Source organism: Lolium perenne, chromosome 1 (assembly GCF_019359855.2).
Source record: "Lolium perenne isolate Kyuss_39 chromosome 1, Kyuss_2.0, whole genome shotgun sequence".
NCBI lineage: Eukaryota > Viridiplantae > Streptophyta > Magnoliopsida > Poales > Poaceae > Lolium > Lolium perenne.
This window is the reverse complement of record NC_067244.2, coordinates 88,844,772-88,916,860: the sequence shown is the minus strand read 5'-3', so window position 1 is coordinate 88,916,860 and position 72,089 is coordinate 88,844,772.

Genomic DNA, 72,089 nt, shown 5'->3' with positions numbered 1-72,089 from the left:
CTTATGCAAGACTTATTGATGCTTGTCTCGAAAGTACTATTCATGAAAAGTCTTTGCTATATGATTTAGTTGTTTAACCATTGTCTTTACCATTGCTTTGGATCGCTGCATTCATTACATATGCTTACAAAAGTATTGAACAAGATGATGATAGCATGTCACTTCAGGAATTATCTTTGTTATCGTTCACCTACTCGGGGACGAGTAGGAACTAAGCTTGGGGATGCTGATACGTCTTCAATGTATAGATAATTTCTCATGTTCCATGCTACTTTTATGATGATACTCACATGTTTTATACATACTTTATGTCATATTTATGCATTTTCCGGCACTAACCTATTAACAAGATGCCGAAGAGCCGATTCTTTGTTTCTGCTGTTTTTGGTTTCAGAAATCCTAGTAAGAAATATTCTCGGAATTGGACGAAATCAACGCCTAGGGTCTTATTTTTCCACGAAGCTTCCAGAAGACCGGAGGAGATACGAAGTGGGGCCACGAGGTGGCGACACACTAGGGCCACGCGGCCAAGGCTGGGGCCGCGCCTCCCTAGCGTGTGGGCCCCTCGTGACGCCCCCTGACCTACCCTTCCGCCTACATATAGCCTTTGTCGAGATAACCCCAGTACCGAGAGCCATGATACGGAAAACCTTCCAGAGACGCCGCCGCCGCCATTCCCATTCTCGGGGGATTCAGGAGATCACCTCCGGCACCCTGCCGGAGAGGGGAATCAACTCCCGGAGGACTCTTCACCACCATGGTCACCTCCGGATTGATGCGTGAGTAGTTCACCCCTGGACTATGGGTCCATAGCAGTAGCTAGATGGTTGTCTTCTCCTCATTGTGCTATCATTGTTGGATCTTGTGAGCTGCCTAACATGATCAAGATCATCTATTTGTAATGCTACATGTTGCGTTTGTTGGGATCCGATGAATATGGAATACTATGTTATGTTGATTATCAATCTATCATATATGTGTTGTTTATGATCTTGCATGCTCTCCGTTATTAGTAGAGGCTCTGGCCAAGTTGTTACTTGTAACTCCAAGAGGGAGTATTTATGCTCGATAGTGGGTTCATGCCTCCATTAAATCTGGGACAATGACAGAAAGTTCTAAGGTTGTGGATGTGCTGTTGCCACTAGGGATAAAACATCAATGCTTTCTCTAAGGATATTTGTGTTGATTACATTACGCACCATACTTAATGCAATTGTCTGTTGTTTGCAACTTAATACTGGAAAGGGTGCGGATGCTAACCTGAAGGTGGACTTTTTAGGCATAGATGCATGCTGGATAGCGGTCTATGTACTTTGTCGTAATTCCCAATTAAATCTCACACTACTCATTGATAACCCACAAGTATAGGGGATCGCGGCAGTCTTCGAGGGAAGTAAAACCCAAATTTATTGATTCGACACAAGGGGAGGTAAAGAATACTTATAAGCCTTAACAACTGAGTTGTCAATTCAGCTGCACCTGGAAAAGCACTAGTAACAGGGGTGATGTGAAAGTAGCAGTAATATGAGAGCAATAGTAGCAGTAACACAGCAGCAGTAGCAATAACACATAGGCGATGGCATCGGAAAATAGTTGATACTACTTCCAATGACATATAGAACGAGTATATGATGATGAAAGATGGACCGGGGTTCCCAGCGATCTACACTAGTGGTAACTCTCCAATAACAAGTAACAAGTGTTGGGTGAACAAATTACAGTTGGGCAATTGATAGGATTGAAATAGCATTAAGACAGAACATCAAGATTATTAATTATGTAGGCATGTTTTCCATATATAGTCGTACGTGCTCGCAATGAGAAACTTGCACAACGTCTTTTGTCCTACCAGCCGGTGTCAGCCGGGCCTCAAGGGAATCTATTGGATATTAAGGTACTCCTTTTAATAGAGTACCGGAGCAAAGCATTAACACTCCATGAAAACATGTGATCCTCACATCACCGCCATCCTCTCTGGTTGTCCCGATTTCTGTCACTTCGGGGCCTTTGGTTCCGGATAGTGACATGTGCATACAACTTGTAGATACAATCTAAGCAATAAATATAGAGCTCAAATCTAAGATCATGCCACTCGGGCCCTAGTGACAAGCATTAAGCATAACAAGATTTCAGCAACAATAACTTCACAAACTGTATAGATAGACTAATCATAATGTATCATCCATCGGATCCCAACAAACACAACACCGATTACATCAGATGAATCTCAATCATGTAAGGCAGCTCATGAGATCATTGTATTGAAGTACATGGGATAGAGAGTACCAACTAGCTACTGCTATAACCCGTAGTCCATGGGGGAACTACTCACGGAGCATGATGGAGGCGATGGCGTTGATGGAGATGGCTTCCGGGGGCACTTCCCCGTCCCGGCAAGGTGCCGGAACAGAGACTTCTGTCCCCCGAATTGGAGTTTCGCGATGGCGGCGGCGCCCCTGGAGTCTTTCTGGAGTTACGTCAATTGGTATCGAGTTTTTAGGTCGAAAGGGCTTATATAGGCGAAGAGGCGGCGCAGGAGGGGCAACAGGGTGCCCTCCCCATAGGCCGGCGCGGCCAGGGGCTGGCCCGCGCGGCCCTATGGTGTGGGGGCCCCAGGCCGCCCCTCTGACTCCCCTTCGGTGTCCTGGTCCGTCTCGGTGAATTATGATGTTTGGTCTTCGTTTCGTCGAATTCCGAGAATATTGGCCGAACATCCTTTCTAGAACCAAAAACAGCAGAAAACAGGAACTGGCACTGTGGCATCTTATTAATAGGTTAGTTCCGGAAAACGCATGAAATCATCATAAAGTGCGAGCAAAACATGTAAGTATTGTCATAAAACAAGCATGGAACATCAGAAATTATGGATACGTTGGAGACGTATCAGCATCCCCAAGCTTAGTTCCTACTCGTCCTCGAGTAGGTAAACGATAAAAAGAATAATTTCTGTAGTGACATGCTACTTACATAACCTTGATCATACTATTACAAAGCATATGAAATGAATGAAGTGACTCAAGGCAATGATTTATAGTTGCTAACAAATAGATAACATATAGCAAAACTTTTCATGAATAGTACTTTCAAGACAAGCATAAAAAAGTCTTGCACAAGAGTTAACTCATAAAGCAATAAATTCAAAGTAAAGACATCGAAGCAACACAAAGGAAGATATAAGTTTCAGCAATTGCTTTCAACTTGTAACATGTATATCTCATGGATAGTTGTCAATATAAAGTAGTATGATGAATGCAAATAAGCAAGTATGTAAGAATCAATGGACAGTTGACACAAGTGTTTGCTTCTAAGATGGAAGGAAGTAGGTAAACTGACTCAACATAAAAGTAAAAGAATGGCCCTTCGCAGAGGGAAGCATTGATTGCTATATTTGTGCTAGAGCTTTGATTTTGAAAACATATAGAGAGCATAAAAGTAAAATTTTGAGAGGTGTTTGTTGTTGTCAACGAATGGTAGTGGGCACTCTAACCCCCTTGCCAGACAAACCTTCAAAGGGCGGCTCCCATTTTATTTTATTTTTGGTTGGCACTCCTTCCAACCTTTCTTTCACAAACCATGGCTAACCGAATCCTCGGGTGCCTGCCAACAATCTCATACCATGAAGGAGTGCCTTTTTATTTTAGTTTTATTATGATGACACTCCTCCCCACCTTTGCTTTCTCAAGCCATGGCTAACCGAATCCTTCGGGTGCCGTCCAACAATCACATACCATGGAGGAGTGTCTATTTTTGTTAATTAATTTGGGACTGGGAATCCCATTGCCAGCTCTTTTTGCAAAATTATTGGATAAGCGGATGAAGCCACTAGTCCATTGGTGAAAGTTGCCCAACAAGATTGAAAGATAAACACCACATACTTCCTCATGAGCTATAAAACATTGACACAAATCAGAGGTAATAAATTTTGAATTGTTTAAAGGTAGCACTCAAGCAATTTACTTTGGAATGGCGGAGAAATACCACGTAGTAGGTAGGTATGGTGGACACAAATGGCATAGTGGTTGGCTCAAGGATTTTGGATGCATGAGAAGTATTCCCTCTCGATACAAGGCTTAGGCTAGCAAGGCTATTTGAAGCAAACACAAGTATGAACCGGTACAGCAAAACTTACATAAGAACATATTGCAAACATTATAATACTCTACACTGTCTTCCTTGTTGCTCAAACACTTTTACCAGAAAATATCTAGACCTTAAGAGAGACCAATCATGCAAACCAATTTTAACAAGCTCTACGGTAGTTCTTCACTAATAGGTTTAAACTACATGGTGCAAGAACTTAATCATGATCTACTTGAGAGCTCAAAAAAATTGCCAAGTGTCAAATTATTCAAGACAATATGAGGCATTTTCTGTTTTCAACCAAATAACCATAAGTATTGTAGCTTCCAACTTTTATCATTGAACATTAAAAGTAAAGTGAAGAACAAGTGTTCATATGAAAAAGCGGAGCGTGTCTCTCTCCCAAACAAGGATTGCTAGGATCCGATCTTATTCAAACAAAAACAAAAATAAAACTAAACAGACGCTCCAAGTAAAGCACATATGATGTGACCGAATAAAAATATAGTTTCAATAGAAGTGACCTGATAAGTTGATGAAGAAGGGGATGCCTTGGGCATCCCCAAGCTTAGACGCTTGAGTCTTCTTGAAATATGCAGGGATGAACCACGGGGGCATCCCCAAGCTTAGACTTTTCACTCTTCTTGATCATATATCATCCTCCTCTCTTGACCCTTGAAAACTTCCTTCACACCAAACTTCTCACAAACTTCATTAGAGGGGTTAGTACTCAAAAAACTTGAATCCACATTGGTCCTATAGTGACACACTGCAAGAACTCAATAAAACATTAGCTACAGCTCTCCACGTCTAGAAAGCCTTGCTTAAAGTCCACAAGAGACAATGCAAAAAACAGAGACAGAATCTGCCAAAACAGAACAGCCAGTAAAGACGAATTTTAAAGAGGTACTTCCGTTGCTCAAATCAGAAAACTCAAAACTAATGAAAGTTGCGTACATATCTGAGGAACACACACGTAAATTGGAAGATTTTTCTGAGTTACCTACAGAGAAAACAGCCCAGATTCGTGACAGATAGAAATCTCTTTCTGCGCAGAAATCCAAATCTAGTATCAACCTTCTATTAGAGGCTTCACTTGGCACAACATTGCAATAAAATAAAGATAAGGAGAGGTTGCTACAGTAGTAACAACTTCCAAAACACAACAAAACAGTAGCAAAATAAACACATGGGTTATCTCCCAAGAAGTTCTTTCTTTATAGCCATTAAGATGGGCTCAGCAGTTTTAATGATGCACTCGCAAGAAATAAGAGTTGAAGTAAAAGAGGGCATCAAAAAGCAAATTCAAAACACATTTAAGTCTAACCCACTTCCTATGAATAGGAATCTTGTACACAAATAAATTCATGAAGAACAAAGTGACAAGCATAAGAAGATAAAACAAGAGTAACTTCAAAATTTTAAGCACATAGAGAGGTGTTTTAGTACCATGCAAATTTCTACAACCATATTTTCCTCTCTCATAATAATTTTCAGTAGCTTCATGAACAAACTCAACAATATAACTATCACATAAAGCATTCTTTTCATGATCCATAGACACATAATTTTTATCAAGCTCAAAAATAGTGGAATTAAGAGTTTCAAACCCACTTTTATCAATAATATAACATGATGATTGATCAATCTCAAAAGATATGGGACTCATACATGAAGTCAAGAACTCTCCAATCCCATTTTCATTAGTAGTACAATTAATATTATCAAGTAACATAGGACCATCATCTAGAGCTTTATCATAAACATTTGCTACGCAAAATTCTTTAGTACCATGCATTTCGACATCAGGCACAAACAAAGCATTATCATAAGATTTATCAAAGTAGCATGGATTATCATAAATAACAGTAGAATAATTATTCTCACAAGTATTACTCATAGGTACTATTTCAAGAGAATCCACAGGAACATAACATTCAACCTCTTTCGGTAAGCATGGAGGACAATCAAATAGTGTAAGAGATAAAGAGTTACTCTCATTAGAAGGTTGGTATGGGTAGCTAATCCATTCTTCCTCCTTTTGTTCGTCACTCTCCTCTTCTTTTTTATCCAATGAGCTTTCAAGTTCATCAATTTCCTCCTCTTTTTCATCCAATGAGCTTTCAGGTTCATCAATTTCTTCTTCCACAGGTTCCTACAAATTGTGAGTGCATTCTTGTGCATTAATGAGTCTCTCTTTATAATCAATGATATAAGGATTATCAGTGTAACTTTCATTGCAAAAATTAAGAATAGAAGAGACATAATCTTTAAGGTCCTTACAAACAACACAAGTTTCATAATTTTTAGCCATGAAGGATTCTATCTCAGAGGCTCCCATAAATAAGACAAATTGTTCTACCTCTTCGAACCCAAAATGAATATAGCTATTCCGATTATAGTTCATAATTAAAAATTCCTCACTAAAGCCACATTGAAATTTAAGATGTTTAGTGTCCTGTTGAGAGCAACAGTTTATATCATGGCGTTTAAGCAAGATTTTAGCAATTGTATTCAATTTTTCTATCACAGCACTCATCACTTCACCCGTTCTTGATTCTCTATAATTATTATAAATTTCAATAAGCTCCAAATAGGTTGTGGGTTCTCCCATAACAACAGTTTTTAATTTTTCGTTTTTTCAAATTTTTATGGATTTTTGGGTATATAGGAAAAATAAAACAAGACAAGAACAAACTAAACAAAAGTAAACTAAGCAAAATAATACTAGACAGAAATAAACTAAGCACAAATAAACTAGAAAAAAGTAAACTACGCAAAACAAAATAAAACAAAATAAAAACAGAGAGAGAGGTAGAGTGTACTCCCCAGGTGAACTTATGAGTAGAGCTATGCCTCCCCGGCAACGGTGCCAGAAAACAGTCTTGATAACCCACAAGTATAGGGGATCGCGGCAGTCTTCGAGGGAAGTAAAACCCAAATTTATTGATTCGACATAAGGGGAGGTAAAGAATACTTATAAGCCTTAACAACTGAGTTGTCAATTCAGCTGCACCTGGAAAAGCACTAGTAACAGGGGTGATGTAAAAGTAGCAGTAATATGAGAGCAATAGTAGCAGTAACACAGCAGCAGTAGCATTAACACAGAGGCGATGGCACCGGAAAATAGTTGATACTACTTCCAATGACATATAGAACGAGTATATGATGATGAAAGATGGACCGGGGTTCCCAGCGATCTACACTAGTGGTAACTCTCCAATAACAAGTAACAAGTGTTGGGTGAACAAATTACAGTTGGACAATTGATAGGATTGAAATAGCATTAAGACAGAACATCAAGATTATTAATTATGTAGGCATGTTTTCCATATATAGTCGTACGTGCTCGCAATGAGAAACTTGCACAACGTCTTTTGTCCTACCAGCCGGTGGCAGCCGGTGGCAGCCGGGCCTCAAGGGAATCTACTGGATATTAAGATACTCCTTTTAATAGAGTACCGGAGCAAAGCATTAACACTCCGTGAAAACATGTGATCCTCACATCACCGCCACCCCCTCCGGTTGTCCCGATTTCTGTCACTTCGGGGCCTTTGGTTCCGGACAGTGACATGTGCATACAACTTGTAGATACAATCTAAGCAATAAGTATAGAGCTCAAATCTAAGATCATGCCACTCGGGCCCTAGTGACAAGCATCAAGCATAACAAGATTGCAGCAACAATAACTTCACAAACTTTATAGATAGACTAATCATAATGTATCATCCATCGGATCCCAACAAACACAACACCGATTACATCAGATGAATCTCAATCATGTATGGCAGCTCATGAGATCATTGTATTGAAGTACATGGGATAGAGAGTACCAACTAGCTACTGCTAGAACCCGTAGTCCATGGGGGAACTACTCACGGAGCATGATGGTGGCGATGGCGTTGATGGAGATGGCTTCCGGGGGCACTTCCCCGTCCCGGCAGGGTGCCGGAACAGAGACTTCTGTCCCCCGAATTGGAGTTTCGCGATGGCGGCGGCGCCCCTGGAGTCTTTCTGGAGTTTCGTCAATTGGTATCGAGTTTTTAGGTCGAAAGGGCTTATATAGGCGAAGAGGCGGCGCAGGAGGGGCAACAGGGTGCCCTCCCCATAGGCCGGCGCGGCCAGGGGCTGGCCCGCGCGGCCCTATGGTGTGGGGGCCCCAGGCCTCCCCTTTGACTCCCCTTCGGTGTCCTGGTCCGTCTCGGTGAATTATGATGTTTGATCTTCGTTTCGTCGAATTCCGAGAATATTGGCCGAACAGCCTTTCTGGAACCAAAAACAGCAGAAAACAGGAACTGGCACTGTGGCATCTTGTTAATAGGTTAGTTCCGGAAAACGCATGAAATCATCATAAAGTGCGAGCAAAACATGTAAGTATTGTCATAAAACAAGCATGGAACATCAGAAATTATGGATACGTTGGAGACGTATCACTCATCATAATATGTATGTGCATTGTCATGCCATCTTTATTTGTCAATTGCCCAACTGTAATTTGTTCACCCAACATGCTATTTCTTATCGGAGAGACACCACTAGTGAACTGTGGACCCCGGTCCATTCTTTACATCGAATACAATCTACTGCAATACTCGTTCTTACTGTTCTCTGCAAACATCATCATCCACACTATACATCTAATCCTTTGTTACAGCAAGCCGGTGAGATTGACAACCTCACTGTTAAGTTGGGGCAAAGTATTTTGGTTGTGTTGTGCAGGTTCCACGTTGGCGCCGGAATCCCTGGTGTTGCGCCACACTACACTCCGCCACCATCAACCTTCAACGTGCTTCTTGACTCCTACTGGTTCGATAACCTTGGTTTCTTTCTGAGGGAAAACTCGTCGTTGTACGCATCACACCTTCCTCTTGGGGTTCCCAACGGACGTGTGCTTTACCGTCACAAGCAGGTACCTCAGCCATAGCAACCTCTGCGTACTTCACCTCTCGCGAAAACTTCTTGGCTTCTCTGTTCGAAAAACTAGTTTTATGGATCATGTTGACTTGTCCTCGAGACGCAGGAAATACTTCTGATGGTATGTATATGTGTCCTCCTTCTGGTATGTACTGCTGCGGTGGGTGACTATAAGCTGCCGCCCTTTTTTTATCGAGTGAGCTTTTGCTGCTACCTCGGCCCTAAGATCATCGCAAAGCTGCCGAACTTCGAGGAACTGTCGACAATTTCTAAGTAGATGAGTGGCCTTTTCAAGATTATCCTTTGGGTCGATGTAAGAATGCAGGTAACACGGTGCTTCAAGTTTCTCCGTGGCCGATAGATAAGGTGTGTGGAGGCGGCTCTTGTTTGACTGCACATTGTAACATCCTCGTTCATACTGTCGAGGGCGGCTCGCAACTCGCTCTTCTTCTTCGCGGCGTGAATCCCTTCGTCTCTTCCTTTGCTCCTCTTAATTTGCTGCCGAAACTGCTTCTGCTGCCCTCTCCAATACTCCTAGGCAGGACCGCCAAAGCTACTGCTGGCGCGATATCATTTGGAACCGAAGTTCTTGGGCTTGGCGCGCTTGAACTAGGAAGGCGAAGAAACCCTCTAGAGTCCATGATGAAGCGGAAACCACCTAAAGTTGTATCCATGTTGTCGCGCGACTCCGTGGAGATCGGATGCGATACGTCAGTGTGCGGTGTGACGTAGGCGCTGGCCGGCAGGTGATGCGGCTGCAGGCCGAAATAGTCGAGGAAGGCGCGGAAGAAGGTGCTCGCCAGCAACCCAAAGCCTCGCTCGAAATACGAGACAAAGACCACCCGCTCGCCCGGCTGCGGATCTGGCACCCTCTCCCCCTCCGGGATGCGCATCTCCACATGCGGCGGGATGCGGAGAGTCCGGTGGAGGTGCTCCACCTCTTCGGTAGTGACGATCGAGCCCTCCCAGGATCCACTCGGCTGCGGCATGGCCTCTGGTCGACGCGGCGGACGGCGGCAGCGAAGAGCGCGGCGGCGAGTAGCGCGGCGTAGAAGAGTGCCCCCCGTGGCGCCGGAGGGGTTCTGCTGCGGTGGCGGTCGACGGAGCAGCCTCGCCGCGGCCGGATGCAATGTCTCGCTGAAGCTCGCCGGAGAGAATGACCTGCGCGCGGTGGAGCGAAAGAGCAGAGAGAGGAAGGCGAGAGCAAGGAAGAAGAAGAAGAAGTGGGTATGAGAGCCTCCTCGGTGCCTCCCCTCGCTATTTAAAGAGCCAGGGCAAGTGGGCGATGTGGGGGTCATGGGCGGCGACGTGGGATTAACTGCGCCCACAATCTCCACAACGCCGGCTGTTACCAGTAACTCCTCTCCGCCACGTCAGCCACGACCGCAGAGAATCCGGAGGGAGCAGCGATGTGATCAGATGAAGCGTCAGAGGCAGAAATTCCGTCAGAGCCAGTCAAATCGTGGCTCGCGCCCCGAGGCGGGGGAGACTCCAGCGCACACTGCTAAAGCCGGACGACATGTTTTCTGAATCGGCTGCCACCTCACCAACAAGGCGGAGACATCTCCAACACTTGAAGAAAACAAATCCGCATAACCAAAGCGGTGTCCGGCTCGATCGCAGCCGGACGAAGCTAGCCGAGAAAGGGCGTAGCCGGCTGGAAGGAAATTCCCAGCCGGCTCCTCAAGTGCTTTGTAGTAAAATCCGTGAGATCAATGATTAAAGGCCAGGGAAAACCTGCCCAGGTCGTTCTCTACGCAGGACCTCGCCAGCTTCAGGGGCTAATGTCGGGGGGAAGACACCGGGTATGGCAAAAGACTGGGAACAGTTGGCTCGAGGCTGGCAGGACCGCGGCAAAGGCCGGCTGAGGAGCAGCCAACTGGAGCTGTGGCCGACTACCTTGCGAGCCGGCTGACCCCCTACGCTGGTCCAGTTACGGCCGTCTACGCTGTGGCTGGGCAGGCTTCTACGAGCCAAGTCCGGCTTGGTTTGTCTCTCCCTGACCAGCTCGAGGCTGGTGAGCCTTGCAGGAGAAGGCTCAGGAAAGGTTGTCCGGGTTCCAGAAGTCCATGCTGATCTCATCCTCCATAAAGTGCCCCGCGCCGGACATGCCATCATGGCCTAGCCACATCGTGTGCCACATCTTACGAGCGCCGACAGTGGCCTCTTCCAGCACATCACTGGCCATGCCCTGTCGCCGCTAACCTCGGCAGAAGGATGGACAGGCCTCAACGGTCGGTGACGCCAGCGTCTCGGGAAGGAGCGATAAAGCCGGAGCCGGCGGAGCCGTTCAGTAGGTCATAGGAACTTCTATGTAAAATTTCAGCGTCTTTATAAGCTGTGCTACCCCTCCTATGCGGGATACGATCGATCATTCCTCATTTACATACTTAGAGCTGCTCAGGAGAGAGACCTTCATCTACCTCTAGCCCTCCCTCGCAGCCGGATAAAGCTCAAGGAGCACCATTGTACTGCCATATATCATATACACTCTAGAGCAGGAGTAGGAGTGTTACCTCCATACGAGGGCTCCGAACCTGGGTACATCGTTGTGTCGCTTGTTCTCATACCCGCATCCGGATACCGCCGTAGACCAAACAGGGGCCACCTAACTTGAGCCACCCTATGGCATATGCCGTAACGATACCACGACAACTATGTAAGCTAAGGAAATTGGTCATTCATGTGTTCAAATCGAGTGTCCAATATATCAGTTATACTGCATCCATCCCACGAAACTAGTCTTAACTTCGCCAAAACTAGACACTAGTTAGTGTATACACAGTTATATACTACCTCTGTCCCACCGAAAGTGTCTGAGATTTGTCCAAATTCAAATGTATCTACACAGTGAAAGCATATAGATACATTCAAATTTTGACAAATATATCATCTTAAGTTTAAGCCATGTGCTGTAGTTAATTCCCTTTGTCTTAAGTGATCTATTAGAGAGCTTCCCTGTGACCACCCGAAAAGTAAGAAATGTTGAACTGTATAAGTGGATTGCCTAGACCTTTCCATCAGTTCGGACTTTTGGTTGCATTGGATAGTCCATGAAGCTTAACATGGTGTCAGAGACAGGGTCTCGAGTTCGAGTCCTGGCTTACGCAATTTATCCCAAAATTGTTGTTGCCCCCTCGGAGTCCACATATATGCCTCTTGAGCTATACCTCTGAGTCTTTCCATGTGTTGACTTGTCTCCCATCACACGTGAGGGGGGGGGGGGATGTTGAATTGTATAAGTGGATTGCATCCCTTTCGATCAGTTCGGACTTTTGGTTGTGTTGGCAGTGCATGAAGCTTGACAAGAAAGAAATGCTCTTTGTAGCTAACCCCAAGTCTGGTAACATTTGCAAAATAGGTATCAGATGCAGCTATCCATTCAGTAGAAGAATTTGCATTTTAAAGTTGAAGGTTCATAATCTCTTCTCTACTATTACTAGTAAAGGGTACACATGATATTTTTTTACCTCATTTTCGCGTTCTAAAAAAGGTACGCTATTTGGTTGTGCTAAGTTAAACTGATTTAAGTCTGTTCAAGTTTATCGAAAATTATACTACCAACATCTAAAACATCAATATAAGTTCATATATTATAAAAGATATTTAGATTTTTTTCTCGAACACACGCCTAGTCGTGCATCATTATATATTAGAGAAAACCGCTGAGAAGGAGGGAGCATACAGGGTTGTAGCAAGGCTACGAAAAACTGAGAATGCAAAAAAGAAAGAACTATACAGGGGACCACAGGCAGCTAACTTTGTTAGGCCTGCAGGTGCTAAATCTTATATATATATATGAGGTTGTAGATATTAGTCATAAACTTACTCAAACTTAAATAACATTGAATTACGCAAAAGAGAACCTGAGTTATTTTGAATAAGGGGACATCACAATCACTAATCAAAGATAATTATGGGAAACTAAAATCTATTCAAGAAAATGGGAAAAATAATGTACTTATACCATTTTGCAGATTGTTCACCGATATAAACAAAGAACTGTTTGATCTGCATGTAGGTACATCCAATCAAGGCTTGTTCCCCGATATCTAGAAAATACCAATGGGGACATGTATTACCCGTTCGCAGAACGCCAGTCCAAATACCGGCTAAGATTTTCCAAAAAAAAACTTAAAACTTAGGTAAAACATATCAAAGGTCGTCAAATTTTATAGAAATTTTGGTAAACACCGGCCGGTGCTTTCTTACACCGATAGGTACCCGAAAAATCCGGTTATCGGTAAGATTACAACCAAGAACTAAAACTCTACATCAGATTGATCAGATTTTACACATAATAATTACTAATAGCATCCACTATTAATAGGGAAGATCTATTATTATATAATTAAAGTACAAGACAAATGACGGTGAAGATTAAATAACATAAAATCAATGGATAAGATTAAAGTAGCAACCCACGAAAAAAAAAACACAACGTACGCAACCAGCATCGCTTGGAAAAAAACTGAATATATATATCCGCACCAGCACGTGCAATACGGTTAGGATCTAACAATTTATCGTAACACTGTATCAGCGTTTGGGATTAAACAACGTGAACTCACATGTCACGTCTCCCGCGAAAGAGCTAGCCTGCGATGGAACTCTTTGTAGTCGATCAAAACAGACGCCGGATTCATCTAAAGAAAAGGCTAGCGATCGATTCTCGGTGGCAGGCTCATCGCCCACCTCTACGATCTCCTGTCTATACTCCGGCAACCCTTGGCACCGCTTCGCATCTATCCATGCGCGTGCGACCGACGGACCTGCACCGCACCACCACATCCGGCAACAGTGTTAGCGCGGGCTATAGCTATACTCCGCTTGCCCTCGGCCGCTTCCCATCTATAGATGTGCTGGCGACCGGCGGACCTGCACCGCACCACCACATCCTGCAACAGCAGGCGCTGTAAATTAAAGCTTAGGTGAATTCTCTGGAGTCAGGACCTAGGTGGCTACAAAGACAAGCAATCCCATGCGAAACCGAGAGGTTCTACCGTGTTGGATGCAATCATGCAATGGATTACAACTTCGGCGGTTCGGCACCAAGTAAGATTTGCTCTTAACATCCAAAAGTCCATATGGATTTTACCATTGTAGTGCAACTGTGGCATGCATAAGGCAGGGATATAATAGATCGAGCTAAGCCGGAGTGATCATGATATGACGCCCAATTAGAAAGATTAACAATAAATAAAATGATTAGCTGGGTCAACAAATCTGTTAGCTGAAGCTGCAGACTATGACGAGATGGTAGACTGAATCCTAGGTGAAATAGAATGATTATCTAGATTTAAGAGACATGAAGTGGTTGATTTTGAAATTGGGAAAGAGCAGGCCGGAAACCTAATTGTTCAGAAGAAGGATCGACACGGACCTTGCAGTCTTGCACAGGTCATCCGTCTCTTATATTTATTTGTTTTTTTGCAATTGATTATCTATTTATTCATCTATGTCGTAAGCTCCAGTGCTGTCACAAATTGCGTCTGACACAAGGCGGTGTAAAATTCTAGGTGAGCACAAAACGCTTTATGGATGTCAATCCGTTGCATTCAAGGTTTGATGGAATTCAATGTACACGGGAAAATGCCATGTGAATATGGTCAGTGGATATAACTAAGCTGGACATGATGAACAAAAGGTAATAACCAAGTTGGATTGAATTCATAAGTGTTATTTGTGATCCTAATGCAGACAATTTTAAGATTGACATTATCTCAGATTGCCTTATTATTTATGGTGCAAAGATTTAGATCTAAGGAAGCCTAGGAGCAAATTAATCAGGACATATAGTTATGCTATGGTCAAGGTCAGAAGAAGGATCGACACAGCGCATAACATTCGAATGAACGAGCTCTTACTGTCCCGGATGCATTGGAATATGACTTTGAGCCGTGTGTGTGGTGGCACCACATAAGATTTACTAACGTCCATAAGCTGGCAGCCACCACAATCGATGTTAGCCTCTAGCATTACATTGTAGCTTGCACGAGCTAATGAGTTGGTAGTCTAACTTTTGCAAGGATGGATTCGATCAAGGACCAAGCTGGTAAGATCTATGCATGCATGCAAGCAGATGGAAATCAGGACAGTAAAATATATATCTACCTTTTTCTTAATAGTTATTGAGCTACTATCTTATTTGTATTATAAATAAAATTTCTTAATGCAAGGTGTCATTACAAGTCAAACAACAATCCCGGTAGAAGACGCGTCAAAGGTAAATTTTTATAACTATTAATTCAGTGTTCTCCTATAGTGTCTACTTACTACTTTCTAATCAGGTAATGTGCAAGACTAATAGCGCAAAAGGTATGCTATAGTTTACTCTCTGTCTAGGCTATGATTTACTTTCGGTTTATGATGCTTGAACTTGATGTAGAAGACACGATAATAGGAGTTTTATAGACACACACAAACAAACAGAAAGCCTAATAGATCGATTTCTGAATTTGTTCACCATGCATAGTTGTTTTATAACCGTAGATAATTTACCTTATGTATGATAGAAAATTTCATATGTCTTGATTTGTGTACTTCTATCCTAATCATAAATGAAATTGGATGATTGTACTGTGGATCTTATAATTCATGTGACTGATCAAGAAATAGAATAATCCATACGTATCCATATCCAACTGACATATATGAATATATTCTGTAATGTTACATGAGATCGCAAAAACACCCCACGAGCGACCGATACACCATCGACTGCGGGGGTTTGAAAAAAATGGTACAGTCTACTGCCGCATAAGAGAACTTGGAAGCCTAAACCATGAATGTATTTCAGTTTGACATATACGATATGTGTATATGTTTTATCATCAAGACTGGAACATGGAAGAAATTGGAAACTCAAATATTGATAACCTAAAATCATTATAATATATTTGGCTTTTACTAAAAATAAGTTGATATTAAAGGTAGTATCAAGAAGAAAAATGATACATTATATATCATGATTTTTTGTTATATCATGGCTAGCCGCGCTATTGCGCGGGCTATCCAGCTAGTTTATATTAAAATAGAAGCTACGCATGTAATTAAAAACGATTTTCTTATATTTTTCTGTTTCTCATAGAACCATTTTTTCTAGGCAAATCTCAAGCCTTTTTTTTGTCTCATTCACGTTCATTGATGTGGTCGCTTGTGGAAAAAAAGTAGTCTTATACTCCCTCCGATTCATATTAATTGACATCAATATGGATGTATCTAGAACTAAAATGTGTCTAGATACATCCATATTAGAGTCAATTAATATGAACCGGAGGGAGTAGGCTGGTAGCTGGCCACAGTAGCACTGCACCCACTCCATCTGCACACTCACCGTCTCACATGAGGTAGCCGGATAACTCTAGAATGCCCGCAGAATCTTGCGTGACCTGGCAAAAGCTATTAGCAGACAGTGTGGTGGCAGGCTGACTACACAGGTGGGTGAAGCGTGAAGACTTTCATTGTGTGCCGTTAGATGGCATATCAAATGGCTTACATGTAGCCATGCAGTCCTCTACTTAAAGCAATTAAACGCGAGCCATCTGATTGGAATGATCCAACGGTGTATATGATTAGATATTTGTATACAATATAGGAGTATAGACAATGGACCAGTTGGCCCAGTTTTAAACTGAGTATAGAGCTTCAATCATGATCCTTGGAGTGCTAAATCTAACGGTGCACAACAGCAGGATTCTCTGTGAACAGTGCACATAGCTAACTCTACAATATTTTAGAACCATCACGTGAGCCTTGGGTCTAACCCAAAAAATGACCAAATATTTGAAACCCCTGAAGCATAGGAATAACCCCGTTCGAAAAAATCGCTATTCAGCACTGCTACATGGATCAATGGAAGGTAAGGGACACGTACTGTTACGGTCTCAACTCTCAAGGAAACATCAAAGGAAAAGGTAGGTAAATATAAGAAACGAGTGAGTGTTAGATGTAGACATATTTTTATTTTTTTATTTGTTCCCTTTGTTTGCCGACTGATGAGAAGAAACATCATTTTTTGTAAGACCACTCTTGTTTTCGTATTTTATATATGCATTGTTGGCAATATTTTCTTTCGAAAACCATGAATATAGCTCGAGCTACATGTAGCATGGTTTTTGAAAATTTTGAGAGCTGCATTTTAAAGTTCCAAAGAAAACAGAGATTAAATACGCGTGTCGACAATGTGTTTTTCTACCAACATGCAAGTGTCCAAATCAAAATATCTTATATTTAAGGTTTTGCAACAAAAAATTATCTGACATATATATTGCAATATTTTATTACTTCAAAACCTATCAGATTCTATCATTTTTGTACGTCTCGAATATAGGGTATCTCAATTTCAGATTTTACACTCTGGTAGAATAATACATTCTCTACATCTAATTTATTTTAGATTTTTTATATTGTTTCAAAACTTGCGAAAGGCATGCTATAAATATGGTTTTGATTATCAAACAAAATCTTTAATTGTTCGGCGTGCATACATACTAGTAATATAAAAATATATAAGTTCTTGCCTTGTACACATTTTGTTGATTTTTTTGGAATGAATACAACATTCAATTTGGTAGATAGAGTACTAAAAATTTCATGGGAAACTTAAAGCAGCTTGCCAAACAAAGGCTAATAGAAAAAAAGAATAGAGGTATGACAGGCATAACATCCATGATGGGGTTGAAATATGCATAAGCTTCGGGCAATTTGGCAAAGAAAAATCTAGTCGGATAAAGAACATAATTATAAAAGGTACAGGTTAACTAAGTAAATTAGGCATAACAAGTATTTCATTCTTGTTTAGTAAATAATTGGATTTTGATTGAGTTATTTTTCTAAGGGAAAAAGGAGAAGGCAGATTCAAGACACTTTTGGTGGGACGGAGGGAGTAAATCAAAAGTAAGAAAACGTTCCAACATGTTAACTAGAGCAAAAATTAACTAGTTATATGAAACAATGGGTGTAAAAGTTAATCAAGAAAGGTGCCTTCATTGTGCTACGTTATCATTTGAGATACTTGTTAATTACATCTATATTCTGCAGTGGCATAGAGTTACTAATTCAGGAATGCATTCACATACGGAGTATACTATGTTTGCTGATGACTGATTAGTACTAATTCATTGCAAGCAACGGTTCATTCATATTCAGATAAAGGATGTGATCGTTATGTCATATACTTATGAAAGTCCTTATGCATCTCTCTGATGCAGATAGCGGGGGTATCTCGTCCTCCTTTTGGAGCAAAAATCAATTAGTTATACTAGTCATCAACCCGTGCTTCCGCACGGGGTAGCCGTTTTTATTTTTACATTATTTATTAGGAATGACTATGATTTTATCAAAATCGCAATAGAAAATGTAAGGTTAGATTGTATCTTACATCACCGAGGTTGTTGTTTATCCTTTTTAAGCTCTTCATTTAATTTTAAGAAAATATGAAAAGTAAGTGCGGAACTATGGATGCATGGAGGCACATTCACTTTCAATCTTATTGGAGAAAAATATGATAAAAATACCTATTAAGGTGTTTAATTAGTGCAAACTCGGTATAAAACTGATCACAGAATAACTCTCTAAGTAAATCATGTGTTCAATTTGATTATAACTAATACCACCACTCACTAAAAAGCACACTTATCATATGCATACATTAAAACCACTGTAACTTGCATCAGCTTAACAGTGAACTTGGAAGATTGCAACACATGTACATATATGGAGAGTTCATCTTTTAGGTTGATTGCACACATGGGTTAAATATTTCACACGATTTATGTGAGCAACTTGACATATTTTGCAAGTAAATATTGTTATATTTGTATAAAGTCACATATACTGACTACTAAATTTATACGTCAAGAAGTTTCACAATAAATAAAATTACACATTTATTATTTTGTGTCTTATCATGTGGTACAAAACTTCAGCTGAAGAGATTATTTGGTCTGTGTGCACCAATAATACTTCAGATAGGTAACAAATAAGCTAGAAGAGAGTGGTGTAGGGCACGGTGCAATGGTTGATAAAACCGTCTTATTTTAATTCTACCACGTAATCTAGATATAACAATAAAATACGATGTACAGTGGGTTATTTTTAATCTTATCTTTAGTAATAAGACATCGTAAATATGTGGTGAGAGAGATTGTGCTAAGATCATCTGTTAGCTAAGAGAAGGCAAAAAAAAATCATCTTTCTCTTTCCTCCACCTCAACCTCAACATTTATCTTACTTGGCACAAAATGGATATCACCATTCTACATGCCTGTATAGCAACTTTGACTTTGCCACCACGGATTAGGCATGCGTGATTTGCCTAAGAATATAATTAATGAAACCAAAAAAATTCAATAACAATCTGCATCACAGGTTAATCCATTATCACATCACATAACTATTAGTTTCTTTTTCCCTTGTATGTACGACACATTTCGTCGCAGCCTCAAAAAAATATATTCTTCATCGGTTAACCTAGCACCATCTGCAGCAGCTGCTCATTGGTACACTTGTAACTTTTTTTCGGAATGGAGGAAGGATCCCTGGCCCCTCTAGTTTGGCTATGAGGCTGAAAAAAGAATTGGAGGTATCTAATTTCTCTATTAAGAAAGTTTAGAATTTGTTTCATGCTTCCTTCTAATTTGGAAAAATGTGATGGCATTTTTTGCTCTGAGTTTTGGGTTTTCATTGAGCTGGCACACATACATTGCTACATCGCAGTATATTTCTATATTAATGTAACACTCATAAATAATTACATGCTTTTTAAATTCGACAAAAAAATACGAAAAAAACATACCTCCTTGACCGATGAAATAGGTGATTGAATTGGTAGTTTGTGAGTTCATCCTCTTTTGTGGTTGCTTTGCATACCGCATACATCCATGCACTAATTAGCTCAAGTAAGTTTACCGGCCTTTTGTATATTTGAGGATTATCTTTTTGGACATGCGCAAAATAAGTTTAACTGAGATTGGTATAAACTCTTGTAGAACTTATCTTGTTCTGAATCAACATAATACATAACGTTTACTGTGTGATCTGTCAAGTTAATTATCTAAAATCTCTCACCGGCAAAAAAAGAGTCAAGAAGCTCTGTACGGTTTCGCACATGTATCACATACCTGAAATCGCCTTGATAGGATAAAGAAAGCTTCAGCATGCCGACATGCATGCAGTGGTATGCAAATCCGGATGATCAAGCTAGAAATCCTAGACTCCTGCCATGCTGCTGGCTGTTGACACGGACCAATATGAGTTAACCAAGCAGCTTATGCATACCTGATTACAACACTGATGGAGTACCGTGATTAGAGAATTAAAGTTCAGCGCAAAACAAATCATATCCAAGTACATGCATGCTCGTGGTCCAGCACTCAGGTATGTCGATGATATGGCATATATACTTCGGCAGCCGCGCGGTGGCGCATGAACAGGTGAAGACGTATTTACATAGAATTCTACCTTGCAACACGGGGAGACATCGAGGATATCACGGAGAACGGGAAGATAGAGGATTCTGCCGTACCATCCACCACTGGGAGACGGCGCGGCGGCGCATAAGCACAGGAAGACCGATCGGATCAGTTGGACATACGCCGCCATGATCAGTCTTTTTCTTTGATTCTGTTTTTATACGAAGGGATAAAAACAGAGTTACGGGTTGAAAAGGTGGATCGGAGGGCTGTCCTTAGATCATTTGTTAATCGGATGGTTGTAATTTGTTAGTCTCCAGAATTAACGTGGTGGCTTATTGGGAGTCTCCAATTAGTAAATATAAGATATAAGATATGAAATAATGGGTGTAAAAGGTTATCAAAAAGGGTGCCTTCATAGTTCTACGTTATCTTTTGAGATACTGGTTAATTACATCCATATTCTGCAGTGGCATAGAGTTACTAATTCAGGAATGCAATCACATACTGAGCATACTATGTTTGTTGGTGACTAATTAGTACTAATTCATTGCAAGCAACGGTTCATTCATATTCAGCAAAAGGGGTGTGATCATTAAGTCATTTATGAAAGGTAAAATATAAACAAGGTAGTTCATGAATAACTTCATTGATTAAGGCAGTGTATCATGCAATGCAACATAAGGACTGAAAAAATACCATTTGCGGTGTGCCAGCAGTACGTGGAGCCATCAGTTTCATACACCGCAAAAACGTGGTCATCGAGTTCAATGGCATCACAATACTTTGGAAAATCAAATTCAGGAGTAACGGCCTCCAGCATTCTCCAGTCGCCACCCCCTTGAAGGTAAAAAATCCTTTTGTCGAACAAGGCGACAAGCTTGTAATCTGCGTACCTCCCACCTTTTGTGGGCACTTGGCAGATTACAATATTCAACAAATTAATTACTAGACCCCGGAAAAACATGGTATTGTTATCACCAGATTTTGACCAAATCAGGAGGTGGGCCGTAAAGGAAATAGATTTGAAGATATACATGGAAGAAAGAACAAGAATCGGCCTGTTACGCAAAGTTGGGCTAGTTTGCCCTTGTATCTGTAATATAGTAGATCGCATCTTAGATTAGAAGATAGAGTTTTACCCGTGCACGGTTAGGTGCACGCCTAAATTAGAAAGTCCCCTGGACTATAAATATGTATCTAGGCTTTATGAAATAAACAACAACCAACGTTCAACCAACCAATCAATCTCGGCGCATCGCCAACTCCTTCATCTCGAGGGTTTCTACCGGTAAGCATCATGCTGCCTAGATCGCATCTTGCGATCTAGGCAGCAGAAGCTTTATGTTGTTCATGCGTTGCTCGTACTGAAGCCTTTTTTATGGCGAGCAACGTAGTTATCATAGATGTGTTAGGGTTAGCATAGTTCTTCGTATAACATGCTATCGTAGTGCAACCCTTGCATATCTAGCCGCCCTTACACCTATCTTAGGTGTAGGGGCGGCACCCCGCTTGATCATTATTTAGTAGATCCGATCCGTTACGGTTGCTCCTTGTTCTACAAGGATTAGTTTAATATCTGCAATAGTTAGGCCTTACAAAGGGTTGGAGGATCCAGCGGCACGTAGGGTGTCGTTTGCTAGTCCTAGACAGGATGTTCCGGGGATCAACCTCGTGTTGGTTTTTAGGCCCTATCTAGGATCGGCTTACGATCACCGTGCGTGGCCGCGAGGCCCAATCGTGAGTAGGATGATCCGATTATGCGGTGAAAACCCTAAATCGTCGTAGATTAAATTAGCTTTATCTTGATCAAGCAGGACCACCATATATTCGTGCACCTCGTACGAATCATGGGTGAATCGGCTCCTTGAGCCGATTCACAGGATAACCTGAGAGCCGATCGAGGCTCGTATTTAATGTTTACGTGTATGCCATGCAGGAAACTAAGCGAGGCATCTCCATCACCTTCCTGACCAGGTATAGGTCAGGTGGCACGCCCTTGCATCGGCATCGGACGTGTGTACTGCAGGCTTTGCGGGCCGTCGCTCGGAGGGACCTCGGCCAGCCGCAGCCCTAGGTTGTTCCCGGCTCTACCGTGTTGCCCGTCGCTGCCCGCCGGTGGGTTTTGACAGCAACACATTACGCACGCCCGGTGGGACAAGCTTCGACATCAACCACCTCGCCATCTACATCTGAGATGGCGGACGGCACTCCGATCACGTACGAGGATCCGACCGACGAGCTCAAGAAGAAGTATGACGAGATCAAAGTCATCCTCGAAGCCGACCTCATCGGCTCTTTCCACGTAACCCGTTCACATGGCATCGTGGAAGGGGTTCTCGCCTAATGGTGCACTCGATGGGATAGACCTCTCTGCCCCGTCGGAAGAACGCACCAGGTCCCTGCGGTAGGAGATCAACTACTTGGTGGCTCACTCGCTACACCGCCACTCTGAGAACCTGGTAAACACGTTGGAGCGTGTCGCTCTTCGCGTGATCCAGGAGATCATGAGGCACCAGTACTCGCCGTCAGGACCAGCTCTCGGGACACATCAAGGAGAGTTGCCACTCCCGGTCCGTCCACCGCTGCCATTTGCGTTGGCAGCACCGGAAGTGCCGACTTCACCGGCATTCGTCGTCTACAAGATCGGTGGTGACCCTAGTGACTACCGGTTCTTGCATGAGGCGCCTAAGGAGATCCCTCACGGGTACACGTGCACGTATGTGCCGGACACGGTAATCGGGCGCTCACAAACCATGCCACAACATCGGGGACTTCGGGAAAACAGAGGGACGTCGCCGACAGTCTTGAGAAGCGTACGTGGCTAACTAAGTACGCCACCCCGACGAACCTCCGTAGCTCAGCTCCTGCAGTTGGCTCGCAGCTGGAAAAGCACATGGCTGGCTAAGTACGCCACCCCGGCGAATCTTCGTAGTTCAACTCCACAACTGCACCCAGCACGGCGGATCGAGATCGAGTACCATACTGAGAGAGACCGATTCGGCATGGTGCCGAAAAGGAGGGCAATCGGCTATTCCAAGCCGTACTCGACGACTACGAAATGATCCCGCTACCACCTAAATATCGACTCCCGATTTCTCCAAATTCGGTGGATCGGATGGTTCCAGCTCCATCGAGCACGTAGGCCGATATTTGGCACAGCTAGGACCGGCCTCAGTGTCGGATCAACTACGCGTGAGGTTCTTCTCACAATCCCTCACGGGATCGGCTTTTGGGTGGTACACCTCGTTGCCACCAGACTCGATCCGGACTTGGAAGCAGTTGGAAGAACAGTTCCATATGCAGTACCATTCAGAGGCTTCCGAGCCCGGCATTGCCGATCTAGCACAACTACGTCAGAAGCGTGGAGAAAGCGTGACATTACATCCGGCGCTTCGGGAATCTTAGGAACCGATGTTATTCGGTTCGTATAACTGAAAAGGAAGCGATCGAGTTGGCGTAGCGGGCCTCGCAACACCGCTCAAGGACATGGCCTCCCAAGGCGTACTACCCCTCACCGGCGCACATGGTTCGTAAACCGTCAAAGCATATGAACAACGCCACCCGGACTGTGCAGACAAATTCAAGTGTGCGTAGTCCTGGTCGAGGCGGAGGAAGACGAAGCTTCGCGGGGGATCAAGAGGTAGCGGTGGCTGAATGGACTCTGGGAACCCCGTGTCCTACAAATGGGTAAAGCCACCAGGCCCGCCCGGGGGTTTGATTTTGACGTGACCAAACCGAGCAAATCTTCGACCTCCCTGCTCAAGGAGAAGCGATTGACGATTCCTGAAGGTCTCAAATTCCCCACGGTACAAGAGCTGAACGGAAAGCCATATCGCAAATGGCATAACTCGCTCTCCCATGCCACCAACGATCGCAGTGGTGTGGCGTCGGCACATCCAAGCGACGATAGAAAAAAGGGCGTCGATTTTCAACCGCATGCGCCATGAAGGTCGACACCCAACCCTTCCCCGCCGTTAACATGGTGGAATGCACTTACCCCGAAGGTTGCCGGCCAGGGTCCTCGTTCAAACATCAACATGGTAGGACCTGGGCACCACTCGGCAAAGATGGAGACGAGGGCAGCTGCTCTCGTAGCAAGGACACGAGAGGAGGCCGCTCCACGCGATCGGCTCCGTCATGATGGCAAGCGCTACGTCACAGAGGGAGAAGTGAAGAACATAAGATATCAGCGACCCCTCTCTGATCACCTCCTCAACAAGTATGTGAGTCAGTATGACCAACGCCGACGATCCAGCGATGATGATGAAAGAGATCGTCTGGCTAAAGAAGCCAGAAGATATCGTCGGCATGATCGCGATGAGGAGGAGCACGAGCGCCGTGCCAAAGGAAAATCAAGGGAGCAAGACGACAACGACAGGCACTGGGACTGCCCCTTCTTCAGACACTGCTGGGATTCAGGAATGAGCCGATTGCCCACAATCGGCAATTGCCCAGAATGCAACCAGAAGAAGAAGGAGGCAGCCAACGTGTCTGTGTTCAGGCGCTTAGGGCCTCTCCCGCCACAAAGCAAACGCGCTGAGTCCCCTCGGTGGGAAGATCTCGAGGATTCAGAAGACGAGGGACAAGAAGAAGAAGACAGGTACCACCGGCCAAGGTGGTGCCCTGATGGACTCAGCCGTTCACAAAAGCGCAGGGTTCAGCGATTGCGCGGCCTGGAGGAAGCCGAAAGGTTATACTTGCATACGCTAAGGAAGGCACGACCTGATCTGGCCGTGAAAGTTCAGCGAACCCTGGACGAAGAGGGTCGTCCACGGAAAATGGAGTGGCGCCCCAAGCAAAGGAAAGCCGATGATGAAACATCGGCTGGCACAAACATGGTGCTCGTCCTTCCGACGGAGCTTAGTGCTCCACGATTACACGATGCACTCAAGGTGGACGACAGCAAGCGCATCAACATGATAAAGTCAGAGGTTGGGCTGGTTTTGTCCACCAGCCTGACCGAGTAGCAAGAACAAACCGATGAGCAAACGGGGCGAGGCTGATCCTTGTGATCGGCCCCAAAATATCTATGAAGGGACATTACAGAACCTTCAGTCAGCGCTTCAATCATTATGGAGGCCGATCCCAGCAATCGGCCAAAATTATCCTCACCACATGTTCTGCTTGTGTTCGTCCTTGATCCTACCGGAGCCGACGTACGAATTACAGAGCCGATATCTGCCATTCCCTGGCAGATTCGGCTCGGGGGGCATATAGTCAGATGAACATGTGCAGATAAACATGTGTAAACACATGTGCAGTGAAACACTGGGAGCCGATTAGGAAAAATCGGCCAGTAAAATTTTTTTTACAGCCGATGCAAGGGCATCGACTTTTAGAACTAAGAAACGAAGCCGATGCGCAGCCATCGACTCTAGTACAGTTACACAAGACCTAGACCTACTGGCTATGTGCTCAAGGTTCACATTTTTGCCAAGATGGTTTTCAGTTTGGTGTTTCCATTACAACATCGGCGTTCAGTGGAAGAAAGCTGATCAATGACCTGTGCATCCTCGCCGGTATTCTCGCCTTGATTAAGGCTCGGGGGGCAGCTAACTTGGTAGGTGTTCTGTTTTGGGAGCCGATTGGAGTCACATCGACTGACCCTGCATCGTGATCTTCTCTGAAAGAAGTTCAGGTGTTGCAAAAGAAAACTGCTAAAGCTATGGAGAGGAGCCGGAAAAGGAGGCTGTCGGCTTTACAGGTTTTGGACCGTCTTGTTGCTGCAAGAAAAGGAAAGGGACTGGATTCTCAAAATAGCCGATGAGTAGTCATCGGCTAAGGGATTGCGAAAAATCTTGACTGGCGGTCTAATCGATATTTGAGTCCGGCTTCACGGGCGTCCAAAGGAAAAGGAATCCGATACGTTGCTATCGGTCTTGGTATGACTAGCGGAAGGAGTGAAATTGGATTAATTGAAAGATGAATTGAAAGAACAATTTTCATTAATTCAAAGGAGCGGCTTTACAAGAAAGAGCCGATGGCTCTCAAAAGAGGGATCTGGTGCCTAGTGCACTGCTACTACTAGTCCTACTCTACTAGTCGTCGCTGTCCTCATCGTCGCCGTCGTCGAGGTCGTCGGCGCTGCTCCCAGGAAGCTCCTCGTCGCTGCTACCCCAGCCCTTGGCCGGAGCTTCGTCTTCCTCGTCATCATCATCATCCTCGCTGTCCGCCCAGGAGCGGAAGCGCTTGGTCGGCGGATACCCGATGGAGGAGGAGGATTCATCCTCCTCCTCTTCCTCCTCGTCATCATCATCATCTTCGCTGTCCGCCCAAGCGCGGAATCGCTTGGCCGGCAGAAGCTTAGCGGGGGAAGAGGGGCCGCCCTCCTCTTTTTCTTCCTCTTCCTTTACTTCTTCCCCCTTCCCGTCGGGGGAGGTGGGTTTCGCCCAAGGATGGAGGTCGTCTTCACTTTCGCTTATCAGCTCCCCATCGATGAGGAACTTGAGGTCCTCTTCCCCATCGGTCAGAGGCAGGTCACCCTCTGGCGCGTGATCGGAGTTCCACTCCGGCTCGCTCGATGAGAAGGACTGGAGGGAGAGGCCGGAGGAGACAGAGGAAGAGGAAGACATCGCTACAGGGGAAGAGGGTTTTTTGGGTGCCGGTGGCTGGAACAGAGGAAGGATGAAGAGGGCTAATCAATCGGCACGGTTAAATAAAGAGGAGCCTAGTAGAGATTCAATGCCGTTGCAGTTTCCGAGGGGGTGAGGCCAGAATTGTCAAATCATACAGAGAAGATGAGAAGGCAAGCCATCATGATGAAGAATACTGCGACGGTCTGCTCTGCCACGACATGACCCTTCAAAGGAAAAACATAGTGGTTTTGAAATTATCATTGCCAAAACCAGGGGGGCATGTGTTATCACCAGATTTTGACCAAATCAGGAGGTGGGCCGTAAAGGAAATAGATTTGAAGATATACATGGAAGAAAGAACAAGAATCGGCCTGTTACGCAAAGTTGGGCTAGTTTGCCCTTGTATCTGTAATAAAGTAGATCACATCTTAGATTAGAAGATAGAGTTTTACCCGTGCACGGTTAGGTGCACGCCTAAATTAGAAAGTCCCCTGGACTATAAATATGTATCTAGGGTTTATGAAATAAACAACAACCAACGTTCAACCAACCAATCAATCTCGGCGCATCGCCAACTCCTTCATCTCGAGGGTTTCTACCGGTAAGCATCATGCTGCCTAGATCGCATCTTGCGATCTAGGCAGCAGAAGCTTTATGTTGTTCATGCGTTGCTCGTACTGAAGCCTTTTTGATGGCGAGCAACGTAGTTATCATAGATGTGTTAGGGTTAGCATAGTTCTTCGTATAACATGCTATCGTAGTGCAACCCTTGCATATCTAGCCGCCCTTACACCTATCTTAGGTGTAGGGGTGGCACCCCGCTTGATCATTATTTAGTAGATCCGATCCGTTACGGTTGCTCCTTGTTCTACAAGGATTAGTTTAATATCTGCAATAGTTAGGCCTTACAAAGGGTTGGCGGATCCAGCGGCACGTAGGGTGTCGTTTGCTAGTCCTAGACAGGATGTTCCGGGGATCAACCTCGTGTTGGTTTTTAGGCCCTATCTAGGATCGGCTTACGATCACCGTGCGTGGCCGCGAGGCCCAATCGTGAGTAGGATGATCCGATTATGCGGTGAAAACCCTAAATCGTCGTAGATTGAATTAGCTTTATCTTGATCAAGCAGGACCACCATATATTCGTGCACCTCGTACGAATCATGGGTGAATCGGCTCCTTGAGCCGATTCACAGGATAACCTGAGAGCCGATCGAGGCTCGTATTTAATGTTTACGTGTATGCCATGCAGGAAACTAAGCGAGGCATCTCCATCACCTTCCTGACCAGGTATAGGTCAGGTGGCACGCCCTTGCATCAGCATCGGACGTGTGTACCAGAGGCTTTGCGGGCCATCGCTCGGAGGGACCTCGGCCAGCCGCAGCCCTAGGTTGTTCCCGGCTCTACTGTGTTGCCCGTCGCTACCCGCCGGTGGGTTTTGACAGCAACAGGTATGCAGCAGCAGGTTGATATGAAACACTAGTATGACCAATCTTCGAAGCAGGTAGGGATGGAAGGGGGATAAGTCGCTCGGTGTAGATGTTCACGAGGCACCACTGGCACCCATGATGATCGGCGGCGGCGATCCAGTCGGCGTTCGTGCCAAGCCATTTTTTTTCGTGCATGAACGGCAGGGCAACAGAATGGCGTGGATGGTCAAGTGGCACCAGGTCGTACACGGTATCATGCAGACGAGATGCTCTTGCCACGTCCGAGTGTTCATCAAACCAATAAGCAGGCGAAGGCATCAGCAGGCAGGGTTTTTCCCAATGGTGCATCTTACCTTCATCCTTGCCGATCCGGTCATAGAGCTCCCTGGAACATGCGGCAAGTCGGACGGTGTAGGTAACGTCCAGATGTGCAGCAATGAGGTCGATGTTGTCGCCGGTGAGAGCCTCCCAGTGGACGTCCCCGCCGCCCCGGCAAAACCTAGAATAATCCATCACGTGAAGATGGATTTAGGTGGATGTTGGATGAAACTGCGCTTGGGGTTTTCGGAGGAGAAGACGAGCGCTATGGAAGGAACGATGCGGCGCGCGGCCAGCCGAGGTGAGGAGAGAAAGGTATAGTACTAGTGATGCGGCGTGGTGGGGATCGAGATCCGGCGCGTGCGCGTGATTCTGGGAGGGTGAAGAAGAAGATGGACAGATATGCAAGCGGCAAAAACTAGGTAGTACTCTAGCCTGCTACTGCGACTGGGCGCCGATTTGACTGTTTGTAGACTAGCATGCCACCCATCTATAAATTTGCGACGACGTTTGGTGCAGTGATGTCTCGTCACATCAGCTTGACCAGAGAGGGTTTTTTTACAGTTTCCATTTCGATATATTTTTCGCCGATAATTGTAGTACTCGATGCCAGAGACACGTACCTTAACATGTGGGCAGCATGCAACCGCGCGAGCACCAAAATGAAATGAGAGATGTTTTAGAGCAGAACTTCATTTTCAATGCCTTTCCTAGCTTGGTTTGGAAACCGGACAGTGCTTCAGTGACTTGATGCTTCCGAGTCTCATTGTGACTAGGTGCCACCATCTACCATCCATTTGAGATCCAACGTTCCAAACTATCTCTTATTTCAAAGCTAAAAAAGAAAAACTATTCCAAAATTTTTGAATAAAAAACCAGTAATATGTAGATGCCTTGTTTTAAAATCTATGAATATTTCATCCCATTCGGACGACTAGCTTGTGATTAAATAGCTTCTTACGTATTCGAGAACTCGTTTAAACTAAATATATATTTGCTCACAAACCTTTGATTCAAATCAAATGAAACTTCACCAAAACATAAATCGAAATATGCATGATTTACTGGAAGTTTTCCAAATTTTTCATGGTCCATGGGGTACTCTAAAGTGCAAGCTTTTTTTTTCTTGGTTGGTCCTTCAAAACCGAGTTTGGATGGTGACAAGACTTGCACAAAGAGGATGTAAAAAATTTGGCCTTTGTGAACTTTGCAATCAACATCAAGTGTCGGACTCTCGAGAAAAAAATAAGAGTTGGCGCCCACCTTTCTTTTCAACCGTTGGTTCTCAATCTGAGAGTGGTCCAACTAGCTAAGAAAATTGGCTTGGTATTCATGGTCTTGAACCAACAATGTGGTATGGCTTTCAATCTATCGTCGTGGTGAACATACAGATGCCATAGGATGGCTTATGTTGGGGCCGAATGTGCGCTAGAGGATTCGGGGGAGGGTTTTGGTAAGGATTGGATGAACTCCGGATGGATTCCGGTATCTTTGTTGATGAACTTGGCCTTGGCCAGAGGTTGAAGATGTATAGTACAAGGTCTTTCTCTCTACTTCTCCCTTATCATCAGCTCACTAGGTCGCTCTTCCTGCGCAGGGGTGTGCTCCCCCTCCTTATATAGGGGAGAGGGTGGCTTACAAGGGAAGAAACCCTAGGAAACCCTAATTGTATCTTTGACTAGACAAACTACTTTACAAAGTCCCTTTGGCCCAGGTGACACCGGTAGACCTTTAATCAGGGGCGGTGACATCCTCCGGTACCTTTTACGTCATCATCTGCTTTGGCCCCAGGGCTTCGATTAAAGCTGAAGTGCTTCGCTCATCTTTGTCCTCTAGCTTCTGAGAGCATCTTTGACCAGCTTGCCGACGTGCTACAGTGTAAGCTGTACCGGTACTCCGGTACCTTCTTAGCCGGTTCCGGTATACCCCTCCTAGGATACCGGTATGATTCACTTAACAATGATCCAACCTTTGTTTTCAGGAATAACATTTAAACCGGTACATCGATAGCCTGAACAAGGCTTAGTTTGGCATGCCTTTGGCATACCGGGGGTCATCCCCCCAACATTAGTCCCCGAAGCTGGTATAGTCCGGCGGATCCTATCCGACGGACCATGCCAGTTTCCCATCATCAACATACCGGTTTAAACCTTCCAGCAACCAGTTCAAACTCTCCGGCATCTCTGCCGAACTTATCTCATCATACCTATTTTCTCCGGTATCTTTGACATTAAATCTCTCCTCGAAGATGTAGAGAATAACTCGGAAACAATACCTGTCAGAGACATGCGCACTGTTTCTGGCGCAGCAGTGTCAGGGGTCACTTCCCTTCGACGTCTGTGCCAGCAATAACTGCGTCACACTGGATCCCCGCGGCCGTTCCGGATCCGTGCGGCCTCCCTGTGGCTTTTTACTTTTCGTGCGTGTATCGGTGCGCCACGTGGCGGCCCACGAGGCGAAGCGCCGTGGCCCGACCGTTGCCGGCCCATGACCTCCTCTCCCTATTTAAGGGTGCAGCGGTTCCTCCTTCTCTTCTTCCTCGCATTCTCCACTTCTCACGCGCACTTCGCATCCTCTGCTCGCTGCGCTCGCATCGCCCTCGCTCGCCGCCGAAGTTCCGTTCTCCGGCGATCTTCTCCAAGAAGCTTTGGTGGGCCTTGCCCCGCCGAGGCTCCTCATAGGCTCTTCTTACCTTCCTCTCAGAGCGCCGCCGCGGCACTCTCTTCGTCTTCTCTGTTCTTCACCGTTGCCCGCAAGCTCGCCCGACTCCAGCAGCCGTCGTCTCCGCCGTTCGCTGCCGCCCCAGGTTAGCCTCACCGACTCAGTTACTTCTTCCACCTTCGTTGCATTGCTTCTGGGCCGGTAGAGTATTCATCTTTCCTTTTCTTTTGGTTTTTCTCTTACTCGTAGATCTTCTCGAGCGACTAGGTTTGGGGAAAACTGTTTGTGGGTAGATCTCGGAACCTTGTAGGCCTGAATGTCTACTGAAGAGTACCTTTCCGAATCCACCGCCAGCAGCCATCACAGCGAGACCCCCATCGCATCTACCAGGGAAGAAATCTCAGCCGACCAGGCCTCCGACGGCCTCGAGGCTGAACTCGCCCAGATGGATGCTTCATCATCCGCTTCGAAAGCCAGTACCGGAAGGGGCCAGGAGGCCAGCAGCTCCGGCCAAGGTTCCGGTGTGAACTTGGCCGCGTATACCCGCGGTGCCTGGAAGGGCTCCGATGTGAAGCGACCGGAAATTGATTGGTTGTATCGATCCCGCAGGATACCGGCATAGGTGTCTTGTCGGATTCCCGGCAACGAGCGGGAGCCCGCGCCTCAACCCGGAGAGTTTGTAGTCTTCACTGCTCACTTCGAGCGCGGCTTTGGCCTACCGGCCTCTAACTTTTTCCGTCAATTCCTCAATTTTTACGAACTCCAACCTCACCATCTTCCTGGCAACGCTATTTTTTATCTTTCTTGCTTTGTTTCCTTCATGGAGGCCTACATAGGTCTCCTCCCTACTCTTGAAGCTTTTGCTCACTTCTTCTGTCTTCGGATCAACTCGGTCCAGGGAAGAAACATTCCCAAGCCCAAACCTCCAGTTCAATGCGGCTCCTGCATCATCAGCGTGCGCCATGGGAGCCCCTTCTTCAAATTCTCCGGTCTGGAGTCATGCCGGGCATGGCAACAGACCTTCCTTTATGTGAAGAACAAGGGTGCCACTGATTTCATCAATCTACCGCCCTACCATCCGGGAACGCCATCGAGGGCCAACTGGAGGCACAATCCGGGGAATTCCCATATCGAAACCAACCGGATTGTCTGGTTCATGGAGCAGCTCATCAAGGACACGGACATATGTTCCAACGATATCATCCGCGCGTTCATCTCACGCCGGGTGCTCCCCCTCTAGCATCGGGTTCACAAGATGAGCCAAATGTGCGGCCCCCGCGATCCCACCAAGATCACCAACTGTGGCCTAAGCAAAATGGATGTGGTCCTTAAGGCTAGGCAAATTTGCCAAACCGATATGCCGGTGGAGTGGTCCTGGGGCCTCCTTCCCCTCAGCTCCACCAATCCTCCATCTGCCGAAGTAAGAGCTTAAGCAATCCGGACTGTTTTTCCGGTAGCCTCTGATGTGTAGCTAACTATCTTTTTTCTCGTTTTCAGGCCTGTGAGCGTTTTCCTCGCATTGCTGGGGAGGCACGAGGCCCTTGCCGCAAGCGCCCCTTGGACGAGGTGGACCCGGATCCTTACGGGGTCGGGAACAAACACAATATGGGCCGGACCCATACCTCGCGCCCCAGAAATACTTCAGCCAATGATTCCGGTTCTGATGACGAGGTCTCTATTCTTGAGGTATTTTGTTCTTTCGCTTCCTCATATATTGTCTCTCTGTAGATCTCCCCTCAGCCAGCACCAACCCTCAGGTCGTGGAGCACGCTGTACCCCTGCAGGCAGAGGTTGGCCGGGAGTACCTGGACAACCTTACCTCGCGCGGCCTCCGAGGCTGGCCCGAGCGAGGATCCACTCGCCAAGCGCTCCAAGAAGGGCGACGCCGGCAAGAAGGGCACCGTCAAGCGCTATCGGAAGAAGATTCTGGTCGCTGCCGGGTAAGTTCCCGGTTTTTCTTTTATTTTGCCTTCTGTTTGTGAATTCCTTTGTCTTGTTGCTTTCCCTAACTTTCTTTTTTTGCTTTACTTTCTCAGGCCCGCGCTGAGCCTCACCCGGAGAGCACCGGGCATGAGGCCGGAAGCTCCTGAGGACGCTCCCAGGGCCTCTCCTCCTCATCAAGCAAGTCTGGTACCATCTGGTGCCAGCAAATCTCCTGCCTCCTCTCGGGGAGGCAACACAAGTGCGGGGCGCGCGGCCCCTGAACCTTCTGATCACCACGCGGAGGAGGATTTATCTTCCCCTCCAGAAGCTGAAGACACCGGGGCCAGCAACATCGGCGCCGGTATAGAAGAAGCGGAGCGGGCGGAACCTCTGGTTCCTCCCGTTCCCAAGAAGAAAAAGAAGAAGGCAACTACCCCCCTCCAATATCGTACCGGATCCTTCTGCCCCGGCAGCTTCTCCCCCGGCCAAGGAAGCACCGGATGCTCCTGCGCCACCCAAGGACGCGCCAGCACCCACGACGGCTGCCCCTATCGGCCAGCCAGCCACTGACAAGCCACCTCAACCGGAAGGTGCCAAGCTCACCGCCCAGCAACTTGCTGCGGTGGTCACGGCGGCAACTGCCCCTTCCTCCGGCTCGCGGTCCCTTGTACTGCACGCCGGCCGCACCGCCGTTGCGGCCGGTGATAAGGCTTCAGCTCAGCTGGGCCGGATCACCGAGCTCAACCGCGGCGAGGTTAACCTGGGGCACCTGCTTGAATACGCTGAAAAGTGGAATCAGGCGGACTTGTCTCCAGCGACCCGCGACCTGGGTAAGGACAAGCATCCGATGGTCGACCCCTCCGGCCCTCGGAGCACCGCGCAGCACCTCAGCCGGCTCCGCCGCGCTGTCCAGGAGTTCGACACTGCTTGGCACGATGCCAGCGGCTATGTTGTGGTAAGTTGCATAAAACTCACAGTTCTTTAAACTTATGCCGGTTTTCAATCTTTCAATTCATATGTATATCCTCCCAGTCCCCGAGTTTCAGGTTTAGAACGTAGTTCTTAGCGCGAAACTTCTTTAGAAACCAAAAAACCGGCATAGCCAGTCCCCGAGTTTCGGGTTGAGAACGCAGCTCTTAGCGTGAAACTTTCCTGAAACAAGACGCCGGCAAAGTCTAATCGGAATATTTTAACTTGAACAGGGCACCTTGGACACCCGGAAGCAACTCTTTGAGGAGCTTCTGTGGGAGCACCGGTTCCTTGCCGAGGCTCACAACAAGTGCCAAGGTTTGTTTTTTTGTTCTCCGGCCTCTTTTTGTACCAGTTGCTTTTTCCAATCTGTATTCACAGGTCTTTTTCACAACAGCATTTTCGGAAACTTCCTTTGAGGGTCTCTCCGCCCAGCTCTCCACGCTCAAGGGTACGGATTTCTTTTCCGGTTGTCTTGCCTCTCTTTAATCTACCGGTTATATTTCTGTTAACATTTCTTTTCCGGATTCCAGCTGAAAAGGAGCAGCTTGTCGCGGAGCACCGCAAAGCTCTGGATGCCCAGGAGGTTATCACCGTCGGGCTGAAGGACCAGCTCATGGAGGCTGAACTCCGGCATTCGCGGGAGCTCAAGGAGGCCCAGGCTGCAGCTGAGGCCAAGTTGGATGAGTCTCTGAAGGACCACACCAACGCCAGCGCGGTGCTGCGAACGGAGCTGGAGGAGGAGACCCGGGCGCGGAAAGAGGCGCAAGACCGGATCGCCACCCTCACCACAGATCAGGCTGAATACGACCAGTTGGTCATGCAGGCCGATGCCCTGGCCCTTAGTAAGCCGTTTTTCTTTTCTCTTTCGCTTATAAGCTTATGTTTTCTGGCGGTATGTCCTTACACCGGTTACGTTTTTCTTATTTTTTTTCCTTCTAGAACTTTTCCCGGATTCGCAGATGCATGCACACAAGAAGGTAGCAGAACGCAGGGCTGAGCAAGCTATGAGCAACCCGGATGCTCCCTGGGATGCTTATGATCACTTGGTCGCGCTTGCCGCCCGGATCCAGCACATGCGAGCTGTGGACCGGCACCTGGTCGATGTGCCGGATGTGGCCATGCAGATCTTCAAGGTGTTGTGGCCTGGGGAAGCGATGCCGGCCAACCTGACGCTCACCTCCGATCGCCTGAAGGATGCTGGCCGGAGGATCCACGAGTGGTAGTACTCAGCGGCCCATGCCGGAGCAGATGCAGTGCTACGCGTTGCCTGTTCTTGGTATGAAGAACTGGATCTAGACGCCCTCCACAGCCTTCGCGGCAATGTGCCCACTGACAAGGATCCAGTCCTAACCGCAAAGTGGAAGGACCGCGCCTACCGGATTGCGAAATTCGCCCACATCCGCACCTTCATCCCTCCTCCTCCCGACGTCAGGGACGCACTCACTGACGACGAGGAAGAAGACGTTGATGACGAGGAGGATGAGGAAGTTGGAGAAGGTGATGCCCCTCCTGAAGAAGGCGATGCCCCTCCGGAAGCTCCCGAAGCCGGCCCGCAGCCCCCTTTCGCTTAGATATTCTCATTCTACGCCTGTTATATCTGTTGGCTGAAAACAATGTTGGTTAAATTCTACCCCGGTATGCCGGGGTCTTTGATGTAAGATAATACTTGGCAGTTCTTTTGGTTGTGCTACACTTTATTATGCCGGTATATCCTACCGGTAACTTATTAAGTTATGTTCGTATGCTCCCTTAGCTCTTTGCTTATTGTTTGCTTTGATCTTGCACTGTGAAGATTCCGGAATTGTTTCGGCATCCAATTCGATGCACACTTGGTTCTCTTGCTTTGGCTCTGCCTACCTCTCTGGGTTTTTTGGCGTATGAGTCACAAAGTTCTTTTGCCAAGCAAGCATTTTCTTGAACTTAGAAATAACTCGAAATTTTTCACAAAAAACCGGTATAACCGGGGTTAGTCAAGTTTTCTTCGGATTGTTTGTTCCCAACCTCTCTTTACGTGTTTCACATGCTTGGAACCTTCTGGTTTATCTTTCTTGCCATGAAGCCGGGTTTTGGACTGCAGCAGAGTCAAAGACTCCGGTAGATTTAGAACGCTACTATACCAGAAAAAAGAAGATGTCCAACAACCAACCGGTATACTGAAAAAATAAACACGTTGCATGCAATTTCGGTAGAGGCAGTCCCCATGACTCATTCGAGGTGCCGGCATCTTTTATTCATAGCAAATAAGGTACAAAAAGGAACTCCTTACATCCCATCTTCAGGAATAGAAAGGACGCAGCAAAGCTATGTTCCATCGACGCTTAGTCTCCTCTCCTGACCTGTCCGTCTTTCCCTTCTTCGCTTCCTGTGCATCGATCAAATAGTAGGCATCATTGTGTAGAGCCTTGCTCACAATGAAAGGTCCTTCCCACGGAGGTGAGAGTTTGTGGCGCCCCTCAGCATGCTGCACTAGGCGTAGCACCAGGTTCCCTTCCCGGAACACTCTCGGGTTAACCTTCCGACTATGATAGCGTCTGAGGTTCTGCTGATATATGGCTGTTCTTGCCAAGGCCAGCTCTCTTGCTTCCTCGAGCAGGTCCACATCATTTTCTCGGGCCTCTTTTACCTCTTCTTCGGTATAGAGCTGAACCCTCGGTGAATCATGGATAATATCGGTTGGGATCACGGCTTCTGCCCCATAAACCATGAAGAATGGAGTATATCCGGTAGACCGGTTCGGTGTTGTTCGTATGCTCCATAGTACTGACGGTAGCTCATCTAGCCAGCATCCCGGTGTTCTTTCAAGCGGTTCAATCATCCTTGGTTTGATACCGGAAAGCACCAGAGCGGTAGTTCTTTCAACTTGGCCGTTGCCTTGCGGGTGTGCTACTGAACACAAATCCAACCGGATATTGTTATCCTCACAGAATCGTTTGAACTCTCCTTGGGCAAAGTTTGTCCCATTGTCAGTGAGGATGCTATGCGGGTATCCATACCGCAAGATAACATCTTTCAAAAACTTCACCGCCGTATGCCCATCACACTTTGCGATAGGTTTCACTTCCAGCCACTTGGTGAACTTATCCACCATTACCAGGATGTGGGTCATGCTTCCCCTTGCAGTTTTGAATGGACCAACTGATAACCCACAAGTATAGGGGATCGCAGCAGTCTTCGCGGGTAGTAAAACCCAAAGCAGGGCATAGAATACTTGAAAGCCTTAACAGCGGAGTTGTCAATTCAGCTGCACCTGGAAATAGACTTGCTCGCAAGAGTTTATCAGTAGTAACAGTTTTATAGCAGTAGCAGTAGTGAAATAACAGCAGCAGAGTAACACAGACAGCAGTAGTGATTATAGTAAACAACAGGATTAAAATACTGTAGGCACGGGGACGGATAACGGGCGTTGCATGGATGAGAGAAACTCATGTAACAATCAAAGCACGGCATTTGCAGATAATAATAAAACGGTGTCCAAGTACAAAGCAATCAATAGGCATGTGTTCCATATATAGTCGTACGTGCTCGCAATGAGAAACTTGCACAACATCTTTTGTCCTACCAAATTCTAATGGGCAGCCGGGCCTCAAGGGAATCTACTGGATATTAAGGTACTCCTTTTAATAGAGTACCGGAGCAAAGCATTAACACTCCATGAACACATGTGATCCTCACATCACTACCATCCCCTCCGGTTGTCCCGATCTGTCACTTCGGGGCCATTGGTTCCGGACAGCGACATGTGTATACAACTTGCAGGTAAGATCGTAAAACAATGAATATCATGATGAAACAATAACATGTTCAGATCTGAGATCATGGCACTCGGGCCCTAGTGACAAGCATTAAGCATAACAAATTGCAACAATATCATCAAAGTACCAATTACGGACACTAGGCACTATGCCCTAACAATCTTATGCTATTACATGACCAATCTCATCCAATCCCTACCATCCCCTTCAGCCTACAGCGGGGGAATTACTCACACATGGATGGGGGAAACGTTGCTGGTCGATGGAGAGGCGTCGGTGGTGATGATGGCGATGATCTCCTCCAATTCCCCGTCCCGGCGGAGTGCCAGAACGGAGACTTCTGGCTCCCGAGACGGAGTTTCGCGATGTGGCGGCGTACTAGAGGGTTTCTGGCGACTTCGACTTCCTGGTCGCGATTTTTAGATGGAACCCTTTAAGTAGTCCAGAGGAGGGCGTCGGAGGCCAGCCGAGGGAGCCACACGCTAGGGCCGCGCGCCCCCCTCCTGGGCCGCGCCGCCCTAGGGTGTGGGGCCCTTGGGCCTCCACCTGACTTGCCCTTCTGGCTCCGTGAGTCTTCTGGAAAAATAGGACCTTTCGCATAAATTCCGAGGATTATCCTGAAAGTTGGATTTCTGCACAAAAACGAGACACCAGAACAGTTCTGCTGAAAACAGCGTTAGTCCGTGTTAGTTGCATCCAAAATACACAAATTAGAGGCAAAACAATAGCAAAAGTGTTCGGGAAAGTAGATACGTTTTGGACGTATCAACTCCCCCCAAGCTTAGCTTATTGCTTGTCCTCAAGCAATTCAGTTAACAACTGGCGCGATAAAAGAACTTTCACGAACACATTTGTTCATATGATGTAAATATTCTCATGATATGGCTAACGCTTAGGCAGTTCATAATAAGATGCATGCAAATAAGATCATCTAATAGCTATGTCAATCATGGAAAAGTACCAACAATTAATAATAAGCATCATGAATCACGTCTATAAGCAGGATTGCAATGTTCATAAAAGAGTATGATAAAGTGGTATCTCGCTTGCCCATATTTGATCAGCAAAACATAAATGCCCAGGCACCTCTGAAGTTCATAGAAAGACTAGAAATAGTGATTGTCAAAGATAAAAGCATCAAAGTTATACCGCAATCAATCATATTTTGGGACAAGCATATTATACTAAGAATGACAGTTGTGCTCTCAAGATAGTGCTCAAAGAAAGGACGGAGACACAACATAAAAGTAAAAGATTGACCCTTCGTAGAGGGAAGCAGGGATTAACATGCGCTAGAGCTTTTCATTTTTAAAACAGGAGTAAAATTATTTTGAGAGGTGTTTGTTGTTGTCAACGAATGGTAATGGGTACACCAACTACCTCGCCAACCGGACTTTCAAGAGCGGCTCCCATGAAGGACGTTATCTCTACCAGCAAGGTAGATCATCCCTCTTCTCTTTTGTTTACACACGTATTTTAGTTTTTATTATGAGTGACACTCCCCCCAACCTTTGCTTATACAAGCCATGGCTAACCGAATCCTCGGGTGCCTTCCATCAATCACATACCATGGAGGAGTGTCTATTTGCAAAATTAAGTTGCTTACTGATGAATCAGAGCAAAACATGTGAAGAGAATTATTAATGAAGTTTGATTAATTGGGGCTGGGAACCCCATTGCCAGCTCTTTTTGCAAAATTATTGGATAAGCGGATGTGCCACTAGTCCATAATGAAAGTCCATCAAGATTAAATGACAAGGTTGAAAGTTAAACACCACATACTTCCTCATGAGCTATGAAACATTAACACAAATTGAGAAGCATTTTAAAGGTTTTAAAGGTAGCGCATGAGAATTTACTTGGAATGGTTTGAAATGCCATGCATAGGTATTTATGGTGGACACTTTGGAACAACTTGGTTTTCAGGTGTTTGGAAACACGAGCAGCGTTCCCGCTCAGTACAAGTGAAGGCTAGCAATAGACTGGGGAGCGACAAATCAAGAGAGCAGTCACTGTCATAATCATGCTTGCGGCAAAATAAATTAACGGAGGCATAAAAGTGATACAAGAACTCTGAAGCAATGTAAATCATCGAGGCTTAATTGACTTTTGTTCATTCATATGCATGCGTGAGCATGTGCCAAGTCGATATAAATGAATTATTCAGAGGAGGATACCACAATTTCATACCTACTTATGAATAAAACAATGCAAGCAAACATCCATGACATGCTACTCATATTAATAAATTGGAGCTAAACATGAGAGATCATGAACTACTAAACTTTCTTAAATGACATATACCTCACATGAACCAACTAAGCATGCTCACTTGGATGAGTATATGTATTAAAATGAAAACAAATAGAGTTCATACCAGCCTCTCACCACAATCCAATTGTCGTAGATCGTCATTATTGCCTTTCACTTGTGTAGCTTGGATAATATGAAATGAAAACCACGCTCCAGGCACCGAAGACCATTGAACTCATAATGAACTTTACAAACCAAAGAAGAACAGCAAATATTTTTGGAGTTTTCGAATTGGAAACGAGAACAAAAGGAAAAAAGCAAACAAAGCAAAATCTTTTTGGATTTTCTTATAGCAAACCAACGATAGCGAATAAAGCAAAATAAATGCAAGAAACCAAAATAAACAAGTGGTGAAGAGAAACAACATAAATATTTTTGGTCTTTTTGTGTTTTAGGAAAGAAACAAGGCAAAAACAAGAAAATGGAAACTAGAAGAGTCACATAAACACAAAGCAGCAGAAATTCGTCAAACTTGGAAGCAGTACAGTACTCGATTTTTAAGAAATTCTTCAACTGCTCAAATCGAAAAGTGTTCAACTAATTAAAGTTAGATAACAACCTGGGGAACATGAAAAAAAAATTTCTTCGCAAAATATCGTTCTGGCTATTTTTGAGAATTTTTTCGGTAACAGTCCAGAATCTGTTTTCAGGCAGCACTCCCCAAATATCATCTCCCTCTCATTAGAAAACCACTCAAAGAAACTAAAAAAGTATATACAAGTATCCAGCAACCATAATATGCAAAGAATGAGTGATGCCAGTATACCTCCCCCCAAGCTTAGGCTTTTGGCCTAAGTAGAGTTCAACCCCAGCGAGGGTCGCTGTTCCTCGCCGGTGGATCATGCATGGCGTAGTCATAGTAAGGTCCCTGTGCAGAAGAAAAGTGCGGAGGCTCCACATGTCCAAAATGTTGATGTGAAGAACTTGCTGCATCGGATGACGAGTCGAGGTGTTCCTCGGCCTCCGTGTTGTCTCTTGCATGATGGCCTCCTCCCTCTACGTGTGCATTCAGTACACCTTCTGTGACTGACCAATTCTCCCTGGAACCAAGGTTAAATAGAACAGGCGCAGGCAATCTTACTAGTTTTTCAGTTTTGTTAGTTGTTCTCCAAGTCTTCTTGTAAAATGTTATCTTGTAAGACAGGTTACTCAAGTTAGATGAATCAGAAACAAATTCATGTTTAATCATGGAGACTATGTCAAGTTTTTCTATGGAAAGTTGAATATCAAGATGGTGAGGTTCTAATCCATGCAAAGCTAGTAAACGAGAGGCGATGAGACCTCCACAAATTCCGTCCTTCTCACGGTTAGTAGAAAGTCTATAAGCTATCAATGCCCCCAAATTATAAGCCATATTGCTTTGCAGTGCAGCAGCTAGGAAAGCTAAATCCTGGATAGATAATTTACTACCATTCTTCCTAGCAAGAACGCATTTAGTAATGTAATAAGCAAAGTACCGGATAGCTGGGAGTTGAATGCTATTGATTTTACCACCATCCTCAGAGAAACTCCTTCCATGACAAATCATCTCGAAGAAGCTTAAGAGCTCTCGCGGCGATCCCCTTATCTTCTCGCATGATCCCCATTGCGGTACTCTAATTGCTGTACAAAAATCATTGAATGGGAAGTTGATAGTTTTATTATAAATCTTGTACTGAACGATGGGGTTAGATTGCGACCAATTGAACTTAAAATCCTGCACAACAGGCATAGTCAATTTTGCATATTGGCAAGGTTCTCCATCAACAAAATCATTCAACCCTGCGCGAGAAATTAGATTCTGAACATCTTCCAATATTCCTGCACTTCTCATGAAATCTGTGCACGGGTAGTAAGAGGGGTATACTCTTCGCGGTTCACTCTCATGACTTGTTGCACCTCCAATTCTTGTTGGTTTAGTTGATATCTATTCCACTCCATTTTCTGAAATTTTTCAACAAACATTATAAAATTTGATTTGGTGACATATAATTGAGGGGAACTACCATAGGAACTTGCTAGAGTACTAATCATGCATCAAAACTAGTTTATTCATCTTAGAACAAGCATGCAAGTTCACTAAACATGTTACCTACAGCAGCAAAATATTCAAGATATACTCAACCAAACAAAATTCTACTTGGATAATCGGAGGAGTCACATACCGGAGAGCAAATGTGCAAAATTTCAGACAGAAATCTAGGCTGAGCAAAGAGATCGAAAAATCCTGAGCTCTTGAGCAAAAACACGAGCGAGAGAAAGCTGGTGTTGATTTTTTCAGGAGAGAGAAGAGTGTGGGAGGAAGAGATGCTGAAGTGGGGCAAAGGGGGACCCACACACCAGGGTGGCGCGCCCCCCTTGCTGGCCGCGCCGGCCTGTGGGGTGCCACCCTGGGGTGCCCCACTGATCATCCCCAGGTGCTCTCGGGTGCATTTTCGAAAAATAGGACCAACGGTATATTTTTTGTGAATTTTTGAAAAATTTGAAAAATGCACATTTCTGGGTATTAAGTTTATTATTACTGGCCAGGAAAATTTTTGAAATCTCTAATTAACTAAGGAACTTTGCAAATCAAAAGTGCTACAGCAAGTAAGACAAGTGGAGGAAGAAAGAGATGTTGTTTACCTCCTCTATGCATATAAAAGGTATTTGTTAACAAGGTTGATCAAGTCTTGCCACCAAATAAATTTTACATAGCATAAGAAGAAATAAACCTCAAATCAATCATGTTACCTTGAATTGTATTGTTATGGATCCAATCATAAGATTTTGATATCCTTCTTTAGGCTCATATATAGGACAATCGATAGTTCCAACTTTGATAGTTCTCACATTAGAAATAGTATTAACTCCACATACTTTATCAATCCTCTTAGGGAAATAGACGGTATGCTCCTTGTCATCAACATTGAAAGTAACCTTTCCTTTATTGCAATCAATAACAGCCCCTGCGGTGTTAAGAAAAGGTCTCCCAAGAATAATAGACATATTATCATCTTCAGGCATTTCCAACACAACAAAATCAGTTAATATCAAGCAGTTATTAGTAACTTGAACAGGAACATCCTCAGATATACCAACAGGAATAGTAGTAGATTTATCAGCCATTTGCAAAGATATATCAGTAGGTATCAACTTATCTAAATAAAGTCTCTTATAAAGAGAAAAAGGCATAACACTAACACCGGCTCCCAAGTCACATAGAGCAGTTTTAACATAATTATTCTTAATAGAACAAGGAATAGTAGGTATACCTGGGTCGCCCAACTTCTTTGGAACTTTGCCATTGAAAGAGTAATTAGCAAGCATAGTGGAAATCTCCTCATTGGGGATTTTTCTTTTGTTAGTAACAATATCTTTCATATACTTTGAATAAGGAGGCAATTTAATAGCATCAGTCAAAGGGATTTGCAAGAATAAAGGTTTCATCCAATCACAAAATATATTATAGTGTTCTTCTTCCTTTGATTTTAGTTTCTTAGCAGGAAAAGGCATTTGCTTTTGTACCCAAGGTTCTCTTTCATTACCATGTTTCTTAGCAATAAAATCTTCTTTAGTATACTTTTTATTTTTATCATGCTTGTCAGGTTCATCTTCAACCTCTTCTTTATCAGAAGCATCTTTCTTATCATTATCATTACCATTATCATGTTCATTACCACTTTCAGTTTCAGCATCAGAAATAGAAATACTATTAGGATCATTAACAGGTTCAGAGGATTCTACAACATTTTTATGTTTCTTCTTCTTTTTCTTAGAAGGAGCACTAGGTTCAATGCGTTGAGAATCTTGTTCAATTCTTTTGGGATGCCCTTCAGGATATAGAGGATCCTGGGTAGAGACACCACCTCTAGTTGTTACTTCATAAGCATGTTTCTCTTTAGAATTATTTCTTAACAAGTCATTTTGCACTTTAGTGAGTTGATCAATTTGAGTTTGAACCATTTGAAAATGTTTAACAATCATCTTAACATCATTGGAGGTTCTCTCCACAATATCATGCAAATTGCTAATAGCTTGAGAATTTTCCATTAGATGATTCTCTACTCTCATATTAAAATTTTCTTGCTTAACAATATAATTGTCAAACTCATCTAAGCATTGAGCAGGAGGTTTTGAATACGAAATATCTTCCCTAGTAAAGCGTTGAAGGGAGTTTACCTCAATCATGGATGAAGGGGGAATTATCTCACATATATCTTCTATGGGAGGTAGATTCTTCACATCTTCGGATTTAATACCTTCCTCCTTGAGAGACTTCTTGGCTTCCCTCATATCTTCATCATTCAATTTAATTAAACCCCTCTTCTTCAATATTTGCATTGGACTTGGTTCAGGTGTAGTCCAATCATCATGATTCCGGCCTATTTTAGCCAATAATTCTTCAGCTTCGCCTGGAGTTCTTTTCCTGAAAACACAACCAGCACAACTATCCAAATATGCTCTAAACTCAACGGTTAGTCCACTATAAAATATATCAAGTAAATCATGCTTTTCCAAATCATGTCCAGGTCGAGCTCTGATAAGAGAGCAAAATCTTGCCCAAGCTTCTGGTAATTTCTCTCCATCTTCCTGGTCAAAGCTATAAATTTTTTGTAAAGCAGCATGTTGAGCACTAGCAGGAAAGTATTTTCGAAAGAAAACATCACGCAAATCAGTTGGACTTTTAATAGAACCAGGAGGCAAATTATTATACCAAGTTTTAGCATCATCCTTTAATGAGAAAGGAAAAAAAGTAGCGACAAAGTAAGTACGCATCTTGACATCATCAGAAAAAAAGCTACTCATAGAAGAAAGTTCATTCATGTGTTCTACAGCACTTTCTTTTTTCAGTACCACAAAAGGGTGCTTTCTCTACAATAGCTATATGAGATAGATCAAGAGAAAAATCATAATCTTTATCCTTAATGCATATAGGAGATGTGGCAAATTTAGGATCAGGAGATAACTTATGTCTAACAGTATATTGTGTGAGAAACTTTTTAATTTTTCTTGCATCAGCAGTAGCATTGCATCTATTAATAAAATCATCATTAAGCTCCACATAATCTTCATCAGGATCATCACTAGAATAATCAAGTTCAGGTGAATTAACAGGTGTAGCAGCATTCTCATTAGGAGTTTCAGCATTTTCAATTTGTCTAGACCTAGCAATTGTAGCATCTAGAAAGGATCCCAATGAACCACTATCATCAAGCACAGCAGAAACATTATCAATATTATGAGAATTTTCAGATTCAGCAGAAGTACCAGCAAGTGAAGCTGGCAGCGGTGAAACAAGTTGACTTATCACAGACGGTGAATCAAGAGTAGCAGAGGTACTCAGAGTTGTACCTTTTCTTGTAGTGGATGGTAATATGGCGACTTTAGGATCACGAGTTTTTCCCATGATGGAGAATTTGCAGCGAACAATATCAATCCAAGTGAACTTCCAAATAAAGCTATGCTCACTTCTGCAACAGCGGCGCCTTAGAAAATAGTCTTGATAACCCACAAGTATAGGGGATCGCAAAGTCTTCGCGGGTAGTAAAACCCAATTTATTGATTCGACACAAGGGGAGACAAAGAATACTTGAAAGCCTTAACAGCGGAGTTGTCAATTCAGCTGCACCTGGAAACAGACTTGCTCGCAAGAGTTTATCAGTAGTAACAGTTTTATAGCAGTAGCAGTAGTGAAATAACAGCAGCTGAGTAACACAGACAGCAGTAGTGATTATAGTAAACAGCAGGATTAAAATACTGTAGGCACGGGGACGGATAACGGGCATTGCATGGATGAGAGAAACTCATGTAACAATCAAAGCAGGGCATTTGCAGATAATAATAAAATGGTGTCCAAGTACAAAGCAATCAATAGGCATGTGTTCCATATATTAGTCGTACGTGCTCGCAATGAGAAACTTGCACAACATCTTTTGTCCTACCAGCCGGTGGCAGCCGGGCCTCAAGGGAATCTACTGGATATTACGGTACTCCTTTTAATAGAGTACCGGAGCAAAGCATTAACACTCCGTGAACACATGTGATCCTCACATCACTACCATCCCCTCCGGTTGTCCTGATTTCTGTCACTTCGGGGCCATTGGTTTCGGACAGCGACATGTGTATACAACTTGCAGGTAAGATCGTAAAACAATGAATATCTTGATGAAACAATAACATGTTCAGATCTGAGATCATGGCACTCGGGCCCTAGTGACAAGCATTAAGCATAACAAGTTGCAACAATATCATCAAAGTACCAATTACGGACACTAGGCACTATGCCCTAACAATCTTATGCTATTACATGACCAATCTCATCCAATCCCTACCATCCCCTTCAGCCTACAGCGGGGGAATTACTCACACATGGATGGGGGAAACATTGCTGGTCGATGGAGAGGCGTCGGTGGTGATGATGGCGATGATCTCCTCCAATTCCCGTCCCGGCGGAGTGCCAGAACGGAGACTTCTGGCTCCCGATACGGAGTTTCGCGATGTGGCGGCGTACTGGAGGGTTTCTGGCGACTTCGACTTCCTGGTCGCGATTTCTAGATCGAACCCTTTAAGTAGTCCAGAGGAGGGCGTCGGAGGCCAGCCGAGGGAGCCACACGCTAGGGCCGCGCGCCCCCCTCCTGGGCCGCACCGCCCTAGGGTGTGGGGCCCTCGGGCCTCCACCTGACTTGCCCTTCTGGCTCCGTGAGTCTTCTGGAAAAATAGGACCTTTCGCATAAATTCCGAGGATTTTCCTGAAAGTTAGATTTCTGCACAAAAACGAGACACCAGAATAGTTTTGCTGAAAACAGTGTTAGTCCGTGTTAGTTGCATCCAAAATACACAAATTAGAGGCAAAACAATAGCAAAAGTCTTCGGGAAAGTAGATACATTTTGGGCGTATCACCAACCATGTCAAGGCACCAAACCGCGAACGGCCAAGTTAACGGTATAGTTTTGAGACCGGGTGCTGGGGTATGGTTTTGCTTGGCGTACCTCTGGCACCCGTTGCATTTTCGTACCAAATCCTCAGCGTTTTCGGTGCCGTGGGCCAGTAGAACCCATGCCGGAACACTTTTGCCACCAGTGCCCTTGATGAGGCATGGTGCCCGCACTCTCCTTTGTGAATTTCCACCAGCATTTCTTTTCCTTCTTCCGGCTCCACACATCTTTGAAGAACACCGGTAACACTTCTCTTGTACACCTCTCCATTGATGATGGTGTAGGCCTTGGACCTCCTTTGGATCCTCCTTGCTTCATTTTCGTCAACCTGTAGAGTGCCGTTGACCAGGAATTCCTTAATAGGTTCAACCCAGGTTGGTGCTTCTCGAACCAGAAATACCGGTACGTCTATTTCCATACTGTCCACCAGCATAGCCTCTTCCGCCTTAGATCCTGCAGTCCCCGGGTTTACTAGGACAGTCCCCGGGTTTCTTTCATCAATTTCCATTGGCACAATGTGTGATTCCGGTACAAAAATTGACTCAGACTCCGGACTTGGCTTGATGGATGGTGTCCTTAGGTGAGCCAAAGCCACTCCGGGAGGGATTTCCTCCCTGGAGGAGCCCAACTTAGAGAGCGTATCCGCGGCTTCATTTTCCGCGCGTGGCACATGGTGAAACTCACACCCCTCAAAGAAGCCGGCAATCTTTTGCACATGAAACCGGTATGAGGCCATGTTGGTATCTTTTGCGTCCCAATCTCCGGAACATTGTTGCACCACAAGATTTGAGTCGCCGTAGCAAATGATCCGGTGTGCTCCGATTTCCTTTGCGACCTTCAGCCCATGTATCAGAGCCTCATATTCAACGACATTATTCGATGCCCTGAAATGCACTTGCAGAACATACCGGAGATAATCTCCCTTAGGTGAAGTAAGAACTACACCGGCACCTAGACCCTCTTTGAGCTTGGATCCGTCAAAGTGCATCTTCAAGTATTCTACTTTGTGTTTCGGCGGTTTGTATTGCATCTCCGCCCAATCGACTAGAAAATCAGCCAAGGCCTACGATTTTATGGCATCTCTTCTTTTGTACACCAGTACGTACGGTGATAGCTGAATTGCCCATTTGGCAATCCTGCCACTAGCATCCTTGTTGCACATGATGTCTGAAATGGGTGCCTCACTCACCACTTTCATGGGGTGCTCCTCAAAATAGTGCTTGAGCTTCGTGGCGGCCATGAACACGTCGTAGGTCATTTCCTGGAAGTAAGGGTAGTTTTGTTTTGAGAGGGAGAGAACCTCGCTCAGGTAGTATACCGGCCTCTGCACGGTTTTTCCTTCCTCTTCTCTTTCTACCACAACCACAACACTCACAACCCGGTTTGTTGCTCCTATGTATAACAGCATGGGTTCCCTCTCCAAAGGCGAAGCCAGTACCGACGCAGTAGCTAGCATTGTTTTCAGCTCTTTAATCGCTGTGTCTGCCTGAGGGGTCCAGACGAAGGTATCAGATTTTTTCATCAAAGCATAGTGTGGTAGAGCCTTTTCTCCCAACCTTATTATGAACCGGCTTAGCGATGCCAAGCTTCCGGTAAACTTTTGCACATCTTTGAGATCTTGTAGTATAGTCATTCTTTCAATGGCCCGGATTTTTACCGGATTAACCTCTATACCCCGGCTTGATACGAGAAAGCCAAGCAATTTGCTGGCAGGAACACCGAAGGTGCATTTTGCCGGATTGAGTTTCATCCGGAACCTCCTCAAGTTGTCAAATGTTTGCCTCAGATCATCGATCAAGGTTTCCTTGACCTTAGTCTTTATCACGACATCGTCCACATAGACTTGCACATTTTTTCCAATTTGATCAAACAAACACTTTTGCATGCAGCGCTGGTACGTTGCACCAGCGTTGCGCAAACCGAAAGGCATAGTGACATAGCAATAAGCCCCGTGCAGGGTAATGATCGCAGTTTTTATTTGATCTTCCTTTTTCAAGGGAATTTCGTGGAAACCGGAATAAGCATCCAGAAAAGACAGCAGCTCATAACCAGCAGTAGAATCAATCACTTGATCAATCCGGGGTAAAGGGAAAGGATCTTTCGGGCAAGCCTTGTTCAGGTTGGTGTAGTCGATGCACATGCGCCACACCTTTGGAGCTTTGGGTTCCTCCTCTTTTTTCTTCTCGACCAGCACCGGATTGGCTAGCCATTCGGTATGCAACACTTCCACGATGAAACCGGCAACCAGTAACTTTTTTACTTCTTCTCCAATGATTTTCCTCCTGTCTTCAGCGAACCGGCGTAAGGGCTGTCTTACTGGCTTCGCATCCTTCCTGACATTCAGAGAGTGCTCAACCAACTCCCTCGGGTTACCTACCAAGTCATCAGTAGGCCAGGCAAAGATATTCCGATTATCCGGAGGAAGTTGACGAGCGCGCTTTCCTATGCCTCACTCAGGCCAGCACCGATACGAACGGTACACTCAGGATACGCCGGATCCAGCGCAATGTCTTTTGTTTCCTTGGTTGGCTTGAATGCCGGTGTGCCCAAGTTGCCACTCATTGCCGCTAAGCTCAACTGTGAGGACAGAGCCAGCGCAACTGCAGTTTGCATCCTTCTTTTTTCCTCTGCTATCACTAGCGATTCAGCCAGGTTTGATCCGGCGGAAGCGGTTTCCAGCGAGATCTTATAGTTTCCCACCACGGTTAAGGGTCCATGAGGTGCCGACATCTTCATCTTGAGATACGCTGTATGAGTGGAGGCCATAAACGCCGCCAATGCCGGTCTCCCAAGTCCACCACCTCGAACAGAAGGTTTTCAACCCGGCAATTATCGCGTCCTCCAAACGATACATCCACCCGGATTTTTCCCATAGGCGAACAGGACAACCCCGGAATGATTCTGCGGAAAGTTGTGTGAGTTGGTTGCAGCATGTTCTCGGTTATCCCAAGCATATGCATGGTGTGCCGGTACATGATATTTATGTTGCTCCCGTTGTCTATCAGCACTTTGCTGAACTTGACATGAGTCATTGGCCCATGCATGATTGGGTCTACAACGGGAGCGTAGCCCCCCGGATTCGGCATTATCTTAGGGTGATCCTTGAATGACCAGGTGATTTCCTGATCTGACCACAGCATGTATTTTGGAACTGCCGGCATCACTACGTTCACTTCCATGGAATGGAGACGCACACTTTGCTTGTCTGTTGGCTCAATAACGAACACAAAACAACACATGTCCGGATCCTGGTAAACATTCCGGCCCAAAGGTGTCGGCGGTGGCGGTTGGCCATTGCCATCTCCCACCTGATGAACTTGCTGGTGCTGTTGCCGGTTTGGCTGAGGCTGTACCGGTAGAGCGTTTGCTCTGGTAAGCGGTGGTGGGGGTGGTAGCTATTGCCGCAAGAGGTCTTGCGACGGTGGTAGCAACATAGTACAGCCTTGTGCTTGTGCATCTCTTACTGCACCTTTCAACATCAGGTACTTGGTCCAAGAACAATCCTTTGTCAAATGGTTTGCCGGCTTCGCCGGATTCGGAGTGTGCCACTGACATGGTTGTTCCATAGCCGATTCCATGGTGTATCTTGCATGTTCTTGCCAATTCTTTTTCTCTCCCCATGGCTTCTTTTCAACCCATTGTTTTTTAGGACCCGCCCATGGCTGCGATCCGGTTTTTTGACTCTGGCTTCCGCTGGCACCGGAGTTATCCTGCACCGCGGCTACTTGCTGTGGACCGTACCTCCGATCCGGAAAATCTTCCCTTCTTTTGTTGTGCCGGTTATCCCGGTATTGATCTTGGCGTGGTTGGCTTGTTTGCGTCGGATCGGCTTGTACTGTCGGTTGCATTGGGTCTCCCAATGCGTAGCTATCTGCCACACGTATCATTTCTGCCAAAGTTGTTGGCATGTTTCTCTATAGCTTTTGCCACAGCGGTGAACCTCTTCTGCACCCATTGCAAAACCAAGCAATGGCCTGTGCCTCGATCACTCCTTCACAAGAGTTCCTTGTGGAGTTCCACCGGGTCAGATAATCCCGGTCTGTTTCATTGGAGAGTTGCACGCACAGGGCGAGCTGTTGTGTCCTGTTTGGTCTAAGGTATGTACTGCTGAAGTTACTCACGAAAGCTTCCTCAAAATCCAACCAGCCATTTATGCTTCCTGCCGGCAAGTTGTTAAGCCAAATGCGTGCCGGTCCTACCAGGAAAGATGGTACGATTCTCACGGCCCATCGCCGGTTTCCTCCGCCTGTTATGGTTCCTCCGCCACCAGCAACATAAACTGCGGTCACGTAGTCCGCAAGCCAGTCTTCCGTCTTAGTGGTGCCATCATATGTGTTTGTGTCACGGGGTAACTGGAAGTTGCGAACCGGTGGTTCCTCTCTCATGATTCGTGGGCCAAAGCATTTTTGGCCCGGAGAACCTTCTGCCTCGATCATTTTAGACAAGTATACCCTATCCAGCCTGTGCCTCGCATCCCGGTCTGGTAGGCATATTTCTCCTAACCGTTCCCCCAAAGGGTTCCGGTAGGCTGCAATTCTTTCAGTTCCTGAATCAGCTTCATCGTAATGTTCCGGTACCGTGGCCCTTGCCTGCCGGTACCTTGGCGGAGGCATTTCCTCCTCCACATACGCTGCTCTTGTTGCGCGATAGTTTTGCCCGCTTTCTTCTCTACCGGCATAATCATTTCCGGCGTAGCCCTTTCCGGCATAACCGCGTAGTGCCCCTTGGTTTTTTCTACAGGCCTCGTGTCGTCCGGTTTTTGTTTTCCGGCAAGTACCGGATCGTGCACAGTCATTTGCTGCGGATTCACTTCTTTTTCTTTTCTCTTGTCCGGATGGGGGGACGATGCCTGCTCATGGGACTTACTTCCGGCATTCTTTGTAGAATGCACAGATTTTGTAGCCGCAGCTTTGTTTACCTTAGCAAGCTACTCAGCATTTTGTTCCTGAATCATGTCCAGCAATTCCCTAACACGATCCTGCTGTTTTGCTAAAGCATCTCCGGTAAGTGATTCACACAGCTCTACTGCAACCCTAGCAGCTTTTATGGTTTTATCCGGGCTACTGTACTTAGGTTTCTCTACAATGCTCAAAGATGCAGAGGTACTTTTTCCGGCAAGAATCTCCTTACGTAGATCCTGATCTAGGTTGCGAGCTCTAAGCCGGTTTTCCGGTAATCTAGCCGGCTGAGCGCTGATAGAAGCAAAGCCATGGGCAGCATTATACTCACGTAGGGTTAGGTTTAGCTCGCGCTGCGCCCGGATGATGTCCGCGCCTCCTGAGAGCAACTTCTGGCGTTGTGCCTCCAGCTCCGCCTGAGCTGTTGCCGGATCGATGTTCTGTGTAATGGGCGTCGCCAGCACGGTCATGGCCGCTTGAAGTGGAGTCTTCGGTGGCGCTGTAGATGCCCCCGCAACTTCCTGGTTGCGCTCGGTCGGCGGCTTGGCCGTGCGCGTGGACTTCGTCTGTCCTGCGCCTTCCGCCGCAGCTCCCTTGCCGGCGTCAGCTGCGCCAACCACAAGCACTTTGACGCTGCCGGCTGCGTGGCCGCTGCGAAGCGCAGACCTTAGCGGGTCCGGAGCCACCAGCACCGGTGAGAGGCACTGGCGCTCGGGGACGGTGCCATAGTAGACGCGGAAGCTCCCGAACTCGATGACGTGGCCGTTCTTGGGGAACTTACCTCCGTTGGCGAAGCAGCCCGTGTTGTCGTTGATGAAGTCCATGGAGAAGACGCGGTCGACGAGCGCGGTGACGACACGCTCACCGGCGATGGTGAGGAGGCCCGCCCGAATATGAACTCCAGCAAGCGCAGCTGCTGGCCCCACGGTGGGTGCCAACTGTCGTCGTGGTGAACAGACAGATGCCATAGGATGGCTTATATTGGGGCCGAATGTGCGCTAGAGGATTTGGGGGAGGGTTTTGGTAAGGATGGGATGAACTCCAGATGGATTCCGGTATCTTTGTTGATGAACTTGGCCTTGGCCAGAGGTTGAAGATGTACAGTACAAGGTCTTTCTCTCTACTTATCCCTTATCATCAGCTCACTAGGTCGCTCTTCCCGCGTAGGGGTGTGCTCCCTCTCCTTATATAGGGGAGTTGGTGGCTTACAAGGGAATAAACCCTAGAAAACCCTAATGGTATCTTTGACTAGACAAACTCTTTACAAAGTCCCTTTGGCCCAGGTGACACCGGTAGACTTTTAATCAGGGACAGTGACATCCTCCGGTACCTTTTACGTCATCATCTGCTTTGGCCCCAGGGCTTCGATTAAAGCTGAAGTGCTTCGCTCATCTTTGTCCTCTAGCTTCTGAGAACATCTTTGACCAGCTTGCCGACGTGCTACAGTGTAAGCTGTACCGGTACTCTGGTACCTTCTTAGCCGGTTCCGGTATACCCCTCCTGGGATACCGGTATGATTCACTTAACCATGATCCAACCTTTGTTTTCCGGAATAATCTTTAAACCGGTACATCGATAGCCTGCACAAGGCTTAGTTTGGCATGCCTTTGGCATACCGGGGGTCATCCCCCCAACACAATCCGTATGAGAGGTGATGTATGGAGGTGATTCATATGAGAGGGAAATAAAGAAATGTTTTGTCCTCCTCGCAATGCTAGTCTATTTGGAAAGAAATGAATAATTGGTTTTTCGGAACGTTGCAACGCTAGTGGTTAAGATCACAGAGGATGCAGAAATATATATATTCTGGATTCCTTAGATTAAACATAGACTCAAAATATCTTACAGTACAACTCGAAAGGTAAAAAATAAGGGAGACCTAACTAGTAGTACTATTTTTTTCTTCCTTAGAACTACTACTAGCTACTTATTCTTCTTAATGGCGGCCACATCGTTCTTCTGTGCTCCATCGTCTTCCTCCCGGACACGCTTCTTGTGGGGGGCTCAATCGTCTTCTTCCTGAGCAACCTTCTTCAGGGGTGCTGACGAGACTTCCTCTTCGTCGTCGTCGGCCTCGTCGTCTGCCTTGTTCGAGTCCGACGACACCCCATAGTAAGAGAATGGGCTCTGCGGCGGTTGCTCCATGTTCTTCTCCCGCTCGCGCTCATCCTTCGGCTCGCCCTCGAAGAAGGAATCGTCATTGATGTCATCATCGGAGTGCTGCGGTGGTGTCTTGTTGTCAGAGTCGGTCTTGATCGGTTGCACCATCTCCTCTGATGGGTATGAATCAAATTCCTCCTCCGACCATGGATATGGCCCGTCCATCGAGTACGGGCTTCCCGGTGGAGTTTCAGGGCCATTGCCATTGGACTCGATCGTGTACTCGCCAGAGCAGCCGCTCAGCGCCGCCATTGAGCTCTACCTTAGAGAGAGAGAAAGAGAGAGAGGGGGGTCGGGAGGGGCACGGGCCGGGTGAGAGGACAGAGAAGAGTATTTACCGATGTTATCCTTTATTTACGGGGATTTAGTGGGCGGTTCCAATTACCATGAAGAACGGAGCCAGAAAAATTACTTCGGGGTTGTTTGATTCATAGGATAGGAAAAGTGGAGGAATAGAAAAAATGGAGGATTGATATGACATGCCCCGTTGAATCTTATGGAAAGAAATCTATGAGAACTGGTACAATTAGTTATTTGATGGTAGCATAGGAAAGCCATAGGAAATTCCTATAGAGATTGAGTCTGTAGCAATGTTATCATAGACACACATAGGATTTTTTCCTAGAGGTCCAACCTCTTGTTAGAAATCCTATATATGACTGTACTATGAGAAACCAATCCATAGGAATTTCGGAGGGTTCAATCCTTTGAATCAAACACGCTCTATAGGAAAAATCATATGGGTAAAAATCCTACAAGATTCATTAAGAAATCATTTGAATCAAACAAGCCAGATTTACGGGGCATACAACCATTTTTATCAAATTTGGGGACTATTTGCATTTAATATAGAAGATCCTTCATATAATATTCAAGCATTCGCAGGGGGGCATGGCCCTTGCTAGCCCCGGCTAGCTCCGTCCCTGCCAATTACTACCAACTTTTCGTGCGGAAATGCATGCACTTTTGAACCTTTTAGTGTCCCGAGTTGCGAGCATTATTTCACAACCAAATCCACCCGGGTAGAATAGAAGAAATTCCAATAAGATCCAAATCTTACATTAATTTATACTATCATATTGTTTCGTTGCCTATATTATTTATATTTTCTCCAAATTTTTGAAAATCTTCACCAAATTTAATTTCCAGAGACTGGTATATATTTTGGACGGGTGATCTAAATTAACCGTTTTAAGTTTTTCCATTTGGGTTAGTTTACATGGTTTCATTTGTTGTAATTACTATGTTTTGGAATGTTTTAAGCATGATAGAGTTTATGACACGTGGATGCCATACACAAACATTTGCATGCATGGATGTGTGGGCCTTGTAGGTTAATTTAATTTCTTGTGTTAAGCATATTAATTAATCATAGACTTCGATCTATATGCAACATATTACATGTATATATAGTTGGTGATTTGTGAAAAATATATGAAAATGAGTAGTTTGTGAAACAGAGGTATATATATATATATATATATATATATATATATATATATATATATATATATATATATATATAAATACTGAGTGATGTACGTGCAAAATATATGTAAAGAGTGAGTAGTTTGTGAACATGTCTGTATATATGTGTGCTTCTGATTGATGAACAGAGGCCATTTGGTGTAATACACTTAAACTCTATATCGCAAAAAAGTATGGTTCACATTAATTTAAAAAGTAACATTACATAGAGTATGAACAACTTTGGATATCGATCGTATGATATCGATCGGCAAATCCCAACATTGCTGACTGTTGGATCTGTTTCAGTACATTAGATTATAATTTCATGTATAGCATCTCTAGACGATTCTATTGCTAGCCTTTAGCAGCATGCACTATGCATGGACCTCAAAACACACTTCTCCATCATTCTACAATATTTTATGCATAAAATATTTCCACTTTCTTTTATAAATATAATTATCATCTAATCTTGTTTTAAGACTACATATTTATAAATGGTCATTCATGCATGTTTCGCATACAAAGGTCAAAGCGGTGTACTTAATTATTAGACATCTTTCAACTAATATATATTTCATATATACTTTTATTACATGAGCCCTCACGTGCAAGACACGTGCAACTTACTTGTATGAGAAGTGAACCTTAACATTAATTAAGATGGGACCCACATAGTATGAGATGTGAACCTTAGCATTAAGATGGGACCCACATAGTATGAGAAAGTGAACCTTAGCATCTTAATCGTATGAGGAAGGAGAGAGAAATTATTTTCTTTTGTTTGTGAACAACGAACAAGCTTGTAGGTCACCCATAAGAAATTTTCCTTGTGGACAACATCCATTATGTATAATAGACAACCTTATGGACTACTTTTTCCTTGTGGACAACATAGTGGATATATTCCTCAGGGAATCACCTATATATGTGTGTATATATATAGTAATAATATTAACTTTTGCCATAAGTTGGGTCCCATTTATCTTGTGAAGTTTCCCACTATGTATGATGTACTGAACCTTAGCATTAAGATGGGACCAACATATATATGCTATTGGTGTACCCTCATGCACGACAGAGGAATGAGAGATAAATTATTTTTGATTGCTAGTTGTTTGATTCTAGGGGATTTTTTCCTACACTATCTAGTTGTTTGATTCATGGGAACATATCCTATAGGAAATAATCCTATAGAAAATAAACATGAGGTCATACCTCATGAATAATTCCTTTGGAAGAATCAAACAGAACTCATCTTCCTATAGGATTCGACTAGGCATGCCATACTAATCATATGTTTTTTTCCTATTCCAACGAATCATGGAGCCCTAGGAAATATTACTTGTGGATAACCTCCACTATAACCTTATCAACTACTTTTTCCTTGTAGATAGGTCTTGTGGATAACATAGTGGATGCTCTTAGCCTTTTGCATAGCAGTGGAGCTTGACAAGAAAGGTTGGAGGGACAACAAGCTGAGAGAAAGTAAAATGAGCTAATATTACGCTGAATTTTACAAATAACATAGGCTTAATTTTTTAGGTTGGCCGGACCACGGCTCGGTTTTGATTCAACTAAGACTACCCACAATGGGAGTATCATAGGTAGTATCATGCATGTCATGTAGGTAAAAATCTTATGTGGCACATCAATTAATGATGAGAGAGGTGAAATTAGTATCATAGTTAGATACGGTATCATAGCGCGTAACTAGAAATTTTAGTGGCAAACACATCATGTACACATATTTGCATTGAGATTCTACAAACATTAAATAGAATGGAACAATGATACTAATTCATGATACTATGCATTGTAGGTGTTGTATCATAAACTAGTATCATATGTATGATACTAGTCTATGATACTTTCCATTGTGACTAGTCTAAGTGCTTTTGCACCATGAACACTAGCTATGCACAGACCTCAAAAAACACTTCTCCATCATTCTACTATTCACACTTTCTTTTTCTAATAGAACTACCATTGTTTTTAATATAATCTTGTGACGAGAGTATATATTTGTAAATAGTCATTTATGTTTCGCATAAGGTCAAAGAGGGGTACTTAATTATGAGAGACATCTTTCAACTAATATGTTGTAGGAGTACTTTAATTATGTGAGCTATCTTGTGAAATGCTTACTAGTACGAGTACAAAAGGTGTTTGATAACATTACAGGCCACACGCCCAGTGTAGCCTGCATTGTAGGAGCATTACATCAATTTAGCAACTACGGAGGAGTAGCCTAGGTAGAGATAATAGGCAAAGGAAATAGTTCAACAGATAGTACAACACAACTACGGAAAGTGAGTAGCCTAGGTAGAGATAAACATGCAAATGAAATAGTTCAACAGACACAAATCTTGCATTACAACACGAGTATTACATAAAGTACATCAGCCCTTCTTTCTGGACATGTGAGGCGAAGGCAGGTTCCATTGCCGGGCGTTGGCGAAGCTTGGGATGAACCACAACGGAACCTGCCGCCATGTCCATCTAATGTTGGTTTGGAAACCAACAGTACAGTCTTCAGCATTCAAACTGAAGCGGCAAATTTCTGGACAAGGAGGATATGCAAGGCCTACTGCATGGTGTGATGTGTAAACAGAGTTGCTTCTCGCCATATTTGGACGGTCATGTTCTGCCCCGTCTTCTACTGGAATGATAATAGGATAATTCACTCCAAGGAAGAGAGAATATGATCCAAGGGAAATAATCGTCCTCCATGGCCTCGGTGGTATCAACTGACTGGTGTCCATGTTGTACACCTCGCAGCCAAATAAACCATTACCATACCCGCGAATAGTGCGACCATGAAGACCCTCAGAGGTAGCAGTAGCAGGTAAAATTTGAACCAGTCCAGTATAATCCCGCCCGTCAGTAACGCCCCAGGTATGGACCAGAAAAAGTCTAGAACCATCAGGAGATTGTGCTAACCACCAGGAGCCAAGATTGTACGGACCTTGTTCATCAAGTTCTGGCGGAATAGGTGCCCTGCTGATCAACAAAGGGCCGTGCAAAGGAAAGCACAGCTTGAAGTCAGTTCAGCAAAACTTGATTAGTTGATTACATACATGAATAATGATACTAGCTAAAATACTGAGTCTGATCCAAATTAATTGACTCAACTGGATGTGTCTAGCTAGATATGCACAAATTAATTGACTCAAGTTTGTCTAGCTAGATGCACTCGCTAGACAAAGCTGAGTCAATTTGATTTGGATCGGAGGGAGTACTTTATTTTGACTCAAAGGCATATCGCTACTGATTTTGGTTGAATATAGAGGGGGAAAGGTACAGGCATGACACGAAAATTGCACAACAAAAAGAAAAAGGCTAAAGCTAAATCTGAAACTAGCAGCTAATAGCGAAAACACGTCATATGAGATGAGAAAAATTACCCCAAGAAAGTTGATTCCATGCATAAACTTTGCATGTCTGAGTTACATCAAATACAATACCCTTGTGGATGATTGCATCGGAGTAGCCAAACGCTAAGAACTGGTTGTCAAGAACTGTCCATGTGCTAGAAGCACAGTGAAGGACTACAATTGCCGCGTTGAAGATGGCAAGAACAAAGAAACTAGTATAATTTGAAGCAGCTGTTGGAACTCGGCAAATAGCTATCTTCAGCAGTTGAAGATGTTGATTATTAGACTCTAAAACAAGTTTATCCGGGGTGGATTCAAATTCACGTATTGGTGGTAGAGGAATCCGGCGACCAGTGTACACATTGACAAGCTCCCAATTACAGGGGAAGCCAAGAAGGGCGATCGAATCTCCATTCGCGCCTACCCACATGCCCGTACCACCTTCTGGAATCACAGCATCAGAAGAGATCCTGTCCAGCGGCGTCAGTTGGCACAAGGTACCCTTGCGCTCTTTCGCATCCTGCTGCTTGCCCTTCTGCGCACCCCGCTGCTTGAACTTGACGCGGGAGAAGGGATTGTGCGTGGACGGTACCTGAGTTTGGTGAGTATGAAGAACACAGGGCACGCCAAACGGCTGAGATGCAGGTAGATCTACACTTTCTATTGCTGAATCATGATAAAACTTGCATGAACCGACGAGGCTCGCGGCGGTGATGACATCGCATCAGGATGCGATTTCTTCAAGGGGGCCATCAGGAAACACCCAAGAACTGCCACTCTCATTGATCGAGATCGCCATTGGAAGGATGCGGTGAAGTGGGTGTGGGGGTGTGGGAGTGGGATGCTGGCGTTTGGGTATGAGGTATTGGAGGATAGTGCGAGCGGCAGCTGGTAGAGCGATATGCATAAAAGTCCACAACTCCTACTATTACCATCAAACAGGTGGCTCGAGATGATCCTAAAAAGGCATGGCGGTGGTGGTGCCGGGGCTGGTGGTGTAGGCGGGGTCGCCAGAGAAGATGGACATGAAGAAGACGGAGAGGCAGGCAAAAAACCAATGTGAATTGAAATCAATATACGAATACTACGGGCGTGCCTTCTCTCTCTGGTCTCTGCTGCACTTACTGCACCTGTCGTGAAGGCGTGTGACCCGAGAAGAAGCTAGTGTACTGTATAGCTGTCCTTGCACACCGTGGAGCTGTATTTTGTCTCGTCAAATCAGCTCTGGACAGTTTCAGCAGAGAAAAGATCTTTTTCCATCATCATGATATATTACCACGGGCCCACGGCAGTGCACATTCATCTTGTACTACCATATACTGTATTGCTCTATATGTTGCACAAACCACCACTTGGACATTTTTTTGCAGTTTCCACCATGTGGTGGTCTAATATGTTGCAAATTTCACCACTTGGTTATCCAATCAGCTAGTTAGTCATGTTGATAGCAAAATCAACAAGTGGGTTCAACATGTCAATGCTCCAATTAATGTTTTAGAAAAAAAATCAAAATTCATACTTCTTTTATTTAGCTATTTAAAAATGTTTATTCATTTATTTCAACAAATATTGTGCGGTCTTTAATTTTTTTTCAAACAAATATTATGGCATCGGGTTTGGGACTCCTCAAAAGGACTGGTCGCGGTACGGGAACCTGAAATGAGTCCCACAACATGGTCGAAGGTGGCAAAGAACCCGTCGAGGTGGATGAACTCGGGAAACCTTGGTTAGCCTACAACCTCGTAGAGGTAGGGATCTTGAAGAGGCCATTCGGGTTAGCCTACCCCCCTGTCGAGGGTACTCCTCGGCAATGCCCTCTGATTGGGGCTTAGGGTTGATGGAATCCTGTAGGCTGACACGAGACATCGGTGAACAGACAAGCGGGGAGAGCAATTTACCCAGGTTCGGGGCCCTCGATGAGGTAAAACCCTTACATCCTGCCTGTCTGATCTTGATTATGAGAATATTGGGTTACAATGGGGTGCCGAAGGTTTCGGCTATGATCCCGTCGAGAGGCTAAGTGCTATGGCGACCTAGCTCTAGACTTCTGGTGGATAAAGTTGTTGTGATTGATTCTGTCCCTCGGCAGCCCCTCTCCTGGCCTTTAATTATATAGGAGGACTCTTGCCTTGTTCTTCAAGGAATCTTCTCCTGCACCGTCCTAGTGGCCCACCTTGCCACCGGGTATCTTCATGGGCCTCCAGTTGGGCCGCACGGGATAGGGCAATGTCGGTTACCCAAAGGGTAATACCCACGTCAGTAGCCCCCGAGTGTCTAGCCGAAGATATTTCGGGTAGAGACTAAAGCATGCCTCCACTAAATGATCTTCTCCTTGATTGTGCTTGTCCATCTTGTAACAATACCATCTTATTTTATTGGGTGCGCGCTCAGCGCTCCCGATGGGAGTAGCCCCCGAGTCTAGGTACGGATATTTACAATCCGTGCGTAGACTCAAGTTGTGCCACTCGAACGTTTTCTTCTGCCGAAGTTTTCTGCAAATCTTCATGGGTCATCCGATACATTTGTACCGGAGCTCATATTCTTCAGCAAGGTTTCAACGCGTAAAGGATATTGAGTAACAAGCCCAGCTTTTGTTGGTTAACTGACGATGGCAAAACAACGTTACCCTACACAGAATCAAGTCCCCGGGCATGATCCTGGAGTCCAAAAATGTTTTATCGGTTGCGCGCTCAACGCTCCCGATGGGAGTAGCCCCTGAGTCTGGGCACGGGTGCTTGCGGCCGGGTGCAGACTCGAGCTGAGCATTCCATCTTTTTCTTAAAATATTTCTTCATAGGGGTATCTTCGAGTTCACGTTTTATCGGGTGCGCGTCCAGCGCTCCCATTGGGAGTAGCCCCCGAGTCTAAGTGCAGATGCTTGCGTTTCGTGCATAGACTCGAATCGACCATCCGATACCTTTTATATTTCTTCGAATGCTTCCGGCGGTCTTCACGACGTCACTGATGACGTTACTAATACTTCAATTTTGACTGACAAGACACGACCCGTTGGGCCCATCCTTACTTCTGTGTGGCTTTGTTTTTAAGTAATATCCGCCTTTCTCGTACAGTTACCAAGGTGCCTCCTCGATTTCCGCGATCAATGATGAAGAGAGGGTCCTTTTAATGAATTGGAAGCAATGACACATGCCTACGCAATCCTCAAGTTTACCCATACTTAAAATCTCTCAGAGCAAAGTCCTTAGCATTCTCTCACATCATCGTAGCATCCTCCTTTCCTTCTTCCACCTTCTCTCATAACCGCTGCGCCGCCATCGCCATTTTTAGATCTTCTCCAGATCCAACGATGGTGAAGAAGAAGAACCCCGTTGCCGCCGCCAGTTCCGTGAGCGGCGGCGCCGCCGCCAAGGCCTCTTCAAATCTTCCGAAGAGAAGCGCTCCAGATGCTCCTCCCCCAGCTCCGGCGCCACCAGCGCCGTCAAGCTCCATGGCTGGGACCAATCCCGGAGATTGGCTGGCGTCCTCCGTCACGAAGCGTGATGAGAAGAGGGCCCGAAGACTTGGTCTAGTCTCTTCCGATGAGGGGAATGTAATTCTCCCAGGTGTGATCTCTCGGCCTAATCCTCCTGCAGGTTTTACCGTGATGTTCTTGTCGTTCTTGTATCGAGGTCTCTCGCTTCCTGCCCACAAGTTCCTTCATCACCTTCTGCGGTCTTACGAGAACCAACTGTGGCAACTTACCCCAAACTCAATCCTTCACCTTGCTGTGTTCATCACCCTTTGCGAAGCGTTTTTGGGCATCGAGCTTCACTTTGGGTTGTGGAAGAAAATCTTCTTCGTAAAGAGATACAGCAGTAGTAATGGACCCTTTGGGTTGGGGGGATAACCCCCGGTATGCCAAAGGCATGCCAAACCGGATGGTTTGAGCCATCGAGATACCGGTTTAATATTCTTACCGGAACACGAAGGTAAGAGTTTGGCTAAGTGAAGCTAAGCCGGTATCCCCAAGAGGGGTATACCGGAACCTGGTAAAGAAGATACCCGAAGGAAGGGCCTGTCGGCAGGACTGGTAAAAGATTCTCTTCAGAGCTAGAAGACAAGGATGAGCTAAGCAAAGTGGCTTTAATCAGAGCCCTGGCGCCAAAGAGAGAGGTGATGCTGAAAGAAGCCGGAGGACGTCAGCGTCCCTGATTAAAGAAGACCCCGGCGTCATCTATGATTAAAGTAGCTTTGTAAAGTAGTTTGTCCAGTCAAAGATGCCATTAGGGTTTCTTGCTCTGTAAGCCACCCTCTCCCCTATATAAGGAGTGGGGGCACTGCCTCATACGGGCGCGTGTCCACAGAGGAGATTAGACGATAGAACCTGTATCCAAGAACCTGTAAACATGTTGAGATCAATGAAGCTAGCGATCTAGTAAAGAGTTCTTCCTCTTGTCTCTCTTCTTGCATACCGGCCTTTGGTTGTGTTCTTGAGGAAAGCATCCGGAAGTTCGTCCCATCTAGTCGCAAACCCTCCCCTGAATCCTCTAGCGCCCATTCGGCCCCAACTTAAGCCATCCCATGGCATCTGCTCGTTCGCCACGACGACAGTTGGCGCCCACCGTGGGGCATGAAGTGGCGCTTGCTGGAGTTCACATTCGGGCGGGCATCCTCGACGTCGCCGGCCAGCGTACGGTCTCCGCGTTGGTGCAGCGCATCTACGCCATGGACTTCATCAACGACAATGCTGGCTGGTTCGCCAACGGCGGCATCTTCCCCAAGAACGGCCGCATCATCGAGTTCGGCAGCCACCGCATCTACTTCGGCACCGTTCCTGTGCGCCAGTGCCTCTCGCCGGTACTGGTGGCGCCGGATCCGCCAAGGTGGCTACATGCTGGCCGTGCTCCAGGCAGCGTGGAGGTGATGATGGCAGGCGCGATCGACGCCGGCAAAGAAGCTGCAGAAGAAGGCGCTGGGCGTGCGGTTTCGACCCGTGCGGCCAAGCCACCGCTGGAGCGAGGCGCAGGCGCAGCGGGAGCATCATCCGCGCCACCGGAAACACCACTCCAAGCGGCGATGAACGTCCTCGCCACCCCCATCGCGCAGAACATCGACCCGGCAGCAGCTCAGGTGGAGCTGGAGGCGCAGCGCCAGAAGATGCTCGAGAGCGGCAAGGACATCGCCAGGGCGCAGCGCGAGCTGAACCTAACCCTACGTGAGTACAACGCTGCCCATGGCTTTGCTTCTGTTAGCGCTCATGCCGCTAGGATACCGGAAAACCGGCTTAAGGCTCGCAATCTAGATCAGGACCTGCGCAAAGAAGTTGCTGCCGGTAAAAGTATCTCTGCATCTGTGAGCATTGTAGAGAAACCTAAGTACAGTAGCCCGGATAAAACGATAAAAGCTGCTAAAGCTGTCGTAGCGCTGTGTGACTTGCTTTCCGGGGACGCTCTAGCAAAACAACAAGAGCGTGTCCGGGAACTTCTTGAAACTATCGAGCAACAGCATGCTGAGCAGCTTGATAGGCTAAACAAGGCTGTGGCTTCAAAATCCACGCGTTCGACAAGGAATGCCGGTAGCAAGTCCCATGGGCAGGCTTCGTCCCCCCATCCGGACAGAAGAAGAGAAAAAGAGGTAAATGCGCAGCAGATGACTGTGTATGATCCGGTTCTTGCCGGAAAACAACAAGCCAGGCAATATGATGCCGGCAGAAAAGGCCAAGGGGCAAACAGAGGCTACGCCAAAGAAGGCTATTCCGGAAACAATCATGCCAGTAGACAAGAAACCGGGCAAAATTATCGGGCTGCAAGGGCAGCGTACGATGAGGAGGAAATAGATCCCCCAAGGTACCGGTAGGCAAGGGCCGCGGTACCAGAATGTTATGATGAAGCTGATTCCGCAAGACCGGCAGCATACCGGAACCTATTAGGAGAACGCTTGGGAGAGAGATACTTACCGGAACGGGATGCGAGGCACCGTCTGGATAGAGTGTACTTGTCAGAAATGATCGAGGAGGAAGGTCCCCCAGGCCCAAAATGCTTTGGCCCAAGGATCATGAAAGAAAAGCCACCAGTTCGCAACTTCATGTTGCCCCGTGACACAAAAACATATGATGGCACCACAAGGCCGGAAGATTGGCTAGCGGATTATGTGACCGCGGTATACGTCGCAGGCGGCGGAGGAACTGTAGCAGGAGGAGGAAATCGGCGATGGGCCGTGAGAATCATACCGTCGTTTCTGGTTGGGCCGGCAAGAATCTGGTTAAACAACTTGCCGGTAGGAAGCATAAATGGCTGGCTGGATTTTGAGGAAGCCTTTGTGAGCAATTTCAGCAGCACTTACCAGAGGCCAAACAGGCCGCAGCAGCTCGCTCTATTCATACAGCGCCAGAACGAAACAAACCGGGATTATCTGGCCCGGTGGAACACCACAAGGAACTCCTGTGAAGGGGTAATCGAGGCACAGGCCATTGCTTGGTTTAGCAGTGGGTGCAGGAGAGGTTCGCCGTTGTGGCAAAAGCTGCAGCGGAACATGCCGAAAACGTTGGCAGAGATGATACGTGTGGCGGATAGCTATGCGTTGGGAGACCCAACGCAGCCGGCAGTACAACCTGAGCCGGAACAGCAGCGCCAAGAGCAACACCGGGATAACCGGAATAACAAAAGAAGGGAGGATTTTCCGGATCGAAGGTACGGTCCGCAGCAAGTTGCTGTAGTGCAAGAAAACTCTGAGGCCAGCGGCAGTCAGAGGCAGAGAACCGGATCGTAGCCATGGGCGGGTCCTAAGAAGCAGTGGGTAGAAAAGAAGCCCTGGGTTCAGAAAAAGAACTGGCAAGAACCCGCGAAGTACACCATGGAAGCTGCCATGGACCAGCCTTGCCGGTGGCACACACCGAATCTGGCACACCCGTCAAACCATCTGACGAAGGATTGTACTTGGACCAAGTATTTGATGCAAAATGGAACGGTAAAGGATGCACAACCACCACAAGACATGCCGCGGCAACAACAGCTACCACCACCACCACCGCTTACCGGGGCAAACGCCTTACCGGTGCAGCCAAACCGGCAGCAGTACCAGCAGGTTAACCAGGTGATGGAAGGCAATGACCAACCACCTCCACCGGCACCTTTGGGCCGGAACATTTACAAGGATCCAGATATGTGTTGCGTTGTGTTCGTAACTGAGCCAACCGATAAAGAAAGCCTGTATCGCCGTTCTATGGAAGTGAACGCGGTGATGCCGGCAATACCAAAATATATGCTGTGGTCTGATCAAGAGATCTCGTGGTCATTCAAGGATCACCCTAAGGTCATGCCAAACCCGAGTGGCTATGCTCTCGTCTTGGACCCAATCATGCAGGGGCCAAATGCTCGAGTCAAATTCAGCAAGGTGCTGATAGACAATGGAAGCAGCATAAACATCATGTACAGGCACACCATGAACATGCTGGGCATAACAGAAAATATGCTTCAGCCAACGCGCACAACGTTCCATGGAATCGTTCCGGGACTGTCCTGCGCACCGGTTGGAAAAGTCCGGGTGGATGTGTCGTTTGGAGGACGTGACAATTGCCGGGTTGAAAACCTTGAGTTTGAGGTGGTGGACTTAGATAGTCCTTACCATGCTTTGCTGGGGAGACCAGCGTTGGCTGCTTTCATGGCCTCGACTCACACGGCGTATCTCAAGATGAAGATGCCGGCACCTCGTGGACCCTTGACTGTGGTGGGAAACTACAAAGTCTCACTGGAAACAGCTTCCGCCGGATCAAACCTGGCAGAATCGCTGGTGATTGCTGAAGAAAAGAGGAGGATGCAAACCGCGGTTGCGCTGGCTCAGTCCTCACAGCTGAGCTTAGCGGCAATGAGTGCAAACCTAGGCACACCAGCGTTCAAGCCAACAAAAGAGACAAAGGACATTGTACTGGATCCAGCTTACCCTGAGCGCACCATTCGTATCGGTGCCGGTATGAATGAGGCATAGGAAAGCGCGCTCGTCAGCTTCCTCCGTGAGAATCGGAATATCTTTGCCTGGTCTACTGATGACTTGGTAGGAGTTCCGAGGGAGCTGGCTGAGCACTCATTAAATGTCCGGAAAGACGCAAAGCCGGTAAGGCAGCCGCTGTGCCGGTTTGCTGAAGACAGGAGAAAGATCATTGGAGAGGAAGTGAAAAAGTTGCTAGTTGCCGGTTTCATTGTGGAGGTACTGCACACTGAGTGGCTAGCCAATCCGGTGCTGGTCGAGAAGAAGAAGGAAGAAAACATAGAAGCAAAAGCTCCAAAGGTGTGGCGCATGTGCATCGACTACACCAACTTGAACAAAGCTTGCCCGAAAGATCCTTTCCCCTTACCCAGGATCGATCAAGCGATTGATTCCACTGCAGGATGTGAGCTGTTGTCTTTCTTGGATGCTTATTCCGGTTTCCACCAAATTCCCTTGAAAAAGGAAGATCAAATAAAAACTGCGTTCATTACCCCGCACGGGGCTTATTGCTATGTCACTATGCCGTTTGGTTTGCGCAACGCTGGTGCAACGTACCAGCGCTGTATGCAAAAATGCTTGTTTGATCAAATCGGGAAGAATGTGCAAGTGTATGTGGACGATGTTGTGGTAAAAACTAAGGTAAAAGAAACCCTAATCGATGACCTCCGGCAAACATTTGATAACTTAAGAAGGTTCCGGATGAAGCTCAATCCGGCAAAGTGTACCTTCGGTGTCCCAGCCGGCAAGTTGCTTGGCTTTCTCGTATCAAGCTGGGGCATTGAGGTAAATCCGGTAAAAATCCGAGCAATCGAAAGAATGACAATACCGCGCGATCTAAAAGACGTGCAAAAGTTTACCGGTGGCTTGGCATCGCTAAGCCGGTTCATAAGCAGGTTGGGAGAAAAAGCTTTGCCACTCTATGCTCTCATGAAAAAATCTGACACGTTCGTCTGGACCCCTCAGGCAGACGCAGCGTTTAAAGAGCTGAGAACTATGTTGGCTACAGCACCTATATTGGCTTCACCTCTAGAAAGAGAGCCTATGCTATTATACATAGCAGCAACAAACCGGGTTGTGAGCGTAGTGGTTGTGGTTGAAAGAGAAGAGGAAGGAAAAAACCGTCCAGAGGCCGGTATACTACCTGAGCGAGGTGCTCCCCCTCTCAAAACAAAACTACCCTCACTTCCAAAAGATGACTTATGGCGTGTACATGGCCGCCACAAAGCTCAAGCATTACTTTGAAGAACATCCTATGAAGGTGGTGAGTGAGGCACCAATATCCGATATCATGTGCAACAAGGACGCTAGTGGAAGGATTGCAAAGTGGGAAATCTAGATATCACCATATGTACCAGTGTACGAAAGGGGAGATGCCATAAAATCACAGGCTTTGGCTGATTTCCTCGTCGATTGGGCGGAGATGCAATACAAGCCGCCGGATCAGAAGATAGAATACTGGAAAATGCACTTTGATGGATCCAAACTCAAAGAGAGTCTAGGTGCTGGTGTGGTGCTTACCTCGCCAAAAGGAGATCATCTCCGGTATGTCTTGCAAGTGCATTTCAGGGCATCAAACAATGTCGCAGAATATGAGGCCTTGATCCATGGGTTAAAGGTCGCAAAAGAAATCGGTGCGCACCGGATCATTTGCTATGGAGATTCAGATCTTGTGGTGCAGCAGTGTTCCGGAGATTGGGATGCAAAGGATGCTAACATGGCTTTGTACCGGTTTCACGTGCAAAAGATTGCCGGCTTCTTTGAAGGCTGTGAGTTTCACCATGTACCGCGAGCGGAAAACGAAGCCGCGGATGCTTTGTCCAAACTGGGCTCATCTAGGCAGGAAATTCCTCCCGGAATAGCCTTGGAACACTTAAGAGTACCATCAATCAAACCAAGCCCGGAATCGGAATCAATTTTCGTACCAGAATCACACATAGTACCCATGGACATCGATGAAGGGAACCCGGGGACTGTTCCGGTAAACTCGGGGACTGTTTTGGCAAACCCGGGGACTGCTGCAGCCGTACCGGAAGAAATGATGCTGGTGGATAGCATGGAGATAGATGCACCGGTGTTTTCGGTTCGAGAGACACCGTCGTGGGTTAAACCTATTAAGGAATTCCTGATCAACGGCACCTTGCCGGATGACGAAAATGAATCAAGAAGAATCCAAAGGAGATCCAAGGCATACACATTCATCAATGGTGAGGTGTACAAGAGAAGCGTTACCGGTGTCCTTCAAAGATGTGTGGAACCGGAAGAAGGAAAAGAAATGCTTGAGGAGATTCACCAAGGAGAATGTGGGCATCATGCTTCATCAAGGGCGCTGGTACCAAAAGTGTTCCGGCATGGGTTCTATTGGCCCACTGCTTTGGAAAACGCTGAGGATTTAGTAAGAAAATGCAACGGGTGCCAGAGGTACGCCAAGCAAAATCATACCCCAGCGTCCGGTTTAAAAACAATACCGCTAACTTGGCCGTTTGTCGTTTGGTGCCTCGATATGGTTGGTCCATTCAAAACTGCAAGGAGCAGCATGACTCACATCTTGGTTATGGTTGATAAATTCACCAAGTGGCTAGAAGTGAAACCTATCGCAAAGTGTGATGGGCACACAGCGGTGAAGTTCTTGAAAGATGTCATTTTGCGGTATGGATACCCGCACAGCATCATCACTGACAATGGAACCAACTTTGCTCAAGGTGAGTTCAAAAGGTTTTGTGAGGACAACAACATCCGGTTGGATTTGTGCTCAGTGGCACACCCACAAGGCAATGGCCAAGTGGAAAGAATGAATGCTTTGGTACTTTCCGGTATCAAACCAAGGCTCATTGAGGCGATAGAAAAGTCACTGGGGTGTTGGCTTGATGAGCTACCATCAGTGTTGTGGAGCATAAGAACAACTCCAAACCGGTCCACCGGGTACACTCCATTCTTCATGGTATACGGAGCAGAAGCGGTCATACCAACTGACATCATTCATGATTCACCAAGGGTACAGCTCTATACTGAGCAAGAGGTCAAAGAGGCCAGAGAAAATGATGTGGACTTGCTAGAAGAAGCAAGAGAGTTGGCTTTGGCAAGAACAACCATTTACCAGCAAAACCTCAGACGCTATCATAGCCGGAAGGTTAACCCGAGAGTTTTCCGGGAAGGAGATCTGGTGCTACGCCTAGTGCAGCGCACTGAAGGCCGGCATAAGCTCTCACCACCATGGGAAGGTCCCTTCATTGTGAGCAAAGTGCTTCACAATGATGCATACTACTTGATCGATGCACAGGAGTGGAAAAAAGGAAAGGCGGACAGGTCCGGAGAAGAGAGCAAGCGTCCATGGAACGTAGCTCTGTTGCGTCCTTTCTACTCTTAAAGTTGTGGAGTAAGAACTTCCTTTTTGTACCTTATATGCTATGAATAAAAGATGTCGGAACCTCGAATGAATCTCGGGGACTACCCCAACCTAAGTTGCATGAAATGTGTTTATTTTTTCAGTTCGCCGGTTGGTTAGTGAACATTTTTTCTTTCCGGTTTAGTAGCGTGCTAAACCTACCGGAGTCTTCGACTCTGCTGCTGTCCGCAAACCGGCTTCATGGCAAGCAAGATAAACCGGTAGCAACTAAGCACGCGAACTGCGAGAAGAGAGAGTGGGAACAAACAATCCGGAAAATTTAGCTAACCCCGGTCAAACCGGTTTTTTGCAAAATTTCGAAGTTATTTCTAAGTTCAAGAAAATGCTTGTTTGGTGAAAGAACCTTGTGCTCATACGCCAAAGAACGCCCAGAGAAGGCAGGCAGAGCCAAGGCAAAAGAACCAAGTGTGCATCGAATTGGATGCGGAAACAACTTGGAAATCTTTGCGGTGCAGGATAAAAGCAAAACCATAAGCAAATATGTTAAGGCAAACTTAAGATAATTAACTACCGGTATAACGTACCGGCATAGACTGTTGTGCAGCAACCAAAAGCAAACTTACAGTTTTACATCATAAACCCCGACATACCGGGGTAGAATTTATTGGGCAATTGTTTTGAGATAAACAGGACCAAAGGACATATCACAGGCAAACTTTAAACAGTAGATGATCAGGCAGCAGGGGCTTCCGGAGGAGCATCGCCAGCACCGGCATCGCCCAGAGGCTCCTCCTCGGCTTCATCCTCCTCCTCGTCGAGATAGTCTTGAACATCAGGAGGGGGAGGGATGAAGGTGCGCATGTCGGCGTACTCCGCGATATGGTACGCGCGATCCTGCCGTTTAGCGGTGAGGATCGGGTCCAAATCAGTTTCCGCGCCTTCGCGCACTCCGGTGAGGGCGTCCAAGTTCAGCTCCGGATACCATGAGCAAGCGACGCGGAGTGCAGAGTCTGCTCCAGCGCGGGCAGCGGAGCACTGCCACTCACGGATCCTCCTGCCGGCACCCTTGAGGCGGTCGCTGATCAGCGAGAAAGTATCCGGCACCTCCTCGCCAGGCCACAGAGTCCTGAAGAGCTGGGTAGCTACATCAGGAATATCAGAGAGGTTACGATCTATGGCGCGCATGTGAGACACCCGCGCGTTCAGCGCAACCAGATGGTCATAGGGGGTCCACGGCACGCCAAGATTCTCCTGGGCCTGGGCAACGCGGTGCTCATCAACCCTCTTGATGGCAAACCTCTGAGAGTCTGGGAAGAGGCCTATGCAAAGGAAGGAAGAGGCTAAGGAAAGGCATCCGGGAGAAAATGTAACCGGAAAGAAAGATAACGGAAAGAAATTGCGATCGGAAGAAAAAAGCTTATAAGCAGAAATCGGAAAAGGGAAAAGGAAGAAACTTACGGTAAGCATGTGCATCAGTTTGCACGACCAGCCGGTCGTACTCCTTCTGCTCCGCCTCGAGCCGCGTGACCTTCTCCTCGGCAGCTTTCTACACCTTGGCCAGCTCCTCCAGCTCAGCCCGCAACACCGTGTTGGAGTTGCCGGCATCTTCAAGAGCCTCATGCATCTTGGCCGCTGCGTCAGCTTCAGCAGCTTTCAGAGCCTTAGCATG